Here is a 70,726-nt window from a genome sequence, read left to right on the forward strand (position 1 = left end):
TTTAGAATAGTGTCCCATGTCTTCTCCAGTAGCTTGTTTTCTTATGGCATATTGTTCCATGAATTCTCCAGTAGCTTGTTTTTGGAGGGGATAACTTTCCATGAATTCTCCAGTAGCCTGCATGACATAGGCCATCCATAATAAATAGATTGACTAGTTCCAACATTTAGCAGTAGCAGGAGCATATATATTTTACCTCTATCTTGCCTGCCCATCCACAATCACTTCCAAGGCATTTCCATGTTGCAAATTTTCTAGATAATTATGACATAACATCAAGACAAAGAAAGATATAAAGGTCATAAGGCTAATAAACATTTAATGAGTGAAAGGGAAACAACAAAGGATATCATGATTCAGTACAGAAGAAAGCAACCCACCCAGTATTTTGGATGCAAAAAAATAAGTTCTTATCCATAGGATGTCTGCCTTTACACTGAAATATCAAAGATAATAAGCAGAACTCATAAAATATTGAATAACACACAATTTAGGAAACTAAATAAGGGATAACAAATTATATATTCACAAAACAAAACCTAGATAACTTCCTGATACATAAATCAAATGATGCTATATACAAAGGCAAATGCAACATCTCATCTTGCACAAACATATATTAGATGTCCTCATAGTTGTACATAAATAGTCAAGAACATACGCACATAGATAAGTACATGCACTGGAACTATACCACCAATATAATTCAAGGCAATAGAGAAACCATCTAACTGGGACTAGGTTTTGTACCATATTAACTACCTATCTTTATATGCATTCACTTAGTTCATGTGCAAATATTGAAGATTGAGGAAGTGAAGCACAGTAGAAAGACAGTAGGCATGTATGAGTTTCTTATTAACATTTTCTTTTAAATGAAATATAATAGCTAATCTAGACATTCAATCCTAAATCTTTACATTGGTGAATACATTCAAAAATTGTATGCTCATGAATGTTTCTGTGATATAATGTTGGACATGACGTTCTAAAAAGCATATTCAATGGTGTACAGTCATCCTACCGCATAGTGCATGGTTGGTATGCCGAGGCATATGTGAATAATATTTAAAATATAAAAAATATTTATATTAGAGCGTCCAATTCATATCACATAAAAAATGTCAATCATTCATTGCAAAATGTATGAAATGTCATTTAATATTAATCAATGATGTAACATTGATCCATATAAGGGCTTTTCTAATTACACATGCAGACCACATATGATACCTATATTCAGTTCACATAAAAAAAAATCCGCAGAAGCAGCTACATATGGAGTTAAAGTGAGGCGCTTTAACCATGGTTGTGTCATAAGAATCCGGCATTGTGTCACTAAATTAGTTTAAAATAGAAATTGTCATTCTTCTTATTGGAGGTTTCACCTTTATGACTACCTACTGTCTGCCTATTCATCTATTAGCTAAAGTAGTAGCTATATTTAAGGCTAGCCCAGTGTGCTTAGACTAAGTCCATATTAAGATCAGGTGAGTTGGCTTCAATTAGATATATTATATAGGACTATGCGATATATTTCTAAGAAATATCCCATACCATACAAAAGTTGGAATTTCTACTTTACGGAGCAATGAATTTTCTCTCCAGGCCAAAGGAAAGAAGCAAGCGGTGTTCAGGTTTGTGTATGAAAATTGTGGCAGGATCGCGACACCTGACCCCTTCAAATCATATTCTAGTACTGGTTGTGCTTTAAGGAAGATTCAAGTTTTAATTAACTGTGTAGTTGAGAGTATTAAGAAGGTCCTTCAATAGGTAGTTTGGGTATCAGGAATTCAAGGTTTAAACCCAAAAATCCAAACCCTAATCCTTAGTACTCATTTTTTTCCTCTTATTATCCTGTCAATAGACCTACAACCCACTTGATCACATTACCCCACTAATCGCATGACATGCCACTAAAGACCCCCTATTTGGTTCCCCTCACAGTCCATAGCAAAGGTATCCCAGAATTCCATCTGCATCTCAATATTCATTAAACTTGTTGAGGGATCAGATAGTTATAAAATTTAGCAAGGTATTTAATGGATTGGCTACTCGTTCAATTAAACAGAGCCAGATTTGGATATTAACCATGATCGAGTGAACCAGCCATCTGCCATTCCTGTTCTAATTTTAGGTTAGAAGGTGCTCTATGGTAACATGTTGATAACTGAATATTGGTAAGCAAACCAGCCTTCAAAAGATAGGAAAGACATAAAATAACAAATTTGAGTTCAGATGCTAACTCAAATTCTCAAGTATTATGACTCTTCAGTGGACAACATTTTTAAGGCTTGTTAAAATGAAATAGGAGCAGAGATAGTCAATAAACATTTAAAATGCAAACTTTTCATTTGAAAGATACTTCAGATACAACAATCCATATCAGGTGATGCTTGGTGATTTCATAGTTCAAAAGCCTAGAATGTAATATCTGCCAGCTCCATTTTTTGAAATATTTTCTGAAAATCATTTCAGGCTCAAACTAATGAAGGCATCAACCAGATTTTATAGAGACAAGCTGACATGTTGATTCTCCTCGCACACTAGTTAAGTGTCAAAATCTCCGACAACTTTATCTCACTCCAAGCGAGTTTGCTTTCAACATGCATGAATAGTTGTTAGACAGAAGCCTTGTCTATCACCAATGACGCCGTTACATCCAAGTTTGTTTTATTTAAGAAAATAAAATATAATGGAAGGCTACAAGACGAAAGAACGGAGGGCTCTCTAATTTCACTGGAAGTCCAGAGAATTGTAACTATCAGAGAAATGACGGGCATTAGGGGTAAGGGGGCACCTTTGGGCATGGCATTGAGAAACCCACCCCAAGCTTCCAATCGTTGCACATAATTCCTATCGCCTCGAGTTTCGACTGCAAATCCTGCAGTCGCTTCGTCAAGAAGTCGTCTTGTAGCACCGCAACTTCGACTGCTGCAGCAAGACAACTATTAATATCCATAAGGTCAATTCTAAAGATACCGCGAGCGCATAAAATAATTAAGAAGATTCCTGCTCCAAAGTGAAGAAATACGCGGTCTTTGAGATGAGTACCACAGTCCGCAGCCATGTCGCGGCGAGGCTGACGGGAACAAAAAAGATGTCGAGAATGTTTGGAACGAAGACGATAATTGAAGTAGGCACTGGTACGGGTAGGAAGATGGAGAAGGCGATGGAGGAGGAGAGGCGCAGGTGCAGCAGCGACGAAGCATCTCAACGGGAGGTACTTGGAGCCGGACATGAGAAGGGCTTGGAAAGGGCGGCAGCCGACTGGGGGCATTATGCTTCTGGTTCCAACAATCCGCCTGCCTTCATGAACAGGCGGAGAACTGAGGACGACGGAATGAGCAAGCGAGACGAGAAGAGGATACCAAAAAACTTGAGGTTTATGGAACTAGGGCTTCTATCGTGTCTGGAAATAGGGCTCAGTTTGACTTTCATGAGAAAGGGAAGGACTCATCTGTAAAATTAACAAAACATAATCCATTTTATTTAGCCGAATAAAATGTGATGATTTCTAACTCCAAGAAAGTGTATTATTTATTTATTATATTAATATTCTATTTGAATATAACATTACTGTAGCAGTTAGGTTTAAAAAAAATTTAAAGTATCATGCATGTGTATATAAGTAGAGTAATTAGATTAAAATTCTACATGTTGATAAAGAATAGAAGCATCTAACTCTTTCATACATACTCCACTTAGTTGAGAGAATATGACTCAGTTGATAGAATTCCGTTCTTGTTGGATCATTATGATTACGAGTTGGATATCTAATTATTCAGACGGTAATGATAATATCTTATACTTGAACCGGTGGTTTATTTTTTTAAATAATGAAAAAAGAGAATCGAAACATGCCACTGAAAAACTCTACTGAGAAAAAAAAATGAGCTGTCAAAAACATAGAAAAGGTAGGATGGATGGTTGATCAGATCTAGTATGGATCATACATGAATAATAGTCGACGCATATATTAGTGTAATAGGCTTTTTAGATATTTATCTTAGTTAAAAGATCGAGAAAGATATACTTAGTGTAACAGGCTTTTCAGTTTGTCAAGTATGATAGCACATGGATCAAGTTGGCTACTAATGTTGTACCAAGTATAATACTTTTAAAAATAAAAAATATGATGGAAAAATAAATGTCATCCTTTTAATTTTGGCCCAAATAAAACAAACAAATCGTGCTCTGTAATCTGAAGAAGAAAAAAAAGACTAATGTAGCATTCTTCACTTCAAGGGAACAAACTTTGATTAGCAACGCAGCTTTATTTATTACAAAATAAAAACATCCGTAGCTTGTATATGCCACAGAGATTTCCAGATATCGAAAATAAAAAGGAACAAGATTATCAAGTGGAATCTGGGAAGGAGGCATGTTATAAATCCCACATTATTTCATTCAAAATTTATAAACCATATCTTCTGTGTATCCCGCGTCCTTGTGTATCCCTGCGAGCTGCGTAACGAAACAATAGATCAATGAAACCACATCAACCGATTTTAAAATCCATTTAAACCCATTTTTTTCAAAGCTATACTTATGTTGTAAACTAATTAACCCAATCCAAGTATGATAGAAGGTTTGCTGGTGATCATGTGGACCAAGCATGCTGTTAATAAACCAAAGCAGGAAACTAAATGAAGGTTTAGTTTAAACAACTAATGTTCTTCTGTCTTTTGCCTTCTCCAGATATATGCTTCATTAAACAAGTGTTTTATTTACTAGACAACACTTCTAGCAAGATTAGTATTTTCTTACTAATTGTTCTTGTAATAGGTGATAACTGGTTATTTGTTTGAATATGTTGCAGTTGTTATAGTAAAAAAGAAGAAGATAGACCAAGGATATGCTGTATTTGTTTGAATATGCTTGTAGTTGTTTGAAAACTTCTAGAGCCAGTGAGATATCTCAATTAAAACCAAGGTGCTCTTGATTCATCCTAGTTGAAATTATCACAAATGGTCTAGATAAAGAAAGCAGGGAATGAAAATTATAACAAAATTCGAAGTTTTCTCTGCGGAGAAATGTTATTTTTAGCATGTTTCCAACAAAAATCTTATTTTTGTTTTTTTAACCTATGGTGCAGGTCCTCTTCATCATCATCATCATCAAGTCCTGATTTCCCAACTTATCTTCCAGCAATACTTGAGAAAATTATTTTTACAACAATTAAAGTTTTCAGTGTTCTTTCTATATATTAGACCTTTCACTCTTTAATTATTCTAATTATAAACCCTACTAGTTTCAAACATGCTGACACCTAATTACTCCGGTATATAGTATTTACTTTTTAGTAATGTCATACATCCATCTTAACACTATATCATTTACAAATAATATAAGAAATGTATTTTAATCTCATCTAGTACTAATAAGATATTAAAAATTAGCCCTTGATGTGAATCTATAAAAACAGAAAATCAGTTATCATAGTCCTAATAGATTTTATAAGCCAATAAAAAGCATATGCAAATCCTCCTTTTCTCGATATTTTCTATTAATTATGTTATAAATAATAAGCATCCATAGCTTTCTGATGTGAAGCCAAATTGATTCTTAAAAATGTTTGTTTCATCTCATATTGGCTTATAACTCTCTCTCCTAAAATTTCATGATATCACTCAACTTGATACCTTTCTAATCAAAACAGCATTGCCTATCAACTTTACTTTCATAAAAAGATAGCAAAAATTTTTTGTTTCATTCCTCAATTTCCAGTTTATATCTTGATCACTTAAAACTTTTCCAACTGAATATCATCTCGACCCATTTATCTTCATTTTCTTCAAAGCTTCTGAAATCTCATTCAATCTAATATTAACAAATCTATGATTCTTAAATTATCATAAAAAATAAAAATAAAAATAATTACCATAATTTAGATATCTAAAACCAATTTTTTTCATAACAGTGAATACTTTGTAATTTCCCCCTTTTCCCTTAATTACATTATAATTGACAAGAAATTCATCTTTTATGCATTATACATTGTGTAATTTTCTACATTTTTCTCTAACTCTAGCATACAGATAAATATCTTCCAACTTTAATTCCTGAATTATCATAGAATTATCAAATGTTTTGAATTTTGTTATGTTATTTTAGACCTCAATTCTAACTACTCTAAATCTATTCAAACCGATCCGGCATTGTGTCACTAACCGCATATGATACCCTATATTCAATTCACATAAAAAAATCCACCGAAGCAACTACATATGGAGTTAAAGTGAGGCGTTTAAACCATGGTTGGACGTCATAAGGATCCGGCATTGTGTCACTAAACTAGTTTTAAATGGAAATTGCCATTCTTCTTATTGGAGGTTATCACCTTTATGACTAGCTACTGTCTGTCTATTCATCTATTAGCTAAACTAGCTATATTTAAGGCTACCCAGTGTGCTTAGACTAAATTCATATTTGTTAGAGTGTATACTAAAAGCCTAGCTTTTGGTATAAATATTTATCTAGAAATAAGAATCACATTGGTCAAATGTCTACATTTATGATAAATGTAGTTGTTCAATTAATTTATATTGTAGATGACATGGTGTGTGGTGTCACACACAGAAGATCATGTTATCAGTACCTTATAAATTATAAACAGTAGCTCACGACCATGATGGAAAGGAACAAACCATTGGAAGGTCGTAGTGTAATTAGGTATTAGTTTATCTTGACTATATAATTACACTAGTACACTCAGAGTGTATTGAGTAGGACCATTTGAGGTCGTTTCTTTTATACTGACTTTATAAAGAAACAAAGACCTCGGTTATTATGGAAGTGTGTGCTCTTAATCCTAATGTAATAACAAGCACATATATTTGATATTTATTTCTTTAATTTATCAATGGGTGAGATTTAGTTCGTTGAATCAATAAACCCGATAAGTTGGGAAATGGTATCACTTATAGTGTGTGTTGTTGATTATAGAAGAAAACTGTGTCCTAGAGATACTAGGTTGATAATGTCCTCAAGAGGAGCTCATAAAGATTGTCATGTTAAACCCTGCAGGTGGACTTAGTCCGACATGATAATAAGGTTGAGTGGTACTACTCTTGGACTTAGATATTAATTAAATGAGTTGTCAGTAACTCACTTAATTAGTGGACATTTGATATCTTAAACACAGGGAGACTAACACACTCATAATAAGAAGGAGCCCAAAAATATAATTTGGGATTGGTGCGGTAGTTCAATGATAATTCTCTAGTGGAATGAATTATCATTGATAAAATTAAGTTGTGTGTTCGGGGCGAACACGGGATGCTTAATTTTATCGGGAGACCAAAACCAATTCCTCCTCTCGGTCCCTATCGTAGCCTCTTATTTGTAGAAGTTTTATACCCACCTATACCCACCTTCTATACCCACTAATAAGGGGCCGGCCAAGCTAGCTTGGGAACCAAGCTAGGGCCGGCCTAGGTATATTATTGGGTGGCCGGCCCTAGCTTGAACCCAAGCTAGTGGGGCCGGCCAAATTAAATTAAAAAGGGATTTTAATTTTAGTTTTTATTATGTGGAAGAAATAATTTTTTTTAAGAGAATTAAAATTAAAATATCTCTCTTGTAAAAGATCTACAAAAGATTAAAGAAAGAGATTAGATCTCTTTCCTTATTTGTAGATTGATGAGTTATTTTATTTTCTCTTTAAAAATTATCCACATGTTGATAAAATTAAAATTATAGAAATTTCCTTTATCAACCATGAAGAGATTTTAAAGAGAAATTTTATTTTAAAATTTTCCGAAACAAATTAGGAAGTTTTAATTTGTTGATTAAAACTTGTCTAATTTATTTCCTCTAGAAGTGGCCGGTCATTAGAGATTAAATTGAAAATTTTATTTAATTTTTCTCAATTAAATCATGTCAAGAAATTAAGGAAATTTTATTGTAATTAAATTTCCTAATTTGTCTAGGCCGAGGAATATAAAAGAAGGGGTGAGGTGCCTTCACAAGACACAACATCTATTATTCCTCTCCTCTTTTGTTCCTTGGTGTGGCCGGCCAACCTCTCCCTCTCTTCCTCTTGTGGTGGCCGAACCTACCCTTCTATTGGAGCTCTTGTGGTGGCGGATACTACTCGGAGAAGAAGAAGAAGAAGGAGAAAGCTAGCATCTCTTGGAGCTTGGTTAGTATTTTGTTTTCTTCCTTGGTGAAGCTTCCTCTTTGTTGGCGAACCTAGCTAGGAGGAGAAGAAGGTGATTGGTGGTTTCTCGTCTCGGAAGATCGTTGCCCACACAACGTCCGAGGGTTAGAAGAGGAATATGGTAGAAGATCAAGAGGTTTTTCTACAAGGTATAACTAGTAAATTTTATTTCCGCATCATGCTAGTTATTTATGGAAATAATACCAAATACAAGAGGCTTACGTTCTAGAATTCGAATATGTTTTTTCGAAGTTGTGTTCTTTTGTTTCTTTCTTTTCCTTGTGATTTGATTGTTCTCTTTGGTTAACCTAAAGTTATTTTAGGAAATTAAATATTAGCTTTCTATTAAAGGTTTTGTCTAGTCGGTGGTGGTTGCTCCCATATCCAAGAAGGCCATGTGCCTCGCCACGTCAGTACTGGGAACCTTTTATGGAAATTAATATTTAATGGAATTAATAACTTAAGGAGACTTGGGTCGAACGTGTTAAGTTCCGCAGGAGATCCAAGTCAAAACCTAAAAGAACAAATAGATTAAGTTTTGGATCAAACGTGTTAAGTTCCGCAGGCGATCCAAAATTTAATTTAAAAGAACACATGGTAGCTAGGAAAAGGTTCAGACCTTTGTACAAAATTTTTGTACAATGGAACCTATAGGTTTTCCGAGTAGCAACCAACAATATTAACATCACGTGAGCGGCTTCAACTAGATATATGATATAGGACTAAGCAATATATTTCTAAGAAATATCCCAAGCTACACAAAAGTTGGAATTTCTACTTTATGGAGCAATGAATTTTCTCTCCAAATCAAAGGAAAGAAGCAAGTGGTGTTCAGGTTTGTGTATGAAAAATGTGGCAAGATTGTGATACCTGACCCCTTCAAATCATATTCTAGCACTGGTTAAACATTGAGGCAGATTCAGGTATTGATTAATTGTGTAATTGAAGGTATTCAGAAGGTCCTTCATTAGGTAGTTTGGGTATCGGGAATAGAAGGTTTAAACCCCAAAATCCAAACACTAATCTTTAATACTCCTTTTTTCCTCATATTATCCTGTTGGGAATTCTCAAGTATGATTCCTCAGTGGACAACATTCTTAAGGCCTGTTAAAATGAAATAGGAGAAAAGTTAGTCAATAAACATTTAAAATGCAAATTTTTTCATTTGAAAAGTACTTCAGATACAACAATCCATATCAGCTGTTCTTGGTAATTTCGTAATTCAAAAGCCTAGAATGTAATATCTGCTGCCTCCATTATTTGAATTATATTTTCTGAAAATCATTTCAGGCTCAACTTATGAAGGCATCAACCAGATTTTATAGAGACAATCTGACATGTTGATTCTCCTCGCACACTAGATGTGTTAAGTGTCAAAATCTCCAACAACTTCATCTCACTGCTAGCGAGTTTGCTCTCAACATGCATGAATAGTTGTTAGACAGAAACCTTGTCTATCACTAATGACGCCGTTATATCCAAGTATGCTTTATTTTTTTTTAAAAAAAAAAAGGCTACAAGACGAAAAAACAGAGGGCTCTCTAATTTCACTGGAAGTCCAGAGAATTGTAACTATCAGAGAAATGACGGGCATTAGGGGTAAGGGGGCACCTTTGGGCATGGTATTGACAAACCCACCCCAAGCTTCCAATCGTTGCCCATAATTCCTATCGCCTCGAGTTTCGACTGCAAATCCTGCAGTCGCTTCGTCAAGACGTCGTCTTGTGACACCGCAACTTCGACTGCTGCAGCAAGACAACTATTAATATCCATAAGGTCATCCTAAAGAAACCGTAAGCTCATAAAATAATTAAGAAGATTCCTGCTCCAAAGTGGAGAAAGATGCGGTCTTTGAGATGAGTACCACCGTCCGCAGCCATGTCGCGGCGAGGCTGACGGGAATAAAAAAAGGCATCGAGAATGTTCGGAACGAAGAGGGTAATTGAAGTAGGCACTGGTGCGGATGGGAAGATGGAGACGGCGATGGAGGAGGAGAGGCGCAGGTGCGGCAGGGACGAAGCATCTCAACGGGAGGTGATTGAAGCCGGACAAGATAAGGGCTTGGGCAGGCCGGCAAGCGACTAGGGGCATTATACTTCTGGCACCAACAAGCCGCCTGCCTTCGTGAACAGGCGGCGAGCTGAGGACGACGGAGTGAGCAAGCGAGACGAGAAGAGGATGCCGAAAAAATGAGGTTTATGAAGCCAGGGCTTACTCTATGGAAATTATTTATTTTAATCTCTCAAATATTAAAACTACACATAATTTAAATTTCAGTTTACTCCGAAAATTTATAAAATTTTTGCGCTTCGTTACATCATCCTTGAAACTTTAAATTATCAAAATACGTAAATTTTTAACTCATCTTCGTATATGAAAGCTCTTCTAATTTTACTTCCAATCGTTGCTATTATTACTTTATTTAACGGAATGGCATGTGATGATTTCGACTCTAAGAAAGTGATATTATTTATTTATTACATTAATATTCTATTTGAATTTAAATAGAATATTCAAATTATATAAAACAGGTGTAGTAAGGTTTGAAATTTTATTTATACTAGTGATCATGCACAACGCGTCGCGTGCGTAATATAATACATTGAAATCATATTGACCATTTATAATAAAATTATATTAATTAAAGTATTTTAGTATTAAAATACTAAAGTAGAGTGCTTCTCTATGAAAAAAATTAATTTAATTTAATATTATACTTATCTTAGTAAAAAAAATTAAGAAAAGTATATTTTTTAACATTGTCGGTCTAAAATATTTATAGAAATTTCTTTGATCATAGTGTTGTCAATTTTAAGATATAAGACTAAAGATAACTATATTTTTTTATATAAAACAATCAGAGAAAATTAATGATGAGAAAAATTCATAATAATATGCCGCAACTGAGTCTCGAACTCTAGATCACTAATTATTTCGCGTGTGGAATTACTAATAAATCTTAGAATTATTTTTAGTGTGAATAGAAAAAAAGATATTAACGTAAATTCATTTTAGGCTTCACCAAAGTTAGTTAGTAAAGGGGGGGATTTTAAATAAAATAGTAAGATAATGATAACAGTAGTAGTTAGTTTTGAAAATTTTTAGAAGTATCGAAAGTTTAAATTTTTGTGATTTTATTTTTGGCATCTATTAAAGTCCTCATGTTGATATAAATATCTTGTATTTTTGAAATTCTTAATTTTTACTATATCTTTAAGTAGGGGTGTAATCGAGTCGAACCGAGCCGAACTCTTGAATGTTTGAGCTTGGCTCGTTTATAATTGAGCCGAGCTCGAGCTTTATTTAACGAATATATTGATAGCTCACGAGCTTATTCGAACTTTTATCGAGCCTAAACGAACTTAATAAGTATAAATTATAAATTTAAATATTCATTAAAAATTAAATTATATATTTAGAGAAAATTATAATATTCTTATTATAATTTATAATTTTATTCTAATAAATAAATTTAATATATTTGTCTATATTTTTCAAAAGTAGAATGTAAAATCTATAAATTTAATATCAAAACTATTATTTTTTAAATTTAAAAGTTGATTCATGAGCTTAACGAACGTGTTCACGAGCTAACGAGGCAAGTATTGCTAAGCTTGAGCTTGGTTTGTTTATCTTAACGAGCCTCATTAAACGAGCTCAAACCAGTTTTTATCAAATCGAGCTTCGAATAGTTCACGAACGGCTTGGTTCATTTACACCCCTATCTTTAAGGCTGTAATTGTATTTCTAATCGAAAATGGTAAACAATGATAAATTATTAACTTCAGGTGAGATCCTCTGATCCCATTTATTCTGATCCACTTCTAAATCAGGGACTGTGATACATAAAATTTAATGATCCCACCTACTAAACAAGTAGGGGTCATTGAATCCACCTATCACTACATTTAACGGACCAAGTTCCTAGTGGATCTCTACTCCATTAACCTGCTTCCACTATAGTTGTTGATGTAGTCCCACTTTACCCCCGGGGCTATGGTACAGTGGTAATGATACTTAGTTGTCTTCTAAATATCTACGATTCGATTCTCAATTACGACCTATTTATAGAGATTTTTTTCTCTAAATGAGACTTACAACTAATAGATGAGACTTCTGAACTGTCCGCCGTAAGTGTTTCCTTCTGAGTCATCTATTGTAAGTACTTTCTGATTTATCCTAATAACTGATAGAAAATTTTTGTAAAATCAAATTGATCATCCTAGCATGATTAATCATTGTTTTTTTTTCATGTAGTCCCCCAAATGATGCCACAAACCTTTTTAAACTAAAAGTTGCAGTCATCCCTCCCAAGGATTTGCAGTCATCATTCTTCATATCTAAGTTCAGCAGGGATCTCCTGGTCCGCAAATTGCGGACCAGGGGATGGTCCACTGATCTGGACCTTTGATTTGAATGAACCCCACCTTTAAATAAGTGAGGTTCATTCAAATCAAAGGTCCATATGTAGTGGACCATCCCCTGATCCATAATTTATGGACCAGGAGATCTGCTCTCATCTAAGTTATTCTTTTTTGCAGACATTTCTCCTGTTTGTGTTTTTGTGAAGTTACGTTTCAGGCCGTTGTCATGTCAAGCCAATGCATATTAGCTAAAACATAGCAGTCAAAATTTACAAGATTTGTAACAATTGAATCAGAAGTTAATACAATATTTTAATGAAATAAATATTTATCTGACAATACTGCACGGGTGTCATTCTGAATTTTACAGTTTGCCATTTTATTTAAAATATTTTTTAAATAAAAAAATTATACGTTGAAAAAAAAATGACATCCTTTTAATTTTTGCTCAAATAAAATAAACAAATCATGCTCTGTAATCTGAAAAAATTAAAGAAGCAATGTAACATTCTTCACTTCAAATCAACAAACTTTGATTAGTAACGCAGCTTATTTAGTACAAATAAACGCATCCGTAGTTTGTAAATGCCACAGATTTCCAGATATCGAAAATAAAAAGGAACTAGATTGCTATTTCTCTTCACAATCTATATCAAGTGGAATTTGGAAAGGATGCATGTTATAAATCCAACATTATTTCATTCAAAATTTGTAAACCATATCTTCTGTGTATCCCGCGTCCTTGAGTATCCCTGTGAGCTGCGTAACAAAACACCAGATCAATGAAACCACATCAACCGATTGGCATACTTCGGTTGTAAACTAATTAACCCAATCCAAGGTTTCCTGGTGATAATGTGGACTAAGCATACTAACATAAACCAAAGTTGGAAACTAAATGAAGGTTTAGTTTAAACAAGTAATGTTCTTCTGATCTTGCAGGCAAATTAGTAAAATGGAAAGAGTAAAAAAGATTAGCAAAGTAGATCAATTTTATAATGGATACCTCGCCTTGTGATCTGTCTTTTGCCTTATCTCCAGATATATGCTGCATCAAACCTGGGGGACCACATACCTGCAAACGTGCCACAAATATTTTATTTACTAGAAAACGCTTCTAGCAAGATCAGTGTTTTCTTAATGATTGTTCTTGTAATAGGAGATAAGTGGTTATTTGTTTGAAAATGCTATAGTTATATTATAAAAAACAAATGATTAGCCTAGGCTCAGCAAGATAGAGAAAGATAGATGTATTTTTTTTTTTTGTTGTTGTTGTTAGTAATCCAGGTATCCAACTCTTGCAATATGACTAATCCTAGAGGTGAACAGTCCAGCCTCACGAATCGCCCAACAGGTAAATCCAAAAAGCGCAAGTGGGTGGTTCGTTCAAACTCCGCGGGTGTTCAGAAATGCCCAGCATGAGTTTCAAACCCTCACTGCATGGGAAACAACCTTGCCTCTTACCACCACACCTTGCCCCAAGAGGCAAGATGGATGTATTGATGAATAAAGGGAGGGTAGAAAAAGAGAGGATAATAAGTAGTTTTGCAAGGAAATGATTTGTGATAAACAATTACTAGATGATTGAGATCTAGAATAAAAAAGATTGCACTTGGATTAAATTTGTCAGGGAAAAGGTCTTGATGCATCTTAGTTGAAATTATCACAAGTGGTCTAGATAAAGATAGCAAGGAATGCAAATTATACGTAATTTTGAAGTTTTCTCTTCGGATAAACATTATTTTTGGTATGTTTCCAAAAAAAATCTTATTTCTGTTTTTTTAAAACCTATGATGTACGTCTTCATCATCATCATCATCAAGTCCTGATTTCCCAACTTAACTTCCAGCGATATTCAAGTAAACTATTTTTACAACATCAATTAAAGTTTTCTGTGTTCTTTCTATATCTTACACCTTTCACTCTTTAATTCTTAACCCTATTAGTTTTGAACATGTTGACACCATCTCATTCAATTTTTTATTATTTTAGTATGTATTAAAACAAACACCAAATTGCTCCGGGATATAGCATTTACTTTTTAGTAAATGTTATAAATCCATCTTAACACAATATCATTTACTTTTTAGTAAATGTTATAAATCCATCTTAACACAATATCATTGTAATGTGTTAAACATCATGTGTTAGACGCGCCTGTGAAATGTATAAGACTTAGAAAGATAGATTCAAAACCAAAACCACCATTGACGTTGAAATAAAGCACCAAAGGTAGAGTCAAAAAGGAATTTATAATTCTGGATACCTGGATTATCCAAAAAAAAAAAACAAAAGGAATTTGTAATTGATTAAAAACTATAATAATAATAATAAAATTGTACTCACAAGTATCAATGTGTCTTCCCCTGGACTGGGTAAGCCTTTCAAGACCATGTCCTTCGATACATATCCTATACCTCCTCGCCAATTTCTGTTAGGTTTATCCACAGTGTAAAATACCTGCAAAGTCACCCACAAAATGATCAATCACATTGAGGTGTTGATATCAGTTTATAGCTAAAAGATTCATCGTAGATCTACCTTAAAATTTGCATAGCTAGCAGATAGTCTGTCAAGTTCATTTTTCAGCAGAATATCATCTGGCGATATGTTGGCATAGATTAAGGATACCTGATTCACCAAGGAGCTATCAAAAGAACCTGAATTAAACTAAATAACAGCCTGTAGATTATTTGAATTTCCACTGTAGTAAACAGCTAGCAAACAATTGGGGGAATGACATTTGACAAGAAGTTTCATGTAAATTCATATAAACTAAGATTTGAGGAAAAAAATAGTTCCAAGATGTATGATTGTCAAATATTTGAGTTCAATTAAAAGAATCTCAAAACTACATCACTATTACTATATAAATATCAAAAATTATTTTAAATTATAAATTTCTATAATATCCTTTTATGCCATTACCCCTTGCACCTTCAATTCAAAGGATTTGGTTGCCTTTGAACACATTCGGACTATATCTCTCATATTATCACTAAAAAACCAATTTTTCCATAAATATTCCCAATACATTGCTTGCAGCATAGCACTATAGCAAATAACAGGTTTAAAAGAAAACTATGATGGCACGTTTTGTTTGCTGGAATATTATTCCGTTCCCTATGGATTCAAACGGAATGTGTATTTCAGTGTTTTGTGTTTAGTGACAAATTTGAATGAAGAATACCTATTTGTGTCAGAATGTTAATTCCTTGATAACTAAGAACAAGTCAGGATGGATCCTTGCTTGTACTCCCAAAACAAATATTCCAAAACACATGGAATTAGAGCCGTGAATTTGGGTTGGGTCCGTTGGATTGGTCCACCCCGTCAAATAATTTAAGCGGGTTGGGTTGAAAATTTTATCATCTCATTTAAAGGCGGTCTAGGCGGGCCAACCTACGCGGGTATGGTTGAAATTTTATCAACCCATTTAAAGACGAGTATAGGCGGACTGACTTGCGCGGGTTGCAGGCCCAAGCGGGCCAGCCCGTGGTGGATTTGGGTTGGTCTCCAGGTTGACAAGAAAAAAAAATTCTCCAAAACTTAAAACTAAAGTAGAAAACACAATGAGCTCGTAGGCTTGACCCGCCTAATCCGCAACCCAAACTTAAAATTTTAAACATTTTATATATATATATATATATATATATATATATATATATATATATATATATATATATATATATATATTATTTTTGACGGACTCGTGGGCTGACCGGGCTAACCCGCAACCAACTTGGGTTAGGTCGGATTGGGGATTTCACTAGGACGGTGCTGACTCATTTCGCTTGCCTCGCCATATGACGGATTTTTGGTGGGGCCAGCCCGCCTCACCACAGATTGGCCCATTTGACGACACTACATGTAATCTCCTCCATAGTACTTCATTCATCTTGGACTCCAAAAAACTATGTCACCCTCGTACTCTGAACGCCTCATGGACTTGCTGCTGCCTCATTGCTCCTCCAAACCCTATTGTTGTTGTCAAGCAGCTCCTCATTGCCACATGCCACACTCTCTCCTTAGATGATCAGGTAAGCGCTTAACTAATGTAACCCTTTCCCCTGCCCTTCTTTTTAGCCCGAGTATGCTATCAGTTTTGTAGTTTTCCTCTCTTCCCTACTTGTTCGGTTTATATATTCTCCTCTTATTATGTCAAGTATGATCAATGACATTATTGATGCAATGGTATCATTTGGTATATACATCCTCTGGTCTTGCCTATGCTTCAAACATGTTGTTAAAAGAATGACTACATTCACTTAAAAAGTGACATGAATAAACTATACATAGAGGCTTGAAAATATGTTTGCACTTGACCAAGCCAAGATAAATTCATGGCAAGGCTTTGCCAAGCAAGAAGACAGTCTCATTAGGTCCAATACTGCCAGGCCATTTCTCAAGCCTATGAATGAGTAAAGCATGCCCATCCCAGAACTATGCATCAGCTAGCCTAAGATCATAATTAGGTTGGCTAGCCTCACATCCAACTTGCACATAAGTTCGTTGGATTTGATTTAATCTTGGACCTGTAATTTCTGATAGTATTGCATATTTGGTTCGCACCAAAGTTCATTTGGCCAAGTCACACAACAGCGGGAAACTTAGGCCTATGCCTTCCACAGCCTATCAACATGTCAATCTGAAACATTAGCCCAGTAATGAGCATGTTTCATGCCTGATAGCTTATGAACATATTGATTTCAGCAAAAAAACAGTTGAAGTAAATCACAGAGGGCATTTCCCCTACCACAACGGCATTTTGCATGGGAAAGGTCAGACACCCAACGAGACATTTTGCACCCATTGGAAATTGACCAACCAAGACCTATCGGAGAAACCACCCATGAGGTACCAATTGTGTCCACCCGTGGGGGCAATAAATGGTATGTGGACTTATGAAAAGGAGAAGATCGATTAAGATACATGCAAGGGCATCATTTGAATGGCAGAAACCATCAAAATCAAATAGAAAATTGCAGACTTTTAATATGATCAATGGACAAAAAGGGAAAATAAAAGCACCTGGGTGTTGTCATCAGGATTCTTCAAAATTGCATTTACAACCTGCAGCATTGGTGTGATACCAGTGCCCCCTGCAATCTAAGAAGGAAATAGATGCACAAACTTAAACTCACCGGTCGTACGCTGTGAAAAATTCCAATATGATATGCAATAAGATATGAGCCTGAAAAATGAAAATAAACTCAACAACACTAATAATAACAAACAAATGCCAAGCCCCAACTATTTGGAATCCATTGGCTGCATGGATAAGTTTAATATTCACTAATTTCCATCATAGCATAGTTTTGTAGGAGGTATGGATCTTCATTAGTAAAAGAGAGCACCAAAAGAGAATTTTTCACTTGCAGTGATAAATAATGTGGATTCAAGATTTCATGGGCTTCAGAAGGAAAGAACCTCAAACATTCACCCCCAAATATAAATCAATTTTTTCATGAGTAAAAAGAAAAACAATTATAGGTTTAGCCATATACATTTCTTTCTCCGATCACCTTTGAAATTTTAACAAAAAAAAAAAATGCTTTAGAGAAAGCATGTTTTGTCTCCAGAGAAAGACTTGTACTAACTCACAGTTATTATGAGTTATTTTGCTCTATTTTCAAAGTTCCATAGTGGTCATTAGGAAAATGGACTCTTTTCTATTAAGTGGAAAGTATAAGCGCTCTGGGGTGAAATGCCTTCGGAATTGGTAAAAAAAATGTCACATCACTATGAAAAGAGGCATTACAAGAGATCAGAAAAGAGGAAGACTTGAGCATAAAGAGAAAATTCAATCCACAAACATAGCATACAATTTGCAAGACATCCATATGCTTATACAAGTGCTCTAAAGTAAGAACAATAATGGTAGTAAAAGGTGGAATCTGTTACCCACACAGTCGGCCCATGACCATATGTGAGGAGGTAAATCAGGAAACTGTAGTTGGCCAGTGCAAAGACCCTATGGTAGCAACTATGCCCCGCACTAGCCAACTCAACCCTGATCTAGAGGCAAAGTTGGTCAAAGTAAGAACAATAATGTGGCAAAAAAGGCGATTCGCTCGCCTCCAGCGCCCCTGCCAATCAGTCCCTAAGCCAACACGGAGGAGGTAAATCACGAGTGGCTACTAGCCATTAGTGCAAATGGCCAAAGCATGGGGGAGGGCATGTTCAGACACGCCGAGTTTCGATCCCAAGACCTCATGTGGCAACATCCCATGTATTAACCACCACACCGCCCCGAGGGGACCAAAGTAAGAATTCCTTAGCAAAAATCATAATTTTACCACACTGAGGTAAAAAAAAAGAATACAAAAAATGTCACGTGGTTGCACTAAATACAAAATCACAAAAACTGAACAGATTAGTTAACCTAATAAGCTAAAATAAAAGTAAAACAAAGACATTAGTTGGTGCATCACCTCAGAAATCAAGAGGTAACAATTGAACACAAAACAACATAAAGTAGAGAAGACATCCTCAAGTAGATCAATTATGACTATTAAACACCACCTAATAATTATTAATTGTATTTTTTATTCTCATATATGTAATTTTCAGCCCCAGCAAAATTTCATAGAAGAAATTTGGAACGAATTACTCGTCACTTACCATTCCAATATTCCTTTTCATATTGGGGCTATATCTGAGCTTCTCAATTGGCCTGAAGAAACAAAGAAAAAGAAGCTCAATTGGTAGAATACTTTTCCATATGAACAGTTAATGATCACTTATCTAATTACCCTTTAACTTCAATGATATCTCCTGGCTTTAAGCTTGCAAAATGTTGACTCATTTTCCCCTCAGGATACACCTGCAAATACAGGAAGTAAATCCAGAACATCAAGAAGTATAAACAAGATTGATGGTGGTATTGCAGAGAGATAATTTTACCTTGATTAATAAATCAAAGTAGCCTCTTGAGTCAGGATCTGATATGGGAGTATACCTGAGACATAAACCAACACATTCTGAGAGAATGACTGCACAATTGTCAGTTCAATATGATAACGATTCTTAGAAAATCTGAACATATTAACAGCAGCAAAATCTAGAAGATAGATATCTCTACTTTGCTCTTACACACAAATCAGCAGTAATCAACAACTTTATAATAAGCTTCTTATGAGATATGATTGTAAACAACATAATAACAGAAGACAAAAATAGAAGAACTATGTCAATCTAATTATTTTCACAAGTTCAAACTGTCACGGCACCAAGCCAAAAAAGGAGAAAAAAGGAAAATTATACCTGCATTAGAAAATTCATGTCTATCACATACATTATTGTATGGATTATGTTTGGGAGAGGTTCATAGGCTAAACTTAACTATGAACAATTTTAAAACAGCATAATTATATTCTTGTTGCTAACAGACGTTTAATTCCCCAACTGGAAAATAGAAACCTAAATATGAATACTTACGGACGAATGACATATTTTCTCCGTCCGTCTGATTCTTCTCCAATTGGAGCCCTGTGATTGGCAATTCAAAGGTGGTTAGTAACAACCTATTGAAATCATTCTAAAGTTAACCATAACAAAACAAAAGACAGAAAATCACAAAAAAGTAAATTGATATGAATATGATGCTCCTTCCTAAAAACTTTCACCTCGGTTCTTTTCCAACACCAAATGCCTATTGTGGTAGCAAGATCCATTCACGTACTTATAGCATTAATTTGTATTGATAATAGTTTGTGTATGCATTTGTAACATATAGTTTGAGTGTGATTCAAGTGATTGCAGCTTTTGAGAACCTTCATTGTCATTCCAAGATTTGGTTGTACACTGGAAGTTTTGAGCTAATTAAGGGGTTTAGAAGGCTTCGATGAGTCTACTTCCGTTATCGTAGACTAAAGAATTTTGGAATAGTGATTTTATCCTACCAAAGTAAAAGGATAATTTTCTAATTTAGGTGGTGCTGTGACAAAGTAAGCCTAATAAAGATTATATTGGCTAACAAGCATCCAAACATAATTGTCATCCCTTTCCATGTTGCCCAATGATTACAAAACTTCAAATGAAACCAATAAGTAAAATCTTTTTGATCTAGTAGGAGCACTAATAAAATGATCATGTCAATCTTTTCAGGTCGAAACTTAGCAGTTGTTCATAATTGGCCTTAGATATGGTCAGGAATGTAAGAACATGTTCATTGACGTATGACTATGAACATGTATGTAATGACCCTTCATTACATTAGAACTAGGAGATGGAGGATCAAGAAACATACCGTGTAAGAATGCACGAAGCAACATCAAGACCTAATTTGGCAGTAGGATCAAATGAGAACCTGAAAAACAAAAAATGAGTAGAACTACCTTGTGACAAAAAATTGAACCTCCTTGGGAAAAATTGGATGCAAAAGAAAACCAATAGTATGAAGTACCTGAACAATTGACTATTATGACTGACCCTTGCAGTTTCTTGAAGCTTGAATTCCAACCATTTTTCAGGATTCAATGCTGTTAAAAGAAAGAAATAAGACTCCAGTAAGCACAACCAAATTGATCATTCCTGCAACAAACTAAGATGTTTTTCAAAAGGAAAAAAAAATTACGATAATATAGCCATGACTCATGAACTCAAGTTTCACCAAGTATGTTGCAGTTTCTAATAGCCAATAATTCTTTTACAATAAAGGAAATAGAAATACTCAAATAATGGTCGGGCACCTAGAAATTAAATCGCAATTTATAGCTTATCACCCAGCCCTTTATCAAGGTCAGCCACATCTACTGAAAGAAAATAAGCAACTAGAGACAAAGGACATTATTCATTTGAGCATTGGCACTTAAACATAGATGTAGGAAAGTGACATAATATAGCATTTCAGGGTGGCACTCGCGCTCCTTAATTCATACTCTTTGCCAACATATTATGTGGAGGGAATCCAACATAACACATAGAAAGCATAAAAGAAATAGTGTGTATAATACAGAATCTTTCAAATGAATTCAAATATTCAACAGAAAAAGGTTGACAAGAACTTACCAATACAAGATTCATCACTATCAATGTCAAGTTGAACCTATGAGAACAAACAATCATGAGTAAAGATAATTTAATATTAAGCATCTGTACTACTGGTAAAAACAGATCACCCACAATTTCTCAAAGTGAAACTCTCATTGGCATGTCAGAGAAAGAAGTTTCGACAGAAGATGGGGTTAGATGGATTCCACAGAATTGCAAAGAGACCCAGTTTAGCATTCATTGACAAGCTCAGGATTTATAAAGTTCCTTTGTATAAGAATTTCTTTTCCAAGCAAATCGTCACTAGAAAGGAATAAAAGCTTCAGAAAGAAAGATGGTTGATTTAACTAATCAATTTAACGCATTAAGCTACATGTATGTAAATCCAAACAGGGGGCATGAGAATTGCTGGCACATACCGAATCCAAAACCTACGAAGGCAAGCGCAAATCGGACGTCTTTCCGTTAACCAAATCAAATCACAATGTGTGGCAGCAAAACTAGAAGAATCGATCAAAAATGCCTCTCAGAAAAACCAAAACGAACCAATCTATCAGAAACCAAAACAAGAACAGCCCACCAAATACGCCTCCCAAATAACAAAAGCGGATCGCATGACAAAGTGACCAATTTTTCCGAAGGAAACACGGATCCTTACGAAGGTAGGAGATGAAGAGTAACAATAGACGGCGGCGCCACCGAAGATGGCAGCGGCGGCAGCGAACGGGAAGCGACGATGCAAATTAGAAGATTCTTTGGAGGCGCCAAGAAAAGCGGCGACTGATGGGGAAGGAAGCTTGGACGAAAGGAGTCGCCTGAAAAGAGCCATCAGGCAAATCGAAATGAAAAGAGACAAAGCAGCGTCACCGGCCACCGACCCAGGGTTTTGAAGACTAGGATCAGTTGAGAACGCGATCGGGACCTTCCGCTGATTATAATAATTTTTAATAAAATTATATTCGATAAAGTCGAAATAAATTTAATTAAATTAAAAAGAAAAGAATATATAAAATGAAGGGTTGTTTTGCCTAGAGAGAGAGACGTGGCCGTAGTCGAACCCCTTGTTTCCGTTGGCTGCAGTGTAGAATGCCAACCGCCCAATGGCATCAGAAGCAGCGGCGAGCTCCATTTCCTCTTTCCCTCGTCGCTTGGCCATGGAGTCCAACGCCCTGCTCTGGTTCCGGAAGGGGCTGCGGATCCACGACAACCCCGCCCTGGACTACGCACGCCGGGAATCGAACAACCTCTTTCCCGTCTTTGTAATCGACCCCCGTTACCTCCATCCTGATTCCTCCGCCTTCTCCCTTGGTTCTACTCGGGCCGGCATCAACCGCATCCGCTTCCTTCTCGAGTGTCTCTCCGACCTCGACTCTAGCCTCCGCAGGCTCGGTTCCCGTCTCCTTGTTCTCAGGGGAGACTCTGACCCAGCCTCGGCCATTTGCAGAATCGTTAAGGAAGTGAGTTAACCCCGAAAACAACTCTCTTTTTTTCTCATTTAAATCACGAGCTGAGGTCAGTTTTGTTCCTCGTTGTTGTAGTGGAAGATCCGGAAACTCTGCTTTGAATATGACACGGAACCATATGGTCAAGAGCTGGACCGAAAAGTTAAGGTCATTTAGTTTGACTCTTCTCCTTCTTATTTCCTGTTTAATTTTCTAATGTTCGTGGTGTTCCAGAACTGAAAATGAAATTATTGTTCGTATTGCTATGAGTTTCGATTGTTATCGATTGACTAATTATAAGATTATGATAGTTCGCCTCGGATTCTTGAAGGATTTTGCCTCAAAACACGGAATCGAAGTGTTCTGTCCAGTTAGCCATACCCTTTTCAATCCAGCGGATGTGATAGGGAAGGTACTTCACTGAAAACATGTGAAATTGCTAGCATATGGCATACTTAATTTCCATGTTTGTTCCCCTGGACAGTCATTATATGCATATTCTTGTACTGATTATTCATTTTCTTCTACTTTCGTATTATGTCTCGTGCTGTGAAGAATGGAGGAAAACCACCTTTGACATATCAATCATTTATAGCACTTGCGGGGAAACCTGAGGGCCCACTTGAAGTGACATACTCCGAGCTTCCTCCTGTGGGAAATGTTGGAGAATCTGAATTGCTTACTGTTCCAACAATTGAGGAACTTGGCTACAAGGAAATGATAGAGGTTTGCTACTTTGTGTATTGTTGTTGGTTGATGCAAAAGAAGTAGGTTATAACTTTTAACTAGAGGTTTCTGGTTGAAAACGAAGAAAACGTGATATTCTGCTACTGTATGCTGCCTTTCTAGGAAGAGTTTCCTCCATTTCGAGGCGGTGAATCAGAGGCTCTTCGGAGACTTAAGGAAGTTCTTAAAGACAAGGTATCATACCCTCTTTACCGTTATGATTATACTTTCTTTACTACCAATGAAGTCTTTAATCAAGTGCATTATAATAGGAGCTTGTTCTGGTTGTTTTTCGATATGTATTTTAATGTAAATATAAGGTTCGGCCTGTCTATTCACTTCTTTAGATTGAAGGAGAATGGTGGAAAAGGAGTTCTGGTTTAAAACGAGTATGCAAGAATTTGAGAATTAAACCTTCCTTTTTTTTTCTTTTCCTCAGTGATGGGTAATTTATGTTAGCTAAGGGTGCTTGCATTTGACCTAGTTACTCTAAATTGATCTTGCTGTCAAGGAATATCTTGCGCTTGGCTGCTCTTATTAGCTTTGCTTCCTTGAGAATCAAAGTAGTTTTTAAAATATTCTAGATTCTTAAAAAAAAATTAGCAAACAGAAAAAATATAAAATAAAATCATAAAGGGAAAAGGAGTTGCTGGAGGTTATGAATTTGTAAATACCACAGTAAGGAGCACAATTAGGTTTTTCGTTTACTGCCATACTGCATTTCCTTTTACCATCGCTATTTTTAGACCCTGAACAATGAAAAACAAATAATCCTCAATTGTTTCAACCTCTCTTGGATGATCTAGCCAATACTCTTTTCATGGTTTATCTCTTCAATTTACGAGCCTTTCCCATTTATCTTTCTTCTTTTGGAAAATTTGTGTATCTTTCTTAACTTAAGAATTTGCAGGAATGGATAGCAAATTTTGAGAAACCAAAGGGTGATCCATCTGCCTTTCTGAAGCCAGCAACCACTGTTTTGTCCCCGTATCTGAAAGTAAAGTTAAATTATACATGAGGTTTGTTAGGCATCTTTAAGTCTGTATGGTGATTTTGCTTTAATAGTTGGAATTTGGCAGTTTGGTTGTCTTTCTTCAAGGTACTTTTATCAACGCCTTCACAATGTCTACCAAATTGTTGGGAAGCACACATCCCCTCCAGTTTCACTTCTTGGTCAGGTTAGCTATTAACGAGCACTTTATCTTCAAGTATACTTTATGAAAATAACTAAATAAGCTAATGTCATTTAGACAATTTGCTGATAGTTACTATGGCGTGAATTTTTCTACACGGTGGCCTTTGGAACTCCAAATTTTGATCAGATGATTGGAAATAAGATATGCAAACAGGTCAGTTAACATCTCCATCCCATGTTTTTTTTCAATTCCTATCCTGAAAGGAATTTAGGGATCAGTCCATGTGGACACAGTGAAACTGTTAACGCGCCTTGTATTCAGAGCATTTGCACATATTTGTCCTTTATTCTGTATTTAGAGCATTTGCACATGATTTTTGCAACTCTTATCCTGAAAGGAATTTAGGGATCTGTTAATGTGGACACTGTAAAATTGTTTCTGTGCCTTGTACTTAAAGCATTTGCATTTGCACATATTTGTGCTTGTTCTGCGCTATATTGCATTTGTTGAATGAAAGATCCCTCTGTCAAATGGAAGGTTCCTTGGAGAGAAGACGAAGCTTTGCTTGTAGCTTGGAGAGAGGGCAGGACTGGATATCCCTGGATTGATGCCATTATGATACAGGTACACTCACCTAATTGTTCAGTAAGTTTGTAATGTGATTTAGGCAAACTAGATGTTTTACTTGTATATGCCATAAGTTCTGAAGATATTCATGATTCACCACTAGCTTAAGAAGTGGGGATGGATGCACCATCTGGCGCGGCATTCTGTTGCGTGTTTCTTAACACGTGGTGATCTGGTATTATCTTAAATCAATTATTCTTCATTGTCTATTAACTCTTGCTTTCAGTGATCTATCAATAATAATCAATCAGCATTTGCACAGATTGAGTTGTTTTACAAATTAAATATAAAAGGTAACAAGAATAATCCTTTATTCTTTTATGAATGGAAAGGTTTGTGAATCCGCAATCAGGTAGCTTTAAAATTCAATGCTTCTTTGTTAGAAAAGTGAACCCTCAAAGGTAACTTAAGTTCGATAAAAAAAAATAAAACTATTGAAGCAGCATATCCCATTTCCTTTTTTTTTTTTTTTTTGTAAATCAGGATTTCTGCAAGTTGAGGTCATTTATGCTTTCACTTTGTGTCAATAGATCAGCAGAGTTTGATGTTGGGCTGATTGTTCAACATTGTAATCTACAAAATGATATAGATGATCACATGAATGGTGAATGAATTTTAGAATGATCATAAAGCATCATTGATTAAATAAATAAAAGCGTCTAATAAAACTAAATAAAAATATGATTATTTTGTGTCAAATTAAAGGCACCTAGTATAACTAAACAAACGGACTGATAGACATCTATTGTAACTATATAAAAGCATTTGCATTCTATTTATTGTTATTATTATTATTATTTTTTTAGAAGAATAAGACACCTAAATGAGTGCTCCTGCATTGTAGTGAAATTTTTTTCATGCCCCTACTATAATTAAATAAAGGCACCTACTATAACTAAATAAAAACAGTTAATATAATTAAATAAAGACACTTCTATACTTAAACATTGTGGTGTACTTGCTATAACTAAATGACAACACTTACTACAATCAAACGAAAACATCTACTATAAATAAATGAACTTAATATAACTATAAGCATGCATGTTTTTTTTAATTATTTTTGCCAAATGAAGGCAATTGTTATAATTAAACAAATGCACCTACTATAATAAAATGAAGAATATAATTATTTTATTAAAACAACTAATAAAATGTTTAACATTGGTGCTGTAAACATTTGTGTGGTTCCGACTTCCGTGCATCCTTCACGTGGATGACTTCATGTAACTTTTACCCAAATGATATTGGAGATTCCTTTTCTGTTCTTGATAAGATATTTGACCTGAATCGCAGTTTATCCATTGGGAAAAAGGGCGTGATGTTTTTGAGAGATTACTTCTTGATTCGGATTGGGCAATTAACAACGGTAATTGGTTATGGCTTTCTAGTTCAGCCTTTTTTAACCAGGTGAGACTAATGCTTTTCCCTGACACCATAATCAACTTATTTTTACTGTCCATCTGCAATAAATTGTTTCTGCTTTGGTAATTTTATCCACCTTTCTCTTGCTTCTTGTTAGTATTACCGTATCTACTCTCCAATATCTTTTGGGAAGAAGTATGATCCTGACGGAAAATATATTCGACATTTTATCCCCGTGCTAAAAGGTACTAAATTTGTTCAAACCAAGTTAATCACTGTGATGAACTGATGATCAATTATCCATTTTGCATTCACTTGATTTGTTGCAGATATACCAAATGAATATGTTTATGAGCCTTGGACAGCTCCTTTGAGCGTCCAAAGGAAAGCAAACTGCATAATTGGAAAAGACTATCCAAGGCCAGGTCAGGCACTTATTATAATTCTCTTTTGGTTTTCGCATTGTAACTGCCAATCTGTATTGTTGCATGTTTTGTGGAATTGGTTAATACAATCGTTCTCTTTGATTATTAAAAGCTACTTTAGGCTATTTTTTTTATCAAGGTTAGTCATCGATTCATGCTGCTGAAATCTCGACAGTGATCGGGCATGCAAATTTTAAAGAATATTTAGCCAACCTACTCTTATTAAAGTTCTACTTTCGCAAATTTCTATTGCGCTATGTCAACTTGTACCGGAATGAAGAATCCTCGCCAAGATGTTCAGCGAATCGGTTTCTTCTCTTTGTTGTATTATAACCTTCTTAAGATTCCCAAGATACTGGTTATATCAGTGTTGTTTATTTTTTCTTTATTTGTTTATATATATATATATATATATATATATATATATAAACCTTCACCGACCTCATCCTGATGGCAAAAGGCGAATACGCTCGCTCCCAGCGCCCACGCCAACCTGTCTCAGGGCCAACATGGATGTTGGTGCAACATCCCTCAGGTCAAGGTTGACCTGGTTGACCAAGCTGAGTCTTGGTTTGAGTTTAGATGTTTGGCAATAAGATGTTAATTGAAGAAGAGTCAAGTAGGTCAAGGTTGACCGAATACTTGACTGGGAAGTCCTAACTGGGATGTTAGGCAGATGGAAAACCCTGGTGAGTGAAGCCAGGTGAAAGACCTAGTGAGTGAAGCTAGGCAGATGGAAAACCCTAGTGAGTGAAGCTAGGTGAAAGTCCTGGTGAGTGAAGCCAGGCAGAAGGAAAGTCCTAGTGAGTGAAGCTAGGCAGATGGAAAATCCTAGTGAGTGAAGCTAGGTGAAAGTCCTGGTGAGTGAAGCCAGGTGAAAGACCTAGTGAGTGAAGCTAGGCAGATGGAAAACCCTAGTGAGTGAAGCTAGGTGAAAGTCCTGGTGAGTGAAGCCAGGCAAGGGAAAATCCAGATGGATCAAGGATGATCGGACATCTGGTGTTGGGAAGTCCAAGTAGGTCAAAGGATCGATCGGATACTTGCACGAGGAAATCTGAGATAGTCAAAGGATTGACCGGACATCTGAATAGAAAAGTCCAAGTAGGTCGAGGGAGTGACCGGATATGGCATGACGAGAAAATTCCAAGTGGGTCAAAGGAATTGACCGGACACTGGTGGGAAGTCGCAGGTCGAGGGTGACCGGATGCTAGGCGTGATGTACCAACAGTCGAGGATGACCGGATGTTGGTTTGGAGTCTTGGAACTTGGTTTGGGCAAAAATCAAGTGTTGGATCGATCAGTGTCCCAGCGAACAGAAAGCCTCTGGATCGATCCGTGGATCGATCCAGATGTCCCAATCGATCAGTGGATCGATTGGGACGCGGCTGCTTCGCGCGATAAGCGCTGGATCGATCCGTGGATTGATCCAGGCGTTTTTCCTAGAGCACAGAGGCGCTCTGGATCGATCCAAAGCCTCCCCGATCGATTGGGAACATTTGAATCGATCGGGTTCCGACCGTTGGCGTCGATTTAAGCTGCAGGCGTGCGATGGCTGCGGCATCTCTTCTTCGATTCACTCCAGATTTCTCGCCAGCTCCTCCACAGCACTCACAAAGCTCAGATCGCCAGTTCTTGAAGGATCTTGGAAGTTCTCCAAGTCAAGAGGCGGATCAAAGCCAAGAAGAGAAGCTAGGGTTAGGGTTTATACTCATTGTAAGCTTGTAAGCTTGTATTTCTTGTATCCTTTCCCTCTCTTCTTGTATTGAGTCTTGTAGGGCTTCTCCGCCCTTGGTAGTTACCATAAAGGAGAGTTTTATTAGTAGAGGGTGTGTGTGTTGGTGTGGATCCTTGGATTAGTCACCTCTTGTGAGGTGGATACCAAGTAAACTAACCGTGTTAGCGTTGTGTGATTGTTTCTCTGTATTTCCGCTGCACATCTTTGAAGAAACAAGCAACGCTGAGCAACGAGCGAACGCGACGAGCTATTCACCCCCCCTCTAGCTACTTTTGGTCCTAACAAGTGGTATCAGAGCGAGACCGCTCTTCACCGGAATCATCGCCGGAAGGGTCAAGCATATCAAGAAAAGCTAGAGGGTGAAGAAGTTGGAGCAAATTCTTCAAGTTCAAGACTTTATCAAGCTCAACTTCAAGATGCAATTCCAAGATGGGCTTGGATTTGACACAAGGGTGGCTCCACCATACACTTCTACTAGTTTCGATTCTTGGAAATCAAGAATCGAAAATTTTCTTATGATGGAGATAGAGCAATGGTTTGCTCTAATGGAAGGCTTCAAGGCTCCAAGAAATTCAAAGGGCAAAGTTCTAAGGAAAAGCAAATGGAGTCCGGAGCAAGTCCAAAGGTGCGAGGCTAATGACAAAGTGACCAAGCTTTTGGTTAATTTATTGCCAAGCACCATCCTTTGCAAAATTGGAGAGTTTGAAGATGCAAAGGAGCTATGGAGCAAATTGGCCAAGCTTCATGAAGAGATCCCTCCACTGTACAAGATCATGAAGAATCCAGAGAGGGTGACTCTTTGGAGCAAGACCAAGAGGAGGACTCCGAGGTTGAGAGATGCTCAACCTCCGAAGAAGAGGAAATCCAAGAAGCTTCATCCTCAAGGGAATGCAACGAAGGGAACAAGGAGGGAGCATACTCCTTGTTTCATGTTCAAGATGATGAAGCCTCCACCTCTAGGATTGAGGGGGAGCAATCCTTGGTGACGCCGGATCAAGAAGAAGGAGAAGCTTCTACATCCGGGTCAAGAGACGAAGAGGAGGAAGAAGATTCTACCTCCACAAGTCAAGAAAAATCAAATGGAGGAGAATCAAGGTCCGATCAAGAGGAAGCTTCTACCTCCGGATCCAAAGGAAAAGATGCCACCCCTACAAGCAAAGGTACAAATATTTCAATTAATAATAAAAATCATATTATATGCTTTGAGTGTAGGGAACATGGGCACTACAAGAGCAAGTGCCCTAAATTGGCCAAGAAGAAGGGCCAAGTGGCACAAAGAGGCAAGGTGAAGCCCAAGGAGATCACCCCTAACACAAAGAAGAGCAAGGAGCATATTATATGCTTCTCTTGCAATCAAAAGGGGCATTACCGAAGTCAATGCCCCAAGGAGAAGAAGGTGGTCAAGGCTCAAGGAGGCACTAGTCAAGGGGAAGCCTCCAAGGTAAAGAAGAAGGTATCTTTTATTGAGCCTACCCCTTTACATTATGGTAAAAAGCATGATAGTTCTAAGTTTTATCATTTTAATGCAATTTACCATAAGAATAGGAAGCATGAGGGCTTTAAGGAAAAGCATGTGGTCCTACATGCCAAGACTACTACACCTAAGGTTAGGGATGTAGGTAAAAATCTAGGCAATAATTCTAAGGATTTTAGATACAAGCCTAGAAACAAAAATGCTCATGGATCAAGACCTAAGGACTTAATGATAGAAAATCAAGTCTTAAGGTCAAGACTTGATAAAATGGAAAAGACCCTAAAAAGGATGAAAAATATCCTATTAGGGCAAAATGAGCATAACTTAGGGTTAGGAAAATCAAAGTCATCCAATAGCAATAGAGGTTTGGGATACAAACCAAAGGCTAAGAAGGATGTGCCTAGTTATCATAGGGTTCCATATAGTTATGGAACAAACCCTAGGTCTAGTGGGCAAGTCAAAAATACTAAGGAGGTCATCCCTAAGAGTGTTTTTGCAACAAATGTGACTAAGGCTTCTAAGAAGTCTAAGAAAGTCACAAACAAGGTCACAAGGGAGGCTATCCCTAGAGTTGACCTAGAAAATGTGACCAAGGCTTCTAAGAAGCCCAACAAGGTCACTAGGAAGGTATCTAGGGAAGTTATCCCTAGTGAGTACCTAGAGCATCCAAGAAGCACCAATAGGTGTTGGGTTCCTAGGAGCATTTTCTCTATCCCATAAATGGGTTAGAGAGTGTCAACTCCAATTAGAAGGGTAGTTAACCCAACTTTGAGGAAATTGACACTCAAGGAGCATTTTCAAGGTTTTGTTAACCTTTGAAAATGAAATGGAATTATTATTTACTCCTTGAAAGAGTAAAATGTGCCTAATGGTGGAAGAATTGATTTTAGTCTTAAATGGCACATATTGGGAAATTCATAAGAACTACCAAGTTGGGATTTTGGTATGTTCTTAGGAAATTTAAGGCAATCCGGGCCTTAATTTAAAAGTGCTACTCTTGTGGAAAAATGAAATATGCCAACATTTGAGGATATGCTTACTTTCAATTGGCATACATTAATCAAGGGAATTAGAAATGCCAATTTAGGCTTTGGCATTTTCTTGAAGCACTTTAGGGCAATCTAGGTTTAAGTTGTAAGTTTAGCTAAGATTTTAAGGATACTTAGATAGTTAATCTAGGAATACTTTATTTATGCTAAATCTTGCCATGATTGTTTGCCCATCATATGCCATGACATCATGTCTATTTTTGCATTCATGTTTTATTATGCAAAATCCAAAAATACCATGTCATGACATTCATACATCATGTAGTTATAGGAATCTTTCTTTTGAAAGTTATTTTATTTTGATGTATGTCATAACATTATCATGCATTAGTTTATTTCCTTGTAATTAAGGACAAATGACATTTAACAACAATTATTGACAAGTGACATCCTAGGTGGATGTCTAATATCTCTAGAATGCCTAGATAGATATGCATGATCCCTAGATTAGGGCAAAACCAAAATCTCAGATCTCACAAGGACTATAAGGTGACTTGTACGTGTTTTAGTGTACATTAGATACAAGTGAGATGTTAGGAAGATGAACAAAACTCAAGATGTTGATTTAGTGCATTCTTTTGAGTTTTAGGTTCATCAAAACACATAGTTATGTGTTTTCCCATCATTGGGAAAGCTAATGTACAAGTCATGTGCATTATGCCCAAGGAACATGATGGGATATTGGTTTTGAAAATGTTTTTAAATGTTTTTGGAAAACCTTGGTGAAGGCTGTCTTTTGATAGTAATCATCATTGAATAGTTAGACACAAACTTGAAGAAAACACTAAAGTTTTTGCAAGTTTTCAAGTTTGTGTCAATCTTTGAAAATATGATGTATTTTCATAGAAAATTATTTTTTCATGATTAAGTATGCCCTAAATAATGTCTACACAAAATTTCATGATTTTTGGATTTTTGTAGAATTTTCTAGGGGTTTCTGAAGTTGGCTGAATTTGAAATTCAGCAACTATCAGAGGCTCCGATCGATCCGTGGATCGATTGGAGTTCCTGAATCGATCCGTGGATCGATTCAGAAGGCAACTCTTGCGAGCAGAAGCTCGCTGGATCGATCAGCCGATCGATCCACACATCCTGAATCGATCAGTGGATCGATTCAAATAGGTTGAATCGATTGGAACCCAACTCCAATCGATCCAGGATGCTGATTTTGGCTGGGAAGGTCTGATTTCAGCACTCTAAACCTAATTGAGTCTAGGTAACCATTCCAAACCCCTAAAAATACATTTGTATACATAAAACGGGTGTTTTCGTGTGGAAAACAAGGATGGATTGGTTAAGGAAGGCTAAGTTGAAGTTTAGGTTGAGGTTTGTTTCAAATTTTGAATATTTGAACCTCAAAACTTCTAAATTTGGGTTTCCTAAAGGTTTAGGGATTCCAAGTCATTGTTGGTGCAATGACAGAAATTACCACCATGTCTTTAGGGGGAGGGACTCTTTAAAGACATGAAAAATTATTTTTTCATGAACCTTGGAAGGTGGTTAACCTTCTTTTAAGGAAAATGCTCATGTATGAGCTTTTGAACTTGAAATGGGGAGTGGATATCCTCATTAGTTCAAGTGGGAACTCACGTGGTTAGAAAATGCTCAGGGTTGAGTATTTGTCTACAATGAGGGAGAAGTTAAGGATAAATGAAGGGTATGGGATCTTCTTTATCGTGTTGATCACAACGAGTGATGTTGTGAACAACGATGAGCAACTCTTCAGGAGGAGAGTCTTTCAACAATGGATTTGTTGAAGTATACCCAAAATTGAGGCATGGGTTGATGTGTGCCTAAAGATGGGTTGAGTGTGCCCTACAGGGGAGTTTGATGTGTGTCAATAGGGGGAGAATGAAAAGACTAGTGAAAGGGAGTAAGTTAGGCTTTCATTATCTAAGAGGGAGCTTGCCCTCTTAGGGGGAGAATGAAGAGCTTAACTTATGCTTTCATTACCTAGTGGCATGAAGAATGAGGCTATGGGATTAGCCTAACTTACATGTGGTATTGTAAGTGTTATTGTGGTATTGTCAAACATCAAAAAGGGGGAGATTGTTGGTGCAACATCCCTCAGGTCAAGGTTGACCACGCTGAGTCTTGGTTTGAGTTTAGATGTTTGACAATAAGATGTTAATTGAAGAAGAGTCAAGTAGGTCAAGGTTGACCGAATACTTGACTGGGAAGTCCTAACTGGAATGTTAGGCAGATGGAAAACCCTGGTGAGTGAAGCCAGGTGAGAGACCTAGTGAGTGAAGCTAGGCAGATGGAAAACCCTAGTGAGTGAAGCTAGGTGAAAGTCCTGGTGAGTGAAGCCAGGCAGAAGGAAAGTCCTAGTGAGTGAAGCTAGGCAGATGGAAAATCCTAGTGAGTGAAGCTAGGTGAAAGTCCTGGTGAGTGAAGCCAGGTGAAAGACCTAGTGAGTGAAGCTAGGCAGATGGAAAACCCTAGTGAGTGAAGCTAGGTGAAAGTCCCGTGAGTGAAGCCGGGCAGGAAAATCCAGATGGATCGAGGATGATCGGACATCCGGTGTTGGGAAGTCCAAGTAGGTCGAAGGATCGACCGGATACTTGGCACGAGGAAATCTGATGACAGTCAAAGGGTAAGGTCAGGCAACGAAAAGTCCAAGTAGGTCGAGGGTGACCGGATACTTGGCATGACGAGAAAATTCCAAGTGGGTCAAAGGAATTGACCGGACACTGGTGGGAAGTGCAGGTCAAGGGAGTGACCAGATGCTAGGCATGATGTACCAACAGGTCAAGGATGACCGGATGTTGGTTTGGGAGTCTTGGAACTTGGTTTTGGGCAAAAACCAAGTGCTGGATCGATCAGGGGATCGATCCAGGCTTTTCCCAGCGAACAGAAAGCCTCTGGATCGATCCGTGGATCGATCCAGATGTCCCAATCGATCAGTGGATCGATTGGGACGCGGCTGCTTCGCGCGATAAGCGCTGGATCGATCCGTGGATCGATCCAAAGCCTCCCCGATCGATTGGGAACATTTGAATCGATCGGGTTCCGACCGTTGGCGTCGATTTAAGCTACAGGCGTGCGATGGCTGCGGCATCTCTTCTTCGATTCACTCCAGATTTCTCGCCAGCTCCTCCACAGCACTCACAAAGCTCAGATCGCCAGTTCTTGAAGGATCTTGGAAGTTCTCCAAGTCAAGAGGCGGATCAAAGCCAAGAAGGGAAGCTAGGGTTAGGGTTTATACTCATTGTAAGCTTGTAAGCTTGTATTTCTTGTATCCTTTCCCTCTCTTCTTGTATTGAGTCTTGTAGGGCTTCTCCGCCCTTGGTAGTTACCATAAAGGAGAGTTTTATTAGTGGAGGGTGTCTGTTGGTGTGGATCCTTGGATTAGTCACCTCTTGTGAGGTGGATACCAAGTAAACCAACCGTGTTAGCGTTGTGTGATTGTTTCTCTGTATTTCCGCTGCACATCTTTGAAGAAACAAGCAACGCTAAGCAACGAGCTAACGCGACGAGCTATTCACCCCCCCTCCTCCTCTAGTTACTTTTGGTCCTAACAATGGAGACCTCATCCTGTCAAGTGAGATGGTAGTGAAGAGCCAGCAATATATATACCTGATATTGTCGTCCTTTTCTAATAACTTGCCCAAATTTAGTCTTTGGAGAGGTCACTAATTAATGATGATGATACACTTGAAAGCATTATTATCATTATTGCAATCAAGTTGTGTTCATCTTTATTATTGAATTAACTAATAACTTCTTTGATCTGACTCTTTATCTTTTGTATTTTCTTCTCTAATAGATTTAATTTTTCTCTATAAAGTCTATCGTCTTTAAATATAGAAGCCTAGAAGATTCGAGGGTAATATAGAAGCCTAGAAGATTCGAGGGTAAGTTACAAGACAATGTGAAGTTGTACAGAAGAAAAGCAACTACTTGATTCAGTCAAATCATGGATTGAGGGTCACACTTTTGTTTTATTCGTATCCTTGATGCTCACATAAATGATATGTTTGGCTTCCAAGATTTTTTAATGCAACTTGACACTTTTTCCGCCTGTAATGTCACCTAGTGTGCCCAAACATGTGTTAGTTTCCTTATCATTGTGTTGTTTTACATATTTGAAACTAAAAATGGGTTTGCATTCTTTATTTTTCCTGATCAAACATTTTTTTTTTCCTTTGGGAATGCTTGCAGTGGTCTCCCATGATACTGCGAGCAAGGAATGCAAGAAAAAGATGGGGGAAGTGTACGCCAAGGACCGGTCTATGAAAAGTTGCAAAAAAGAATCTTCTAAATCCGCAACGTTGCGGAAAAGAAAAAAATAATAACTAAAGCTCAGTGAAAACGTTGATATTTATGGTTTTCCAGGTGTTGTATTTTTCACAAATTCAAAAGGTCTGGAATCCTTAAGTTAGATAGAGCATCTATTGATGAACAAGGATAATAGCAACTGATTCATTTCTCAATTACTAAGCTTCGATCTTTTAATAGCCAAGAAATGATGTGTCGTATCTTCATCTTCATTTGTTATTATATCAGCTATTGAAGGAGACTTTCCTGGCTTGCCATGATCGCTGGATTTATCAACAATGGGCGACCCAAGGATGCTGGCTCTGTTTTGCTCCAAGGACTGAAAAATGATGAATCTTGATCAAATTACGCTTGAAGCTATGTATAGATATCCACAACTATATCATTGATAAGGCCATTGAATTGAACTTGACTCTCTACGACTCTCTTCTGAACATGTCAAGTGCGGGCAGATTGCTATTACCGATAAGTTGTTCGATGGAATGACTAAAAAGTACTCCATCTCATGGAACATTCTGATACTTGGGCTTCTGGAAAATGGGAACTTTGCGGAGGGCATCAGGTTATTTTCAGAGATGAAATCAAGGGACGTAAAGGTGAACGAAGCAGCCATTCTCATCTTATTTATTGTCCTCTTGTGGACTGCAATGATCTTAGGACTAGCCATTCATGGGCATGGCAAAGAGGCTATGGAAGTTTTTGGCCGAACGAAAGCTGCTGGGGAAGATTCGGCAGAACCCAACTCGATCACATTCTTAAATGCTCTATCCGCATGCTATATATAGCAATTCACCAAAGGAACTAAAGAGAACCATAGTTTGACTGTAAAATGCCTAAACTCAAGTGACAAATGTTGTATTAGTTGTCATACAGAATGACAGAATATGAACATACTGTTAGTGTTCCGTAATTCACATACACTTAAGGGTAAGATCCAGTGAGATCTCATCACTTGAATTCTCCTCTTTTCTCCCGATACACAATTGCGAGTCTAAAAACTTACTGTCAACAGTATAATTGCCGCCCGTTTCTCCATTGGCAGCCTCACATGAAAACGTCTTCATCTGTAAACATTCTCCTTAGTGAGTCTTTTATCTGTATATATATAAGAATATATATTATATACCTTGCGGTAAATGGTTCCATCTTCCTCAACGTGCCACCCTGCCTCCTGGCACAATGCTTTGAGCACGTCGTTTTGGTCTGCATGCTTCGGCAGTTGGTAGTTGCCGTGAGCCCTCAGCCCCGCGTATATCTTCGCAGCCACCCTCCGCCGCTGCTGCTCCCGATGGCGGTTGTTCTCCCTCTCCCGTGGACTTGGCCACCGGTCCGACGTTTTCACCGCCCCATCTCGCCCTCTCCGCCGCACCCTCCATGGCCCAGCTGTCTCCTTTATGCATCCCCTCTTAACCTTCGCCATAGTTTCCTCTCCGGGATCCATGCCTCTCTGCAGGACTTAGAATAATTAGCAAATGGGAGCATATAAGAGACCTGGATTCATGTACAAGAGATAGGTAGGAATGATCAGGGTCACGCAAAGAACAGGGCAAGGGGGGATGGAACAGATACATGAATTGGTGCTGAAGAACGTGCATGGATTCCGTCCTTGCAGACTGCGGTTTATGTCTGTCTCAGGCTAATTAGTACGTACGAACAGTGGCCTCAATAATTAGATGCTCTTATCCTATTAATGATTTATATCATGGTTCGTTAGAATAATTAGAAGTGGTACAGTACCTCCCTACATGTAGTCATGCCTTCTACATGAATTGGATGAATAAATTGAACCAGACAATTTTTGCTTCCCGTCGCTTGTGATGAATTGATCTTGTGGAGAATATCGTCGTGAATCTCCAAAAGTAAGATCATGCACTTTTGCGCTCTGTTTTATCGTAATAACAAGAGAAAAACACACGATGGAATGTTTGGATGCGATTATTCTTAATGATGTAATTAAGTTTTCAAGAGTATTCACTGGCTAGCTAGTTTAAAGCTTAATGATCCTCTCCAGAGATTTCGTGTGAATTGAATGCGCTAGAGTAAATTAGTTATACCTTATTTACTGTTCCATTATATTAAATTGTGATATTAAATTTAGTTATAAATTTAATCATGATGTTTGATTATGTACCTAATTATACATCTATTGATCATGACAATCTTACTTACACTTGATCTTGCCTGAAATTTGAGTCGGATGAAAGTCGGATGAGCTGTTGCTGGCGTTGACAGAGAGGCGATTGAGATACATTTTTCGTATGCGCTTCCAAAAATGAACTCCCACGTGGTGCTGACAGACGATAACGGGGCCGGTTGTACCTGGGCTCTGCGCACACTCAGATAGGTACACGGGCGTTAGAGGCTAGAAATCAGGGAAAAAGTCCCCGGAGCAAGTCCTCCGATCCTCAAGTCATATACTTTTCCTCCAGAAGAACAGTGTACAAAGGAGAAAGAAAGTAGAAGACAAATGTCAATGTGCGAGAGAGCGTACTCGCGTGAGAGAGAGGATCTCCCTTTTTATATGACAGTGCGTACCTTTTGGAGTCTGACTGATGTTAGAGAATGTCGGGTGTCAGGACTAGTCGGGTGAGGGAGGACATGTGGCATCCTCTTGTAGACTGAAGAAAAGTTCCATTCGCAGGTGTCTACAGACCATTGGAATTTTTCCTGACATTTAGTAGTTATTCTCTGATAGACGGTTACGATTCCCTATCATTGTTGTCATATAGCGTCTTCTGTTCCGACCGGACATGAAGATGGTAGATTGGGATGATCAATCAGGTATAACACCTGGCCTAAACCGTGAGGGTCGGGAGTCGTGGAGAGATCGCTCAAGAGCTGACAGGGAGTTTAGCTTACTGAGAGCACTAGACCTAAGTACACCCAGGTCGTGAGAGTCTGACCCGTCAAAGCAAGGTTAGGTATCACCCCGACTGTTTACCCAAGTGTCTCAAGTCTGGAGTTCCAGTCTATGAGAACTCGACCGGGAATTAAGTTGCTGACGTCGTCACCTGTTCTTATTTTTTCTTTCCATACCTGTTGATTGTTATGTCCTCTTAATTTTTGACTGTCATGTCTTCTTAACTTTTGACTGTCATATTCTCTTAACTTTTGTCCTTATCAGATTCTACTATTATACATCGTATCAACACTAAATTATAACAGTTGATTGAAACAAATTATGATACTCAGAGTGCCCTTCTGAGTTGAAGAAATAGAAGACTCTCTTCTTGAGTTGGATAATAGTTCCATATATGATGGCACAGACCGTGAATGGGATAAGATTTAGAGAAACAGATCCAATAAAATCACTAAGAAATGACTGTTTCTGTCAGATATAGGGAATATATATCCAATAAATTATTTAAAATCTCTATTTATTTGTTTATTTAATTTTTTTAATTATTAAACAAATATAAAATGAGTTTTTATTGATTCTACTGTCGAATTTGTTTTTTGTTTTTTTTTTGTTTTGTTTTTTCAAGTATTAGTTACGAGTTCACAACGGTTGAGACAAATTGGCCGTTGAGTTCACACCTATTGATGGACTGTCATGTCTTTGTCCTACCGACATCTACTTGGCATACACGCAAAGCGGGGCCCACATCTACTTGGCATGTCGGCACTTATTTTGACGGTGCAAACGAAGATTTGCCACGTGCACCATTGTCGAAGATACGTGATTGGTTAGGAGATCCCTATCTATCCTTTGGCGAGCGGCGAGAGACAAGTAAACGAGTTGGAAATTTGGGGAGGAAGAGGCCGTCGACCGGCGACTGATGGAATAAAGCTGGAAGGAAGGGATAAGGATGACACGTGGGAGGCGAAAAGGCATCAGCCAAGCTAGCGCCCCTCTTTCTTTCTCAGCTCCCCCTTTTTCTTCACTTTTATGTATATACACACCACAACTTCTCCAATTTATCTCAATCCTGGTCTTGAGACTTGAGCAGCTGGCTCGCTATGGCATCGTCGTCGACGTTGAAGGAGTGCGGCCTCCAGCGGAGGTTCCTCAAGATGGTGAAGCAACAGAGGACGCGACTCTACATCCTGCGGCGGTGCGTCTCGATGCTCCTCTGTTGGCAAGACTGATCGACGTACGGCAGGCGCGCGGGAAAAGGGATCCTTAATTTGGATCAGTTTCTCAGAACCAAGGTCAGGCGGCGATCGATGATGTCGAAATCCGACCGACAACGTACGTAACCTGGTCGACATGTGAATTATCGCTAGGGCTTCTTGTTTGATTGGTCGAGGAGACGATAGCTGTGCTAATTAGCTTTGGGAAATTAAGGCTGTCTTGTCTGATGCATCCGTGAGCAGAAATTGTGTAATTGTAATTGGAGAAAGAAAGGATCGGATATGTGAGAGCCCGCTTAATGTCAGAAAAAGGAAAGTGGTGAAATTTATGAGTAGTATTACTTCTCCTTCTATCGTTTGTGTGCTTAGTTTTTGATTTCCTAATTAAGCTGGAAATCCGTTTCCAGATGTCTCACGCGCTCAGTCCTAAGTTTTGTATAGGAAGATTGATCTTGTTCAAAAACGATGAAACCTGTGAGTTGGAAATGATGTTTTGCTATTGATCAAGTGAAGATTTCATGTTATCTTGCAACACAGAGAGTATTAGTACCGGATCAGAAAAGGTGTCCTTGACGTTGGCCCTCTAACATTCAAATTAGTACACGATTTGAAAGAAGAGAATAGTAGAATATTGTAGCAATGAGCGTTTTGAAATATAAAATATCACATATCATCGCCTATAAATGGAGACCTCTTTTTATACTGTTATTATTGTGCTTAAGCATGAATCTCAAAACGCTGACATGTTTGCCAAAGCATTCCTAATAAAGGACAGACTATAAAGTACTTCTAACCCCTTTTCTTAAAGGGGCCCGCAAATATCTAAGGTTTGACAGACTGAAATATTCTAAAGCACTATTCTGTTTCTAAAATAAAATATATTATCTGTCATTTATAGTACAAACTTTTAAAAGAGTACGATATGATCCACAAGGTGACTCTGGTGCTTCTGATCTTCGGGCGCAAGGTGAAAATCTACCGAAAGTGTGTTTAACCACCCAAGTAGGAATTAACCAATATTACATACCTAAAGATAAAATATATTATATAAAATCTGATAAACCAAATCAAAAATCAGATTATCATCAAGTTAAATATAATTATAAAAATAACAGACATAAACCTAGAACTAAAACTTAAAAATATAGGTGAATAATTCAGAGGGAGACTCCAGAATAGTTGACACCTCTAAAATTAACCTACCCGACAGGTTAACCAAAACCAACTTACCCGGCAGGGTAATTAGGACTAGTTCAAAGGGATAATAGTTTAACTTGACCAACGATACTGGTGAAGTTTTGGATAATAGGGAAGCTTTGTCTATGCATGTCTAGGAAGATATGGCTTCGACCTGGTGCATTTGACTTAGTGGAACTAACCGAAGCTACCCTTTATAGACCAAGGTTTTATATTAAGTTCAGTTGATAGGACTATTTGGAAAACCTCGAAGGCATGGTTATTCTAATGATGTCCAAGTGACTCACCATAACCCAGAAGTTTGTAAGAATGTCTATTTGTTAAACCCAAAGCTAAACCTGAATCTAACATAAAATTAAATCAAACCCTAAAACAGAATCTAATTCATCTCACAAAATTATAGGATTCCCTGATTAAAAATTTAGACCGGGTGAGATGACTAAGGACTTAAATTAAAATTAAAATAAAATAAAATAAAATAAAATAAAAATTAAATAAAAATTAAATTAAATAAAAATTAAATTAAATTAAAATTAAAATTAAATTAAATTAAAATAAATTAAACTAAATTTAAATTAGAATTAAAATAAAATTAAAATTAAAATTAAAATTAAAATTAAATAAAAATAAAATTAAAATTAAATTTAAAATTAAAATTAAATTAAATAAAAAAAATAAAAATTAAAATAAAAATTAAAATTAAAATTAACATTAAATGAAATGAAATGAAATTAAAATTAAATTAAATTAAAATAAAATAAAAATAAAATAAATTAATTTTTAACTTAAAATTTATTTTTAAAATAGTTTTTAACTTAAAATTTATTTTTAAAATCCTTTTAACTTAAAATTTAATTTTAAAATATTTTTAACTTAAAATTTATTTTAAAAATCTTTTTTAACTTAAAATTTATTTTAAGAAATCTTTTTAACTTAAAATTTATTTTAAAAATATTTTTAACTTTAAATTTATTTTAAAAATCCTTTTAACTTAAAATTTATTTTAAAAATATTTTTAACTTTAAATTTATTTTAAAAATCCTTTTAACTTAAAATTTATTTTAAAAATATTTTTAACTTTAAATTTATTTTAAAAATCCTTTTAACTTAAAATTTATTTTAAAAATATTTTTAACTTAAATTTTTTTTTTTTTAAAAAAAGTCTTTTTTACTTAAAATTTAATTTAAAAATCTTTTTAATTTAAAATTTATTTAAAAAAATTCTTTTTAACTTAAAATTTATTTTAAAAAATCTTTTTAACTTAAAATTTATTTAAAAAATCTTAAAATCTTTTTAATTGAAAATTTATTTTAAAAAAAAACTTTTTAACTTAAAATTTATTTTAAAAATCTTTTTAACTGAAAATTTATTTTAAAAAAAATCTTTTTAACTTAAAATTTATTTTAAAAATCTTTTTAATTTAAATTTTATTTTAAAAAAAGGGTCAAAAACTAGGGGTGGGCGCCCTTGCTAGGTATAACCTTCCGGGGCGGCCGCAAGGCACTCCGGGCGCCCCGCCCTAACCATTCCGAGCTCCCAGAGTGATTCCGGGTGCCCGGACCGCCTTATATAAGGGGCACCAAGGGCGCCCCCTCTTCTTGCACCTTCCCTTCCACTTCTTGCAAAGGTTCTCTTCGAGCCTTAACGCAAGAGGGATTGAAAATTAAAATTTTCTTTTCTTCTTCGGTTATTACGCCATTACTCATCAACCGAGGTCATCATTTCTAGTATTCTTATTCACGATGCCTTGATAAATTTTTTTTTCCTTCTCAAGTTTTTAAAATGCTTTAGTTTTATTTTTTATGCTTAGCTTAGTTTTTTTTATATAATTTAGGAAACATTCTAGATCTGGTGCTGGGCCCTCTACTGCTAGTACCGACCCTAGGTTCCCTACTGATGAACTTATGATTAGGTTTGAGTCTACCATTTATATGTCTATTCGGACTAGGTGTTTAGATAGACAATTTTTCATGCGCTCCTGTATTCCAGCCGTAGAGGTCGTTGACTATTATAACTTATTGAACCTTGTTTACTGTACCAGTTCAGTATACATTGTTTATGTGCTGAATTTTACAACAACTTAGTCAGGGTAGATGATCTTACATATACTACTAGGGTAGCTGGTACTGATATCACACTATCCCCTACCATCATCCGAACCTTTTTAGGCCTACGACCATTTACATGCGATTTTCAGTGCTACCCTCATAGGGATCTACCATTTGGTGATCCTTACTCACACATTACTCTTGATACGATTTATTCATATTTTTTTTGGGGGGAGAACGAGTACCCACTGTTACTATGTTTAGGTCAGTAGCCCTTCGAGTTCACGACTATGTTCTCTATAAGGTTTTAGTCTCCTGTATTTTGCCGTTGACCACTCGTGACATTGCGATGATGCGTTCATTTCATTCTTTCCTCCTTTATGCACTTTGCCATAGATTATATATAGACATTAGCTTAAATATCTTTCAGACTATTATCTACTCAGCTGGAGTCATTACCAACGCACGAGTTCACATGCTGTACTGTCACATTTTGACAGCATTTATCGCCTCCCTATGTATTGACGTCACGAGAGGTGATATCCGAGTCCTGACTGAGTTTGACGTCGTAAGATCTAGGAACTTTTCTCTAGGAGGTATCCAGATAGATGATGAGGGTGTCCTATCTTGGCGGAGGGGCAGCACCAGCCTGACCCAGATGCCCAAAAGGAGGAGGCAAATCAGTATAAGTTTATGGTCGCGCTATTCGACGAGGCCGCTCCGACCCCGACACCACCTCCAGCCCAAGCACCACATGCCGCTCCTCACACTTTAGGCGACCGAGTCGCCGGACTTGAGCTATCTATGATGAGTCTCCATCAGGAGGTCTCCGATTTTCATCGAGGTATGCGGTAGGAGGTCACCGACCTACGACGGGACATACAGTAGGAGGTCTCCGACTTGCGACGGGACGTGCGACAGGAGATCTCCGACCTTCGACGTGACCTATCTAGCTCCCGAGAGGATAACCGGGTCCGACATACTGAGCTGATAGAGTTATTACGCTCCTTGGGGACCGGACCACCCTCCTCATCATCCCGATAGACTAGATCACTACTATATGTACTTGATCGTGACTTGACTTAGTTATATTTTGTCTCAGATATTGACTTATACTGTTCTGATTTACTTCGACTTAGTTATATCTCGACTCCGATATTGACTTATCTTGATCTGATTAATAGACTAGGATTCTTAAAATTATTTTCAAAAATGATTGTTTTTAACTTCTAGGATAAAAACTTTTATATTTTCAAAATTTTCTATTTTTAGAATTTCAAAATCAGTTTTAGCCTTAGATTAGGTCAATCCTTTAGAAAGCATGTTCCTATAGGGCTAGAATTTGAGCATCTCACCAACACACTAGGACTACCTTGTTTGTGATTGTTGAACATAGAAAGGGGTGAGATGTATAGACAAATTGACTGGACTTAAGATGCTTATTTCAGTGTGTCGATAAGTCTGGACGTTAAATACAAAACACATATTAATCAGGTTAAGTTATTCAGTTTAGTCAAATATTAACTTATTACAGTTGACTTAATCTGACTAAACAAGTGAAAGCTGCTATTCTTTGATAGTCAATAAGTAACTAATTGGTTAGACAATTTTATATGTCAGGTTCAGGAGAGCATTAATTATCTTCATACTTATTTCCCTTATTTTGAAATTAATTTTTGAAAAATATTTTTTTTAAAAAAATTAATATTTTAAATCTATATTTTTAAAACTAACTTTTATAAAACTAAGTTGATCTTTTTTAACTTAGTTGTTGAATTGGTTTTGAAAATTGGACGTTACAAACTTAGTGTTAAAAAATAGATTTTACTTGGTTTTGAAAATTGGATTTTATAAATTTAATTTTGAATATTAATTTTATCCACTGAAATTTGGATTTTATAAACTTGATTTTAATAATCTTACTTTTATAAAGATGGTATATTTGAAAATTAACTTTTATAAAACTTATTTTTTGAAAATTATGTTCAAGAAGTGTTTTAAATTTATAAGTTTAAAAATAAGGTTAATTTTACAAAGTTTATATTTAAAATTACTCTAAAGTTTACAAAGTTATCTCTCTTTCTAAACTTAGCTATTTTTTAAAATAAATTTTTAAAAGTAAAATTTTCAAAAAAAATTCTATGTGTGACTCCCCCAAGTCAATATGATGTTAATTCAAATTTTCTTTTGCACTATCTATTACTTTTTTAATCGCTTATTTTTGTATGTTCTGTGTTGTTTTTTATGAATGTCATAGGGGGAGGGTTAGGTGGTTTAAGTTAGTTAAAACAACAAAATACCAAATATAAAATAAGACTAACTTAAAAACCTTATAATTGCTTGTTTTACTTGCATAATTTTTCACTAACTTAATCCAGGTTGTCATTGTATCAAAAGGGAAAGATTGTTGGTGCGGTTAGCACTAACGGTCTAACTCAAGTTTTGATGAATGACAAAGTAGGTTAAGTTAGTTTCATATTGATTTAACACTTTGACCAAGTGTGCAGGAGAAGTCCATACGGGTCAACGCTGACCTGACGTCTGGCACGAAGTCTATATAGGTCGATGGACTGATCTAATAGCTGGCATGAAGTCTAGACGGGTCGACTGGCTAACCTGACATCTGGCATGAAGTCCAAGTCGACGGGCTGACCTGATAGCTGGCACGAAGTCCAGACGGGTCGAAGAGTTGACCCGACGTCTGGCAGGTAAGTGAAGGTAAGTAAGTCACTGGAGGGGAGTAATTGTGAGGACGCGTTCCCGGGAAGGGAACATTAGGCGTCGATCCAACTTAGATTCATTTCAGAAATTTAAGTTGAGATCGTGATTAGATTCCGGTCTCGAGGAGACGGAATCTAATTAATACTCTGCTTGTTAATTATAACTGCGCTAACACTTTATTTTACAGGGTAATATAATTTACATTGCAGGAGAAGGACCTTCTGGAGAAAAGTGGTACGGGCACCCGGAAGGAATCCGGACGCTCGAAATGCAAGTTTTATCCCCATCGCGCTTCGCCACGTGGAGCTTCAAGGCTGGCTGGGTTACGTCACACTCCAGGCGCCCAGAAGGAATTCGGGCGCCCGAAGCATCCTATATAAGGAGGGTGAGCCTTGGAGCAAAGAACATCTCAGAACAAGATCTTCCAACGCTTGCTCTTCTGTGTTGTGCTCCTGCGATGCTGCGAGGCTTCTCCGACAAGTGTTGTTTTTCTTTTCCTTATTATTGTCGGTATTGTTTATTTTTAGCATTCCTGTAATTTAGACTGTGTAATCATCTTTTCGAATTGCTAGTGAATTGCGTAACGAAAGCACTCAATGAGTGCGAGCCTTGAAGTAAGAATCGACAAAAGCTCCGAACCAAATAAAACAACTCTTGTTAACTTTGATTATTTTATTCTTCCGTTGTGCACTCGACCTGAGTTTTTACGATATTTTTTATTCACTATTCACCCCTTCCTCCTCTAACGAATTCATCGATCCAACAAAAGAAATGAGGAAAATTAATTAATAAAATAGGGTAAACTAATATCTACCTCTTTTAGTGGTATTTGAGCATTTTCTTTCTGTTTTGAATTTATCTTTTTAATGTTCAATCTTTAATTAATTAAATTTGGAACACAATATTTAAACTCAGAAAATCAATTTTTAAATCGTGAAGGGAAATTTTTTGTCTTTTTTATTTCCTTTTTATTGGGCCTGATATAGGGAGATAACAGGCCGTAGTTGGCCGGATCTCCCATAATAGGTTTGAGAAAATATAAAAAAAAAAGAGATTTTTTTTTTCAAAATTTTTGAACCACCACTGGGAATATTGAAAACAATAATGGGTCCAATCGGACTTTTCTAGCTCTATCTGTGGGTTTTGACATAAAATTGGTCCAATCGGATCGAAACTCACTAATGGACCTAGATAGGTCCGATTGAGCCCATTTCAGATCTTGTAGATTTCTAAGGCGACAAAGAGTCAAAAGGTACTGTCCATTGCTTGTTTTGACTTTTCGAAAGGTGTTGAATATAGATAGAACAATCGACAAAAAAAAAATCTCAATGTGGGCCTGATATAATTCCATATTAGGCCCAATGTGGACATGATATGAGATTTTTTAGCTGATTAATTCTTCTAAAAATATTTTAACACTATGAGAAGTCAAAATAAGCAATAGATAGTACTGTTTGACTCCTTGTAAAATTAGAAATCTATATGACCTTAAATGAGTCCAATCGAACATGTCTAGGTCCATTAGTGGATTCTGACCGAAATTCACTAATGAACCTATATAGGTCCGATTGGATCCATTTTAGGTCTTATAGATTTCTGAGGCTGAAAGTGAAAGGAGTTAAACAGTATTATCCATTGTTTATTTTGACTCATCAGGAGTGTTGAAATATTTTTAGAAGAATCAGCTAAGGAATCAGCTTTTCAGGAGATTTTTTAAATTCACGTTATCATGCATACAAAAGAGAGAAAAGAGAAAATAGGAGAGAAAAGAGAAGAGATGTTATGTGCATAGGAGGAAACAGAAAAAAGAAATGATAGAAAAAAGAAAAATAAATTTGAAAAGATAGAATGGGAAGAGGACTATAAAAAGATACTCTCTTTGATAAATACCAAAACAACTTACATCTTTTAATAAATTTAAAAATATAAGTACATCTATTATCGAATAATTAATAAATATTTACCTTCTAATGCACAACTAATTATTTATTTTAAAGGAAAACTTTATAATGGATTAGAAAGTTATACAAATTGACTTTTTCTTATTGGCATTTTAATATTTATTATTAATTATATAGTTATCCAAAAGTACAATATAGGGAACAAACTTGATAGTGATATTGAGAAATCAAGCAAGAGACAGTTGGTTAGGACCAGTAGTTGTGCCTTAGTTAAAAACCTTTTCTGGAACCTTTCTTTGAAAATATTCTTATAAATAATATTTTTATACAAGTAACTGCAAAAAGAAAATTACTTTTGATACTATATATTTCCCTTTTTATATATAGATATTTTTACACACACAAGAAAAACAGAGTAAAACTTGAACACGCAAATCTGCTTGGTTTCATCAAAAAAAAAAAAAGGTCACTTTTCTTCTAAAGCTTCAGGCAACAGCTGGCCTGTACGTGGCCGGCGTACTCATCCGGCACCGCCACCCTCCTCCACGGCGTCGCCACCTTCGCCCCCTCTCTCGTCTCCGCAACGTACACTGCGTGGGTTCCGCCGTGCTTATCCGACCCCATGACTATCAGGCTTTCGTCCCACGCCACCAGATGCGGCGCCATCCGCACGTCCTCTGGCACCTCTGCCACCTTTCGCCAGGCGCAGCCGCTCTCCTGCGTCAGCCCCGCCGCCACCGTCACGTCCCCTTCGGGTTGACACGCATACAGATGCCCGTCGTCGCCCATCGCACATGCCCGCGGGCACACTCTCGCTTCCAACTTGCCGTCCTCCACAGCGCCCCAACGCCAGGCGCCGACGTCGAACGCTTCCAGGCTCCGCGAGAAACATCCTTGCGCCTCCGTCGGGTAGCCTCCGAGAACGAGGAAGACGCCACCGCCTCGCATGAAGACCCCCCGGCACTCGTCCCGCTCCTGCGCCATATCCGGCATATGCGTCCACGCGTCCGCCACAACGTCGTACGTCATCGCCGACCGCAGCGCGTTCTTCTCCTCGTCATGTCCGCCGGCGACGAACACCGTCCGGAGCTCCGCCGATGCGGCGCAGGCAAAGAAGGACCTCCTCGGACTAGGCATCGGCGCACCTTCTCGCCACGAACCGATCGCAAAGTCGTAGACGTGGACGCCACCGGAGGCAGCCCACGTTTCAGGGTCCCACCCGCCGAGCACCACCAGCTCCCGTCCCACGGAGGCGATTTGGCAGAACAGGGGAAGGCCGCGGGGAAGGGATGGGATGGGTGGGAGGTGCCTCCACGCGCCGGAGCAGGGGTCGAAGAGTACAAGGCGGTAGGTAGCGCCGGAGGCCGCGTACTTGGAGGCGGGGCCAGAGGCAGCCCGCGCGAGCGGCGGCTCGGCCTGGGCGACGGCGACGACCGACCGGGCGAAGCCGGCGGCATGCCTCAGCCGGTGGAAGAGGGGGGAGCGGAGCTCGAACTGCCAGTGGCGGCAGACAGAACCGAGTGCCGGAAAAGCATGGAAAGGGACGCGGATGAGGCACTCCCGCGCTATCTCGTCGGGAAGCCCCGGAATGAGCTCACTGTCCATTAAAAAACCACTTTGAGAAATAACTAGAGCGTAAATTGATGGGAACTGGGATCGCAGAAGCGGCGTTATATAGTTGGATTTGGGAATCGGATTGGATTGGGAGCCTAGCGTTGCGTCAGGGCAGGGGAGGAGACCGCGGCCCGTCGGAGAAGTCCACAGCAAAGGACTGAACGAGGAGCGACTCGTGGTTGTGGCCCGCCGTTGGTTCATTTATTTTAAAATCGTACCTCAATCCATCGAGTGGTGTAGACGTTGGCGTTGACGTTGACGTTTACTCCGGCTAATGGTTAGTCAACTGCTTGCTGGTGAGCTTCTAATGGTTGGAGACTGGATTTACATTAGTGCAGACAGGATAAGACCATGACAAGAACGCCCTCGAATGTAAGAGGATAATACCGCAGCATAGCGGATGTTATTTTAAGATGATGTGAGAGGATTCTTATCTTATCTTTGTCTCAGGTCCGTTCAATCCACGCCTCTGTCAGTTTTATGCAGCCGCCGTAATTGAAAGGAGAGCAAAGTGACTCCCCGTTGATCCATTCACAGACAAGATACAAATACACAGCTCATTAAGTTTTGGGGCCTTGTGGCTCGCGCAGTGCTCGCGGCCCATAGATTGCTTTTTAGTTTTTCATAATTCAACTACCGTTCATTCTGCCTCGTAAAAATAATAGAAAATTGGCTTCCGCAACATGACCAGAGGGTTGAACCGAACCTAGCTAGAATTAGTCAAAAGAAGACAAGAAGTTCGAGCCCACTTAATCGGGTCACGCTGATGGCTCCTGCGGGACTGTCGGGGCGGTGCGATGCTCTACGAGAAGAAAACAGAGGCAAGAGTCTCAAGGCCAGGCGTGACGACGCAGAGATTGGCATTATTTAACTGCAACTGCGTGTGGGACGGCACCTTAAACGACGAGTCGATTGGGACACCGGCAGCGTACGGCGCCCTGCGCAATGCACAGTGCGCAGGCACAGAAGGCACGCGCGTCGTGCAATGTGACATTGGATTCCCCTCTCCCCTCTTCTCGTCGTAGATGTAGGCTTCCTTACGAGGGACGAGTTTGTGCACAATTCTTTTTACTAAAACAGGTTCTGGCTCTATTTTATGGAGGATAAAGCCCTGATGACTTTAGATGCTAATAACCTCGAATAAATAGAATATGGGTAGATATTCTTTATACTTAAATAAATAGATTGAGAACTTTGGATTCAGGTCTGTCTATTGAAGGTACATCTTGTTAAATATTCTGCCACTCATTAATCAACGCCTGCAATCGCTGCACTTGACGTGTGGCACGCTGAAGTAGAGGCGGATCATGAGCTCATCGTGACAATATGACAACGAAAGAGAGAGAAGCAGCAGAAAAAACAAGAAAGATGAAGTTTTTAGTCTAGATACACTGAATTACTTGGCTGTGATCTAAATGAAGCTAATGATACAATTCATACTTTATATTTAATTGGTTGTTTATCTAATTATGTTCCGCGGGGGTTATAACGTCGTCATATGATATTTAGATTATCATTCATTCATGATTCTAACTACAACTATAATATATTTATAGGATTTTTTTTAAATATAAAATATAATCAAAGGATGTTATACTTCTGAGCTGATTATTATACGTGTTTCTTGATTTATTCTAGTAACCGATGAAAAATTTCTATAAAATCAGATTGATCATCTCAGAATAATCAATGAAACAATTGAAATTATTATTATTTTTTATCTAATTATTTCTAGATGAAAATTTCACTTTAACATTGTGAGGAAAAAAAAGACCAAAAGTTAACTATACTAAGTCGGGTACTTGTTCCTGAAAAGCGAGGTAAAAGCAAAAGTATAACCCTAAAGAACAGTGAGAGTGATGATAAGTCATGAGAAAAATTTAAGTCACTGATGATCATAAAAGATTTCAATGGGTAGCACTTAAAAAGCGAGCAAAACAAAGGAAAAAGTTAACGAAGATAAAACAGACAATATGGTTGCAACTATAGTGATCCAGTAATGATACAAGGTCCATTAAAGATGGGTCAAAATAGTAAAGATCGATTGATGTGAAAGATAAAGTTAAGTGGGATATTTTAGTCCATCGAATGGATCATGCAATGCTGTGCGGACCGGATATGCCAAACAGGTTTGTTACGCCCGAGCGGATGTTGTTAAGCTTCGTGGACAAGTAAGTCAGGTTCTATCTTGACCGGATAAATGACCCTCCGATAATAAAGAGAAATAAACAGCAGTTGGTCTCGCTGACCAAGCTTTGCGTCTGGTTAAAGCAAGATAACCGCGGATAATCAGGAAGCAAGCAAAGAGACAAGTCGGCAGATCCTGAGGACATCGCTGAGCGGAGGCAGCCTAATCGAGCGGACCCCGATCGACTGCGCATGACCTCATCAATTATCTTGTCATATCCTTTTGAGAGTTTATGTCACCAACAACAAGACATGTTCAGTACACAATCGTGCATTAGAAGCTTTCAGGAAATCATATCAGAAGATTGTATGGCTGTTTAAAGAATGGTCTCAGAGACACTTTTTGACCTGTCTCTTCCTAGGGCACCTAAGAAGATGTGTCCGTGCCTTGAGATGCATGCACGAACACCATGTTGACACTATAAAAAAGAGGTTATTAGCTATAGGTAAAGGTATGCATAACTTCGTTTTCTACACCTATTTGTTTCAGTATTCCATTTCTTAAGATCATCGGATACTAATTTGAGCATTGGAGGGTCAACGCCGAGAACCCTTCCCGATCCGACACTGCCATTTTTATCTTACACAGTTACGTGAAATCTTCGTCATGTCAATTGCACAGCCACATTTCTAGTTTACCATTTTCACTGATTTTGAATAGGATCATATAGTTAACGATGATTAGGGCTGAGCATTCGGTCAAAACCGAACCGACCGAATCGAATAGACCGAAAACCGAATAAACCGATTTTTTTTCAACCAACCGGACCGACCGAATTCTCTACAAAAATCGAACAGACCGAACCGATAAAAGATCGGTTAATTCGGTTTTTGACCGAATTAACCGAATTTTAAAACTTTATTTGATTTTAATTAAAAAAGAAGAGATTTTATTTTATTTATTATATTTTTAAATAAAAATAAATTAATAAATATTTTTATTCGGTTTAATCGGTGTATTCGGTTTAACCGAATTACAAAACTTAAAATCGAAACCGAACCGAATTTAGAAAAAAAAATCGAAAACCAAATTAACCGAACCGAATTCCTAAATTCGATCGGTTCGGTTCGGTTAATTCGGTTTTACCGAATTTTTCCTCACCCCTAACGATGATCCTATTATTATTAATAGAGGAATATAATGTCGAGAGTGGGTTGTCGACTCTAATATTTGCTCCATAAATAATGTAGAAGTCATGGAATGAAGTTTGAGAAGTCGGTGCAAAAACTTCTCAATAAAGTGGAATATTCCAAAGAGGATGAATTAAACAATCAATGAAAGGATTAGGTATATGCTCTCTCATGCAAAGTGAACAAAGTCTTTTTGGTGAGGCAATAAGAATAGTTATTGATCTGATGAATTTATCTCCTTCAGTTCTTTTGGACGAAGGACGCATCGAAAAAGAGTTGACAGGAAAAAATCTCTTATGATTATATAAGAGTTTTGGGTTGCAAGACAAAAAGATAAAACAATGCATCTTTTTAGGTACGGTCAATGATGTGGAGATTTCTTTCTGCATCTACATGTCCTGTAGATCAAGAATCATGATTTGTCCGTTAAAATTAAAACGATTCTAACTTGATCCAAGGAAAGGTGACCCAAGGGAAAAAAATCTCCGTCTACAACGTTTTAATAGAAGTTCCAGAGAAAGCGCAAGAAAAAGGAGATTCGTCAACGAAGAAGAACCGTCTTTAAATTTAAACGAAAATAATATTTTATTCAATTCAAAATCAAACTCAACGTAATTTTACAAGAACTCTAATTCTTATTTAAATAGCTTAAGAAATAACAAAAGATAAAATCTAAATTAATTTTTAGAAAAGAACACTAATCTTAAAAATTTTAAATAAATAAATGAAAAAGTTAAAAGATCAAATCGAGAGTTCTTCAAAAAAAAAAAAAAAAATATAGCATAATACGTCCGTACCAAGGGGGCATGGGCTGACCGTGTCAGCAACTAGAAAGACAATTCCGCCTCGTTCGGACTCCGAATAGAGTGCAATCACGTTAGGAGATCATGGGCTAGTCATCTTCCTTGTCGGTTGTCTCGATCATCCTTTTTTAAGACCCAAAAGGTAAGCTAACAGCCTCATTTTTTTCTCGTCATAGCTCGAAGGAGAACATAGTCGCATCGAAAAATATAAATTGATCGTTGATACTGGATGAGACGAGCGGACCCAGAAGTAACGTGAAAGTCAAAGTCAAGGTGAGGTGTCGCCAGGACGTCACCCTTATTGGAGCTTAGCTCCTCACTCGGCGCTAAGGCCTTCGGTATAAGGATGGTTACTCTAAGAGTCGATCGTACTTGAAGGATCTAGTGCTCCACTTGTTAGAAATCTGCCGACACAAAAACAAGTCAAAATTATGACATGCACAATGTAACTCTGTTATATATCCAGTTGGTGCCACGTATACAAATTAAACTTGAACAACTCTGAAGTCGATATCGCATATGAGGTTTAGTTCTCCACTTCTGTAATATTACTTTCAGATTACAGATGTCATCCTACAGTGCAGTACAACCTTCAGTATAATTCAAATCGTCACAAGCCCGGTCATACCTACGAGTTCGAGTGCCTTGTTATCCAATAGTCAGTCTTCCATTATACGACTGGTCGGTCCTAGAGCTGACCAGACATGCTAGACTTGACTTTTGATTACTTATTAGATCTTTAGCATGAGCCTATGAGCATATTTGCCGATCAGACTTATGGTCGACCAGACTTATGGTCAGCCAGACTTATGGTCGACTAGACTTATAAGATTCAACTCCCCCTTCAAAGGTACAATGCTCCTATTTATAAGTTTAATTGGGTTTATGAGGTGTTGTTTCCATTTTATATATGAATGCTCAGGGAAAAATGCATAAGGCTATTTTCATTACAAAGTTGGTCGGACATAGAGACGGTTGGGATACCCCATTCGTCCAAGTATCTGATCGAGTTATATTATATTCTAGGAGATAATATTATCAGGGAATCATAACAGATTGTCAGAATAACAGCTATCCGTTAGAGAATATTATTTAGTTACAACATATGTATTCAATAAAACCTTTGTATGAAGGTGACTATGCAACTTCAATCATTATTGTGGAGGTTACATGCGACTATTCATATATGTATAATAGAAGATTCCTAGGAGGATAACTATATAAGTTTCAAACTGTACACATTCCATTATCCGACATCTTTTGGCACTGAATATTCCTTGCCACCTTATTATTATGGAGTTAATAGAGTTGATATAGGGGGTTCTCTCCGCTGTGAGTGACGCTTTAAATACTATAGCACAAGATTACCCTCTATTAAGCTCACTCTATATTTATTGTAGTTCCTTCCCACTTTTCGCTCGACCATCTATTGACTTGAGTGTTGGAGGACCGATGGCAGAGACCTCTTCCCTGATTTTTGCCCTAACGTTCTATTAACTCTTTCAAATGTGCGCAGAAAGGAGTTGAAAGGAGCACCGGGTGTCATCGTCTCTCCCTAGTGAAGTCTTCTCCATGTCAACAACAACACCACCTTTCCCAGCACGTTATCTCCATAACTTTTAGACAGATCAAATTTGACACCATCTGTGGAAACTTTCGCCTGAATCTGAAATGTAAAGATGAAAAAAGCTGGATGATTCTCCATTGTCACCTTGTCTCAAGAGGATTCCGAGTTGTTGCTAGCCGCTCGATCATAAAAGTTAATACAACAGCAGCAAGCAGCTATCGTTGGTATATTGCCACACGATCCAGCCACGTCCAGGACTGGTCCTCACACTGAAAGAGGGAATCGAGTAGAAGGCCCAACTAGGTTTCAGCCAATTCCTCCACCAGCGGTTGGCTCCGTACAACCACCCATCCAGCCAATCAACCTGATGCCTATGCCACCATCCCCAATAGCACATCACCGGGCACTTTTCTGCACTTCTTTCGAGGAAATAGGCCGAGAAGAAAGGCCTCAAGTATAGTCTTTTGGGGGTGCGCCTGTGCTGGATTTGCGTAAGGGGAAAGCCCCGAGGGTCAGTGGCTCTCTTGAGCGGATAAGAATGTCATTCTCTCATGAAATATTGAAAGATAAACTGCTAAAACATTAATGACCATTGACAATAGGGGAATATGGAGGGTCAACTGATCCAGAAGACCACATCCTTAAGTTCAAAAATACTGTCGTCCTTCATCAATACACAGATAGAGAGATGTTTCTCACCACACTCTTTGGCTCAACACAAAGGTGGTTCAAACGACTGCTAGTCGAATCCATCTATTGTTTTAAGGATTTCCATAAGATTTTGTTCCATCATTTCACCATCAGCCGTCGTTGCCACAAAATCATCCTGAGCCTCTTTTCGCTCAAGCAGGAGCTCAAGGAGATGGACAGAGCCTACATCAAAAAGTTCAACCAGGTGGCCATGGATGTTTTCTCAGTCACCACTGAGATTTTAATGAATGTCTTCTCTCAAGGGCTCACAGATTATGAGTTTTTTTACTCCCTAATTAGGAAGCCCAAGGGACTTTGATCATCTACTTGGTCAGACGACCAAGTATATTAACGTAGAAGAAGCTCAATCCACGCGAAAGAAGGAGGTCATCACACCCGCTCCATCACTTGCAGCAGAGAGTTGCACTCCTCCCCCGCCTCTTCCTCATAAAGGACCCCGAGCTGGTCCTCAGCCTCATCGCCAAGAGTCATAGCCTCAAGCTGTATAACATGTGGAGGCCTAGCAGAGAAGATTCCCTAAGCCTCCTAGATGGGCTCACCAAAATTTTATATATATCATCAATTAGGGGCACATAATACTCAGGATTATTATCATGACAATCGGGAGATGTGTCAGGTGGCCAACTAAGGGTTCCACCATCGATCGCCGTCTCTCAACCGTCATCATTATTGGCGGTCGGATAGACCACTCTGAAGAGAATATCAAGGCGCTGAGCAGCACCAAAGAACGTTCCAACAACAAGAGAATTGAGCCCAAACCCAAGCTCAAGTGTAGTAAGATCATCCTCTGATGCGGCAAGAGGAAAATCATAATAATGTCGCTCGAGGGAATATCAGTATGATTGCAGGAGACCTAATCGACGAAGGCTCTAACCTGGTGAGGAAGTCATATGCCCGCCGACTAGAAATCCACACTATCGGTTGTAGTTAAGAGCAGGCACAAGGGCCTGATATTAGTTTTGGACCCAAGAATTTGGAAAGGGTCAGAGTACCCCATGATGATGCTTTGATTATTAAAGTTACCATAGGAAATTATAACATACATCGTACCTTTGTTGACACAAAAACCTCTATCAACATCATCTTCAAGAAAGCATTTAAGCAGCCGTAGATAGAGCCGAGCGAGCTCCAACCCATGATGACCTCTATATAGGTTCACAAGTAATGAAGTGTAGTAGCTCAGCCAGATTAAGCTAGTCATATCTTAAGGGAATGAGCCACTTATGAGGATATGCCAATCGAATTTCATTGTGGTAGATGCACCCTTAACATACAATGCCATTTTGGGCCTACCGATCCTAAATAAATTTTGGATAGTCATTTCAATCTTTTGCTAGAAAATAAAATTCTCTGTAGACGATTAGGTGGGGGAAGTTAGAGGAAACCAACTAGTAGCACTCAAGTGTTATGTTGATATTATAGGACTGAAGCTAGCGTCGCTCGAAAAAGTTAGCGGCCGGAAACTAACACCATTTGGGAGGCACCCCCAACTATGATTTACGAAGAAAAAAAGAAGAGGTGCAAATTCAATTGGGCTGATATGAGGTTACTATTCAAATAGCAGTCGACCTATCTCCTAGAGCTTAAAGTAGAGCTTATTGTGTGTCTAACATACAACAATGATGTCTTCGCTCAAGAGACCAAGGAAATCACGAGCATATGGTCGACTGTTATGGAGCATGTGCTTCATGTCCGACTGGACGCTCGGTTGTTCAAGCAAAGGAAGAGGGAATTTAGCGCCAATCAAAATAAGATTATTTGGGTGGAAGTAGACAAGCTACTGGAGGCCGACTATATTCGTGTAATGCAATTCTCAAGCTAGCTAGCTAACGTGGTCCTAATATCTATGCCAGAAAATAAATGGTGAGTCTGCATTGATTTTTAGGATCTAAATAAGGCATGCCCTAAAGATTATTATCCATTTTCATGCATTGATCAGGTGGTAGATTCAATCTCTAGTTGTGAACTAATATGCATGCTAGATGTATACCAAGGTTACTATCAAGTCCCCTTAGCTAATGATGACTAGGAAAAGGTTAGCTTCATCATTACTGAAAGGACTTATTGCTACAATGTTGTGTCATTCAAATTAAAAAATGCGGGAGCTACTTACCAACGGCTTATGCATAAGGTGTTCTAGAAGTAAATCGAGTGAAATATGAAAGTCTATATAGATGGCATCCTGATCAGGCCACTCCGGGTGGTCGACCTATGCACTGATGTAAATGAGACTTGCCAAACATTACTAGAGTATGGGCTTAAATTTAATCCTAGCAAATGTTTATTTAGAGCCAAGAGTATGAAGTTTCTGGGCTAGATAGTTATAGAGCGAGGGATTGAAGCTAACCCGAGTAAAGTGCAAGCTTTACGGGACATGGTCCCCCGTGTAACTTGAGGGAGGCACAACGATTAACTAGATAGATTACGACATTGTCTCGGTTATACCATTCTTCAAGGTACTCTGCCAGCCTACCAAATTTCAATGGGACACCGAGTGTGACAAGACATTTGAATAATTGAAAGAATATTTGTTTGCCCTACCGGTACTCGTTAAAATCGATAATAGGTGAGCCCGTATGGGTATATTTGTCCACTATTGAGAGTGATGTTGGCTCGGTGTTAGTGAGGCAGGAGGGGAAAGAATAGCAAACTGTATATTTCTTAAGTTATTTATTAAAAGGTGTTAAGTGTTGCTACACTACACTTGAGAAGTTGGCTTACGGATTGATTTTAACTGCTCGGAGATTATGCCATTACTTTCTCTCTCATCCAATCGTCGCACTAACTAACAGTACATTGAGTCGAGTGCTCATCAACCCAGAAGCTTCAGGGCGATTGATCAAATGGATTACGAAGCTTAACGAATATGATATACAATATCAATCTCAAGCGGTCATCAAGGCTCAGGCCTTAACTGAGTTTATAATGGAGATCCAAAGCTAGAGCCAGAAGAAATCTGGAAGGTATATGTAGACGGATCATCCACTGGCAAGGTAGTGAAGTTGGAATTCATATGATATCACACAGGGACGATAGAATATAGTTGTCTGTAAAACTAAATTACCGGACTACCAATAATGAAGCAGAATATAAAGCTTTCATAACTGGCCTACAGGCTGGGGGTCGCTTGGGTCTTAATCTATTCGGATTCTTAGTTAGCCACTCAGCAATTATCGAGTAATTTTGAGATCAATAATGAACTACTCAAGTTATATGTAGGGGAATTCGAGAAATTGAAGGTAGGATTTCAAGAGATTATTTTACAATAAATTCCCTAATCGAAGAATCAGAAAGTAGATGACTTAGCCAAGTTGGCCTCCTCATAGTTCTATGGATCCTAGATAGTGCTAAATGACTATAATCTAGCCAGCTAGAATGAGCTTTTAGTAATTTTTAGGGTCATTATTAAGAGTATGCAAGTAATATCATATTTTACAAGTTAATTATATCCTTTCCTATTTATTTTAATATTTACTTTTTAAAAAATATCTCTCTATATTAATGATTACTTGTATTTCCAAGATGACATGTATTTTTAAGAGACATGCATATTAAATCCTTTATGAATACATAATTTAATCTGAACTCTTATATCTTCATTTTTTATTGTAAAGATTTCTCAAGAATCTGAACCATGTGTTTTTTTTTGTTTCACGTGCTCTACTTATAATGGACTAAATATGAAGAGTCTCAATTGCTCTTCTACATGATTTGCAATGGAAAACCAAAAGACATGGGAGATCATGCTGGGGTTAAGAAACTCATCTTGGGTGTAGCGATTCTAAAAAGTTCATTCTCTCAATAGTCTGATCCTCAATGTTCTGTCATGCTAGATTTATTGTTGTTTGAGCATTTGATAAGGCCACCTCCATCGTTTCCTTACTTTTACCCTTATTTTTGATCTGAGCCAATCCAAAATCCATACTTATAATATTTTTCTCATAAATAACAATTTCAAGTACCGATTGGATAAGATTGATTTGATTGATTACTTTGAGCCGAATATTATTTTTGGTTTTTTAGTCAGATTGATATATGTCTTATAAGCTCAATTTTGAAATAAATAATCTGGGATGGATGATAGAATAAAAGATATTTTTATTCATAGTGCAGAAAAACAGAGTAACACCATAATGTAAACCCAAATAAAATCACTGCGCAAAAGAACTATCGGAAACCACAATCATAGAGACAGGTTTACGAGCAATTTCTTCTTTCACACATTCTAAAACTAGCTCATACGTCTTCGACAGAGGAAATTTGTCCAGCAATATATCCTTGACATATTCCTCTGAAGCTTCTTTGCAACTCCTAATCAGAAACTCCTTCATCTCGTTCTTCAGATTTTTCATTTCTTCCATCATCTTCTTTTGTTCCTCCCTAAGATTAAGATACAACGCCTCCATGCTCTTAGGCGATGGAGGAATGAACCACTCGTTGCTTCAAATTTTCTCGATCGGTGTTCTTTGTGCCATTATCGTATAAGGTGAATGGTAAGATGATGAGTTGGTTTAGTTCGTTTAAATATGATTAATATTTGACCATTAATTTACAATTAAGATGATGTTTTGTATTCTCTAGTCAATACATACTTCCCAAGAATATATTGGTCAACCTATGCCACGGACCTCTTCCCTAGTTTTTGCCCTAATGTTCTATTACCTCTTTCAAGTGTGTACAAAAAAGAGCAAAAAGGAGCGTCGGGTGTCATCATCTCTCCCTAGCGAAGTCTTCTCTAGGTCAACAGCAGCGCTACCTTTCCCAGCGCGTCATCTCCGTAGCATTCAGACAGGATCAGTTGTGCTGTTGGACGCTTTTGCATCAGACGCTCCAGGTTAAAAAAACTCATCCTCAACTTTAAAGTAGTATTAGGTGATATCCAAAGAGGGAGATCATCTAGTATTAACTCGATAAAATCTGATGATAACTACTGGACTTTTGTCTCGATAGATTGAAAAACCACATGTTTAAATTCTGCCTCATCTTCATGAAACTCCTCTAGTTCCTTTATCACTCCTTTGTAGATGCTCTAGTGGCATGCATTTGATCCTTGGTGTAAGAATTTGGAATACCTCCATCTACTATCTAAAATTGATATGTGTAAATCCAGGAGGTGGCCCAGCATACCTGACTAGACAATTTATAGGATTTTTCTTTAAAGGTGGAAATCTAGAGGGCCTCATAGTCAAACTATCAAAAATGGCTCTTGATGGCAATATAGTGTCAAATGCAGATGGCAACACTACATCTGTAGCTGTAATCTGATTGGAGAATGTGTTATCGATATCCATATTAACAGAAGTTGACAATACATGTGAGAATGGTTGAGGCTGCAAGACCTACTTATTCAAATGACCTTTTTTATTATATTCATATTTTTAATACCATTTGATTGTTAGTACAATTTTTTCTCGGTCAAAGTTGACTGGGTTGACTAAGCTTTAGTTCGCTCAAGCTTTAGTCATGGTATTTAAATTTTGATATTTGACAATATGAGACAAAGAAGTCAAGTAAATCAAGGTTGATCGAATACTTGATTGAAAAGTCCTAACTAGAGAATTGGCAAGGGCAAGACCAATGGAAAGGTTGGTAGAAGAATAAAATCCAAGTGGATCAATATTTACTGGACACTTAGTGTGAAAGTCTTGGCGAGTGAAGTCAAGCAGTTTGGGAGAAGTCCTGGTAAGTGAAGCCGTGCAGTTTGGGAAAAGTCCCTATAAGTGAAGCTAGGTAAAAGTCCTAATAAGTAAAACTGGGCAAATAGAAATCTTGATAAGTCAAGGTAGGTGAAAAGCCCTAGTGAGTGAATCTAGACAGATGGAAATCCTGGTAAGTGAAGTCAGGTGAAAAGTCATAGTGAGTGAAGCTAAGCAGTGAGGAAGTCCTGATAAGTAATGTCAGACATGTGAAAATCCAGGTGGGTCAAGGATGATTAGACATCTGGTGTTTGGAAGTTTAAGTGAGTTATGGAGGATCGGACACTTGGCACAAGACGATAAGTTCAAGTGGGTCAAGGTTGACCGGACACTTGACATAGGGAGTTACGTCCAAGTGGGTCAAACGTTGAATTGACACTTGGCACGAGGAGAAAAGTCTAAGTGGGTCAAAGGTTTGACCAAACTCTTGGTGACAAAGTCCAAGCAGGTCAAGGTTGATCGGATGCTAGGCACAAGGAAGTCCTAACAGGTCATGGTTGACTAGATATTGAACAAGGAAACCCTAGATTTGAGTTTAACAAGTTAGGGTTGGTCAATCGATCAGGTGATCGATTGAACCAGGTGCCAATCAATTGATTGGGAGAGTGTTATGAGCAAAGACAACCCAATCGATTAGCTGATCGATTAGGGTTGCGCCAATTGATCAGATGATCAATTCACAATAGTTTATCGGGAAATAGAAATCGTTTGAAGCCTCCCATTCGATTGATCAATCAATTGGGATATAATCGTTGTGTAGGTTACAAGGTTTAAATGGTTGAGATCACCTAGATCTAACGTGGTAATCGATTGAGAGCATGCTCAATTGATTGAAAGCCCTAAAAGTGCAGATATAAACGCAACGACAAGTTCAAACGAAAAAAAACTTCATTCCATCTTCTCTGCCAGTTCTAGGAAGCTTAGGACTGAGATGTTATTGCACTTCCAAGCTTGCAAGAGGCATTTACAAACAACAAGAGATCAAGAAAGAAGATTTTTTATTTGAATTTGTGTATTTACTTCTTGTTTTGAGTTGTATTGCTTGTGTGAGTTGTAAGAGATTTCTCCACCTTTGGATTATTTTCGAGAAGCAATGTTTTTTATAGTGAAGAGTGTGCTTGGTGTAGATCCTTGGATTAGTCATTACTTCTTGAGTTGGATACCAATTAAAACCTAGTGTTAGCATTGGGGAGTTTGTCGCTTCAAGTTTATCCTCTACAACATCTAAGAAGCGAGTGAGACGAGCTATTCAACCCCGCCTCTCTATCATTAGAGTGTTCCAACAAATGATATCAGAGCGAGGTCGCTCTTCACTGAACTCATCGCCGGAAGGGCATTGAATTAGAGGAAGAAGAAGTTGAAGATCAAATTTCAACAAAGTCAAAGCTATCATCAACAAGCTTAACATCAAGATAGAATTCTGGGATGGACTCAGATTTGACACAAGGATGACTCCACCATTCATAATGACGAGCTTCGATCTTCAGAAATCAAGGATCGAAAATTTCTTGATAATGGAGATAGAGTAGTGGTTTGCTTTAATGAAAGACTTTGAAGTTCCAAGAGATAACAAAGGCAAAATAATCAATAAGAGCAAATGGAGTGAAGAACAAGTCAAAAGGTGCGAGGCAAATGACAAGATAATCAAACTATTGGTTTGTTTATTGCCTAGTACTATTGTGTGCAAAATTGGAGAATTCCAAGATGCCAAGGAGCTTTGAACCAAGTTGGCCAGAATCGATGAAGAACCCTTCACTACACCAAATCAAGAAGAATCTAAAGAGAGTAACTCATTGAATCAAGAGGAAGAATAAGAGGACTCCAAGGTTGAGAGGTGCTCAACATCGGAAGAAGAGGAGATTCAAGAAGATCCATCCTCAATGGAGTGTAACGATAAAGGTAAAGAGGTAGCATACTCTTTATTTCATGTACATGAGGATTCGAAGATTGAAAGATGCTCAACATCCGAGGGTGAAGAGGATGAAACATCCACCTTAAGAATTGAGGGGGAGAGTGGATCATCAATGCTGGATCAAGAAAAAGCTTCTACATCCGAATTAAAAGAATCAAGTGTCACCCCTACAAGAAAAGGTATAATAATTTTAATTGTTAATAATAAAAATTATATTATTTGCTTTGAATGTAAGGAACATGAGTATTACAAGAGCAAGTGTCCTTAGTTGACCATGAAAAAAGGTCAAGTGGTGCCCAAGATTAAGGATAAGCCAAAGGAGGTTGGTCTCGTGGTACGCAAAGGCAAGGAGCACATTGTGTGCTTTTCTTACAATTAAAGAGGACATTATCGTAGCCAATGTCAAAAGGAGAAGAAACCGACCAAGCTTAAAGGAGGAAGCTCAACTCAAAGGGGAGCTCTTAAGAGCAAATCCAAGGTATCATTTATTGAACCAATTCCTTTAAGTAATGATAAAAAGTATGCTAGTTCAAATGTATATCACTTTAATGCTATTTATCATGAAAATAGGAAGTTTGATAGGGTTAAAGAAAAATATGTAGCATATCATGTCAAAACTATCTCACCTAAGGTTAGGAGGGTAGTTAACAATTTATGTAAGAAATCAAAAGAAATTAGATGTATGCCTAAGAAAAAGAAAAGTCAAGGTTTTAATGAAAAATTAAAATTTGATGTCTTATGGAAGGAAAATCAAGACTTGAGGTCAAGACTTGATAAATTAGAAATGACTCTTAATAAAATGACAAATGGTATTTAAGGGTCAAATGGACAAAACCTATGAATAGATAGACAAGAACCGTCCAATGGCTATAGAGGTTTGGGATGCAAACCTAAAGCCAAGAAGGGTGTGATTTTATACCATAGGGTTCTTTATAGTTATGGAACTAACCTTAGGTCTTGGGGTCAAGCTAAGATCTCAAGGGAAGCAATTCCTAAAATTAACCTTGAAAAGACCAACACGACTAAGGCTTCTAGAAAGCCTAAGAAAGTCACTAAGAAGGTCACAAGGGAAGTTATCCCTAGAGTACTGACTTAGAGGAGTTTAGTATAGCTAAGGCTTCTAAGAAGTATAGGAAGGTCATTAGAAAGGTATCAAGGGAAGTTATTCCTAGTGAATATCTAGAACACCCAAGAAGCACCAATCAGTTTTGGGTTCCAAGGAGTGTGTTCTCTACACCATAGGTGGGTCTAGAGAGTGTCAACTCCAATTGGAAGGATAATTAACTCAACCTTGAAGAAGTTGACACTTGGAGGGTATTTTTAAGGTAGTTGTACTTCTTGAAAATGAGAAGTTTTAGATGTTTACTCTTTAAAAGAGTAAAATGTGCCAAAATTTGAGGATTTAGAGTTAATTAAATTGACACAATTAGGATAGAGGCAAAGAAATGCCAAGTTAGGATTTGGTATTTTCTTAGGAGAAAAAGGGACAACTTAGGATTAATTTTGATTTAGCAATTAATTAGGGATAATTAGATAGATAATTTAAGTATATTATTTATGCTAAATTATCATGCTTTGTTCGCCTATCATATGCCATGTTGTCATAAATTGGCATTCATAATTATTTATGAAAAATTAAAATGCCATGTCATGTCATACATACATTATGTAACTATAATAGGTTTTCTTTTAAAACTTATTTATTTTGATGTATGTCATAAATCATCATGCATTATTTTAAATTTCTTGAAATTAAGGATAATGACATTACTCAACAAGTGATATCCTAGGTAGATGATCAATTTTCAAAATGCCTAGATAGATATGCATGAACCCTTAGATTAGGAAAAATTAATATCTACATCTCACAAAGACCATAAGCTGACTTGTATGTGTTTTAGTATATATTGGATACACGTGAGATGTTAGGAGGATAAATAAAACTCAAGATGTTGATTTAATGCATCGATTTAAGTTTTAGCTTTATCAAAATATATAAATTATGTATTATCCAATCATTGGGAAAACTAGTGTACAAGTCATGTGTATTTAGCTTAAAGAACATGGTTGAAATTTGGTTTAAAAATCATTGCAAAATACTCTTGAGAAACCTTGGTGAAGACTATCTTTTGATATGAATCACCATTGTAGAGTTAGACACAAACTAGTACAAAACATTGAAGTTTTCAAGAGTTTTCTAATTTGTGTTAATATTTATAAATAGGGATTATTTTTTTAGAAAACTATTTTTCCATGATAGTATATGACTTTAATAATGTCGATGCAAAATTTTATGATTTTTTAGAAAAACATATATAGAATTATTTAGGGATTTCTGCATTTCTGCTGAAATTTGATTTCATAAAATCAGAAACCTAATCGATCAGTCGATAGATTGGGAACGTTCGATCGATCAATCGATCGATTGAACTGAGTTTTTTGCAAGTAGAGCCTCACGGAATCGATAATTGATTGATTGACCCAGTCTTGATCGTTTAGTTGATCGATCCAAGTGTATTTTCCAAGAACAAAAGCTCGCGGAATCAATCAGTTGATCGATTGATTAGCTTTAATCGATTGAGTCCCAACCTCAATTGATTGGAAAAGTTGACTTTTTGGCAGAAATTGTTTGATTTCAATCCATTAAGCCGCATTTAGTCGTGTTAACCATTCGAACCCCATGGAACTCATTTATGAACATCTAAGGGTAGTTTTCGTAATGAAAATAAGAAAAGAATGGTTACGAAATTCTACGTCGGAGTTAGGATGAGGTTTGCATTCATTATTAATTTTTGAACCTTAAAACTTTAAATTTTGAATTTCCTAAAAGTTTAGGGGAAGCAAGTCATTGTTGGTGCAATGACAGAAGTTTGGAACATGTTTTGAGGGGGAGCTACTCTTTAAAAACGTGAGTTAGATACTTTTTTTTTTATATTAGAAGGTTGCAAACCTTCGTTATTGTGAATGCTCAAGGTTGAGTATTAGAGAACAATAGGTGATTGGATATCTTTATTGTGGAGTGTTGAATGCTCAAGGATGAGCATTGTATGAAGGAAGTATGCTCAAGGGTGAGCATTTGGAGAAAATTAGGAGTATGAGACCTTCATTATGATGTTGTGAATAACAAGTGAGGTTGTGAAAGGGGAGAATGTAGAGTTCAAGTTAGACCTACATTAATCAAAGGGGGAGTTTGCCTTCTTGGATAGGGAGAGAATGAAGGAAACTCTCATTCATGCTTTGGCATGAAGAAGAAGTTGAGGCATGAGATTAGCCTAATTTAAACATATTGTCAAATATCAAAAAGGGGAAGATTGTTGAAGTAATTTTTCCTTGGTCAAAGTTTACCAGGTTGACTAAGCTTGAGTTGACTCAAGCTTGAGTCATGATGTTTAGGTTTTGATGTTTGACAATATGAGATGAAGAAGTCAAGTAGGTCAAGGTTGACCGGATACTTAATTGGAAAGTCTTAACTGGAGGTTAGGCAAGGGCAAGACTAACAGAAAGGTTGGCTAAAGAAGAAAATCCAAGTGGGTCAATGTTGACCGGACACTTGGTGTGGAAGTCTTGGTGAGTGAAATCAAGCAGTTTGGGAGAAGTCTTGATAAGTGAAGCCAGAAGTTTTGAAAAAAATCCTGGTAAGTGAAGCCAGGTGAAAAATCCTAATAAGTGAAGCTAGGCAGATGGAAATCCTAGTGAGTGAATTCAGGTGAAAAGTCCTAGTGAGTAAAGCTAGGTAGTGAAGAAGTCTTAGTAAGTGAAGTCAGGCATATGGAAATCTAGGTGGGTCAAGGCTGACCGGACACCTAGTGTTTGGAAGTTTAAGTGGGTTATGGAGGACGAGACACTTGGCACGAGACGATAAGTTCAAGTGGATTAAGGTTAACTAGACACTTGGCATAGGGAGAAAAGTCCAAGTATGTCAAAGGTTGACCTGACATTTGGTACAAGGAGAAAAGTCCAAGTAGGTCAAAGTTTGATTAGACACTTGGTGACGAAGTCCAATTAGGTCAAGGTTGACCAGATGATATGCACAAAGAAGTCCCAACATATCATGGTTGACCAGATGTTGGGCAAGAAAATCCTAGACTTGAGTTTAACAAGTTAGGGTTGATCAATCGATCAGGTGATTGATTGAACCAGGTCTCAATCGATTGATTGGGAGAGTGTTGTAAGCAAAGACAACTCAATTGATCAGCTAATCAATTAGGGTTATGCCAATCGATCAGATGATCGATTTACAGTCGTTTATGATGAAACAGAAAGGTCCTAAATCGATTGGTAAATTGATCTAGGCATTCCCAATCGATCAATTAATCGATTGGGGAAGTTTCTCTTGCAATGACGTAAGGCAGCCAAAATTGATTGGTCAATCAATTTTGGATCTTCTATGAGAGCATAGAGGCGCTCTGAATTGATCAGTTGATCAATTGAAGCCTTCCCAATTGATTGGGATATGATCGTTGCACATGTTATAAGGTTTAGACGACCGAGATCAACTATATCTGACGTGGCAATCGATTGGGACTAGGCCCAATCGATTGGAAGCCCTAAAAGCAAAGATATAAAGGTGACGTCGAGTTCAAATGAAAAAAAGACTTCACTCCAAATTCTCTGCCAATTCTTGGAAGCTTAGGGTTGAGATGGTGTTACACTTCCAAGCTTACAAGAGACATTCACAAGCAACAAGAGATCAAGCAAAAAGGTTTTTCATTTGCATTTGTGTATTTACTTCTTGTTTTGAGTTATATTGCTTGTGTCAGTTGTAAGAGGTTTCTCCACCTCCGGATTATTTCCATGAAGCAGTGTTTTTGATAGTGAAGAGTGTGCTCGGTGTTGATCCTTGGATTAGTCCCATTTTCTTGAGTTGGATGCCAAATAAATCCTAGTCTTAGCATTGGAGAGTTTGTCGTTTCAAGTTTATTCGCTGCAACAACATCTATGAAGCGAGCAAATGAACGAGACGAGCTATTCAACCTCCCCTCTAGTTCGGAGTGTTCCAACATTGATAAGCATGTTTCCTGCTTTGAGAACCATTTGTTATTTGGTAGTGCTGGCACATGAATTCGACCAAAATTTGGAGAAAGATGCTGAGCTGGTATAGTATGATTAGAATAAAAGATTTTTGTATAGGGTTGGTCAAATTAAAAGCAGTTAACTTAGCATATGCATATTTCTTAGAGGTAGCAAGCTTGAACACAATTTCTTCGTAAGTCTAAGGTATCTTCCTTTGAAACCTGTAAGCATCAATGACTTGGACATTGATAGTTAAATGCTCATTAATTGCATCCATGTGGATGTCATTAATTCCACTCATTTGCATACCACTAGCAATTTGTTCTTGAATATCATCATCATCTTCTGATTCCTCTAGTTTCAGGTTATATTCACTTTTTTCTTCAACTTGAAGATACATATCAACTTTATCAATTTCATCATTGTCATAAATTGGATAACCAAATATTTCGATCTTGTCGTTGTCACTGTCATTGTACTTGATGTTCTCGAGATCTACATTCTTAGGGTTGTCTCCGTCGCCACAAGAGGAATGAGGAACGTAGAAGCGCCGGAGAGCCGGTATGTTGGTGCAATATCCCTAGGTCAAGGTTGACCTGGTTGACTAAGCTTGAGTCTTGATGTTTGAGTTTTGATGTTTAACAATACATGGAGATTGCATATGTAATCGTCCATTTGGGGAGATTGTTGATACAATTCTCCTCTGGTCAAAGTTGACCAGTTAGATGTGAAGAAAAGTCAAGTAGGTCAAAGGGTTGACTGGATATTTGATTGGAAAAATCCTAACTAGAGGTTAGGCAGTTGGAAATCCTGGTGAATGAAGCCAGGTGAAAGAACTAGTAAGTGAAGCTAGGCAGTTGAAAAATCCCAGTGGGTGAAGCTAGGTGAAAGTCCTGGTGAGTGAAGCTAGGCAGGTGAAAGTCCCGGTGAGCAAAACCAGCAGTGGAAAAATCTTGGTGAGTGAAGCCAGGTGAAACCCTAGTGAGTGAAGTTAGGTGAAAATCCTAGTGAATGAAGCCAGGCAGATGGGAAGTCCTAGTAAGTGAAGTTAGGCAGATGGAAAGACCTGGTGAGTGAAGCTAGACACGTGGAAATCCTGGTGGGTCAACGTTGACCGGACACCTGATATTGAGTAGTCCAAGTAAGTCAAAGAGTTGACTGGATATTTGGCACAAGTAAATCCGGATGGGTCAAGGGTGATCGGACATCTGGTGGAGGGAAGTCCAAGTGGGTCATGGAGGACCGGACACTTGGCACAAGACGGTAAATCTAAGTGGGTCAAGGAGGACCATACTTGTGTTGGAGTGTATACTGAAAGCCTAAGCTTTGTAAACATTTATTATGAATAAAGAATCACATTTGGTCAAATTGTCTACATTTGTTTGTAGTTGTTCATATAATTTATATTGTAGATAACATAGTATGTGGTGTCACATGCAAAAGATGATGTTATCAGTACCTTATAAATTATAAACAGTAGCTCACGACTAAAATAAGAAAGGAACAAACCATTAGAAGGTCATAGTGTAATTAGGTATTAGTTTATCTTGACTATATAATTACACTAGTACACTCAGAGTGTATTGAGTAGGACTATTAGAGGTCGTTTCTTTTATACTGACTTTGTAAAGGAACAAAGACCTCAGTTATTATGGAAGTGTGTGCTCTTAATCCTAATATAATAACAAGCACATATGTTTGATATTTATTTCTTTAATTTATCAATGGGTGAGATTTAGTTCGATGAATCAATAAACCCGATAAGTTGGGAAATGGTATCACTTATAGTGTGTGTTGTTGATTATAGAAAGAAACTGTGTCCTAGAGATACTAGGTTGATAATGTCCTCAAGAGGAGCTCATAAAGATTGTCATGTTAAACCCTGCAGGTGGACTTAGTCCGACATGATAATAAGGTTGAGTGGTACTACTCTTGGACTTAGATATTAATTAAATAAGTTGTCAGTAACTCACTTAATTAGTGGACATTCGATATCTTAAACACAGGGAGACTAACACACTCATAATAAGAAGGAGCCCAAAAATGTAATTTGGGATTGGTGCGTTAGTTCAATGATAGTTCTCTAGTGGAATGAATTATCATTGATAAAATTAAGTTGTGTGTTCGGGGCGAACACGGGATGCTTAATTTTATCGGGAGACCAAAACCAATTCCTCCTCTCGGTCCCTATCGTAGCCTCTTATTTATAGAGTTCTATACCCACCTATACCCACCTTCTATACCCACCCAATAGGGGTCGGCCAAGCTAGCTTGGGAAATAGCTAGGGCCGGCCTAGGTATAATATTGGGTGGCCGGCCCTAGCTTGAACCCAAGCTAGTGGGGGCCGGCCAAATTAAATTAAAAAGG

The 70,726-nt window shown here is 37.6% G+C and overlaps 6 protein-coding genes across 13 annotated transcripts in view; 1 reads left to right on the forward strand and 5 right to left on the reverse strand.

Moving 5' to 3' along the window:
- LOC122005025 (twinkle homolog protein, chloroplastic/mitochondrial-like) overlaps window positions 1-3,410 on the reverse strand; it is a 22,398-nt gene extending 18,988 nt beyond the window's left edge. The window contains exons 1-5 of one of the 2 annotated variants that reach the window (XM_042559921.1): window positions 3,055-3,410; window positions 2,801-2,931; window positions 381-436; window positions 197-254; window positions 1-117 (exon numbers count right to left, since the gene is read on the reverse strand). The exon at window positions 1-117 is cut by the window's left edge and continues 204 nt beyond it. In XM_042559921.1, the coding sequence (XP_042415855.1) occupies window positions 1-117; window positions 197-254; window positions 381-436; window positions 2,801-2,931; window positions 3,055-3,280 (588 nt within the window). In that variant the 5' untranslated portion in view covers window positions 3,281-3,410. Of the gene's footprint in view, window positions 118-196; window positions 255-380; window positions 437-2,800; window positions 2,935-3,054 lie in introns of both variants that reach the window. The other variant, XM_042559920.1, reaches the window with a different exon arrangement.
- Window positions 3,411-4,248: 838 nt separating this feature from the next.
- Window positions 4,249-10,364, reverse strand: LOC122005027. 3 transcript variants are annotated; one of them, XM_042559927.1, is made up of 3 exons: window positions 10,029-10,364; window positions 9,776-9,906; window positions 4,249-4,467 (listed from the first exon to the last, which is right to left on the reverse strand). In XM_042559927.1, exons 1-3 carry the CDS (start codon window positions 10,253-10,255, stop codon window positions 4,418-4,420), a joined length of 408 nt encoding a protein of 135 aa, XP_042415861.1. In that variant the 5' UTR covers window positions 10,256-10,364; the 3' UTR covers window positions 4,249-4,417. The 3 variants fall into 3 exon arrangements, with proteins under 3 accessions (XP_042415861.1, XP_042415860.1, XP_042415862.1); XM_042559926.1 differs by having other exon boundaries at window positions 9,776-9,909; XM_042559928.1 differs by lacking the exon at window positions 4,249-4,467 and adding an exon at window positions 8,763-9,268 and having other exon boundaries at window positions 9,776-9,909.
- Window positions 10,365-13,044: 2,680 nt separating this feature from the next.
- On the reverse strand, window positions 13,045-22,432 carry LOC122005029 (NADH-cytochrome b5 reductase-like protein). Of its 3 annotated transcripts, XM_042559930.1 has the most exons (13): window positions 22,181-22,421; window positions 21,541-21,577; window positions 20,936-21,011; window positions 20,780-20,839; window positions 19,969-20,019; window positions 19,435-19,489; window positions 19,284-19,354; window positions 19,153-19,204; window positions 17,560-17,637; window positions 15,070-15,159; window positions 14,875-14,988; window positions 13,535-13,603; window positions 13,045-13,287 (listed from the first exon to the last, which is right to left on the reverse strand). In XM_042559930.1, the coding sequence occupies exons 1-13, from the start codon at window positions 22,349-22,351 to the stop codon at window positions 13,231-13,233; spliced, it is 981 nt and encodes a 326-aa protein (XP_042415864.1). In that variant the 5' UTR covers window positions 22,352-22,421; the 3' UTR covers window positions 13,045-13,230. The 3 variants fall into 3 exon arrangements, 2 of the variants coding, with proteins under 2 accessions (XP_042415864.1, XP_042415863.1); XM_042559929.1 differs by having other exon boundaries at window positions 20,780-21,011; window positions 22,181-22,424; XR_006118305.1 differs by lacking the exons at window positions 13,045-13,287; window positions 13,535-13,603 and having other exon boundaries at window positions 15,070-15,175; window positions 20,780-21,011; window positions 22,181-22,432.
- A 127-nt stretch (window positions 22,433-22,559) lies between these two features.
- Window positions 22,560-36,640, forward strand: LOC122005030 ((6-4)DNA photolyase-like). 3 transcript variants are annotated; one of them, XM_042559932.1, is made up of 15 exons: window positions 22,560-22,979; window positions 23,061-23,132; window positions 23,296-23,376; window positions 23,520-23,690; window positions 23,814-23,885; window positions 24,601-24,687; window positions 24,770-24,868; window positions 24,956-25,039; window positions 25,364-25,450; window positions 25,557-25,628; window positions 26,750-26,863; window positions 26,976-27,063; window positions 27,148-27,243; window positions 35,666-35,839; window positions 36,011-36,640. In XM_042559932.1, the coding sequence occupies exons 1-14, from the start codon at window positions 22,623-22,625 to the stop codon at window positions 35,794-35,796; spliced, it is 1,611 nt and encodes a 536-aa protein (XP_042415866.1). In that variant the 5' UTR covers window positions 22,560-22,622; the 3' UTR covers window positions 35,797-35,839; window positions 36,011-36,640. The 3 variants fall into 3 exon arrangements, with proteins under 3 accessions (XP_042415866.1, XP_042415865.1, XP_042415868.1); XM_042559931.1 differs by lacking the exon at window positions 36,011-36,640 and having other exon boundaries at window positions 35,666-35,966; XM_042559934.1 differs by lacking the exons at window positions 25,557-25,628; window positions 36,011-36,640 and having other exon boundaries at window positions 35,666-35,966.
- On the reverse strand, window positions 35,934-37,223 carry LOC122007398 (BES1/BZR1 homolog protein 2-like). The gene is made up of 2 exons (XM_042563266.1): window positions 36,909-37,223; window positions 35,934-36,101 (listed from the first exon to the last, which is right to left on the reverse strand). Exons 1-2 carry the CDS (start codon window positions 37,221-37,223, stop codon window positions 35,934-35,936), a joined length of 483 nt encoding a protein of 160 aa, XP_042419200.1.
- A 10,865-nt stretch (window positions 37,224-48,088) lies between these two features.
- On the reverse strand, window positions 48,089-49,759 carry LOC122005031 (F-box/kelch-repeat protein At1g80440-like). Its single transcript, XM_042559935.1, has one exon. It carries the CDS (start codon window positions 49,537-49,539, stop codon window positions 48,202-48,204), a length of 1,338 nt encoding a protein of 445 aa, XP_042415869.1. The 5' UTR covers window positions 49,540-49,759; the 3' UTR covers window positions 48,089-48,201.
- Window positions 49,760-70,726: the final 20,967 nt, after the last annotated feature.

The sequence above is a fragment of the Zingiber officinale genome, chromosome 7B (genome assembly GCF_018446385.1).
Source record: "Zingiber officinale cultivar Zhangliang chromosome 7B, Zo_v1.1, whole genome shotgun sequence".
Taxonomy (NCBI): Eukaryota; Viridiplantae; Streptophyta; class Magnoliopsida; order Zingiberales; family Zingiberaceae; genus Zingiber; species Zingiber officinale.

Bases quoted from the DNA above. Each gene is read 5' to 3' on its own strand.
- LOC122005027 (XM_042559926.1), bottom strand. From the start codon at position 10,255: ATGCCCCTAGTCGCTTGCCGGCCTGCCCAAGCCCTTATCTTGTCCGGC. The intron at 9,910-10,028 runs GTACTCATCTCA...GTCTTGCTGCAG, and splicing joins CGACATGGCTGCGGACGGTG to CAGTCGAAGTTGCGGTGTCA. The intron at 4,468-9,775 runs GTGCCCCCTTAC...TTCGTTACGCAG, and splicing joins TGTCAATACCATGCCCAAAG to CTCGCAGGGATACACAAGGA.
- LOC122005029 (XM_042559929.1), bottom strand. From the start codon at position 22,351: ATGGCTCTTTTCAGGCGACTCCTTTCGTCCAAGCTTCCTTCCCCATCA. The intron at 20,020-20,779 runs GTATGTTTCTTG...TGCCAATCACAG, and splicing joins GCTTCGTGCATTCTTACACG to GGCTCCAATTGGAGAAGAAT. The intron at 17,638-19,152 runs GTAAGTGACGAG...TTTCCTTCTTAG, and splicing joins TGAAAAGGAATATTGGAATG to ATTGCAGGGGGCACTGGTAT.
- LOC122005030 (XM_042559932.1), top strand. From the start codon at position 22,623: ATGGCATCAGAAGCAGCGGCGAGCTCCATTTCCTCTTTCCCTCGTCGC. The intron at 23,133-23,295 runs GTCATTTAGTTT...GGATTCTTGAAG, and splicing joins AGCTGGACCGAAAAGTTAAG to GATTTTGCCTCAAAACACGG. The intron at 27,244-35,665 runs GTCAGGCACTTA...GAATGCTTGCAG, and splicing joins AAAAGACTATCCAAGGCCAG to TGGTCTCCCATGATACTGCG.
- LOC122007398 (XM_042563266.1), bottom strand. From the start codon at position 37,223: ATGGATCCCGGAGAGGAAACTATGGCGAAGGTTAAGAGGGGATGCATA. The intron at 36,102-36,908 runs GTATATAATATA...ATCATTTTTCAG, and splicing joins ATGGAACCATTTACCGCAAG to TCCTTGGAGCAAAACAGAGC.
- LOC122005031 (XM_042559935.1), bottom strand. From the start codon at position 49,539: ATGAACCAACGGCGGGCCACAACCACGAGTCGCTCCTCGTTCAGTCCT.